Source organism: Emys orbicularis, chromosome 8, assembly GCF_028017835.1.
Source record: "Emys orbicularis isolate rEmyOrb1 chromosome 8, rEmyOrb1.hap1, whole genome shotgun sequence".
In the NCBI taxonomy this organism is placed as follows: Eukaryota; Metazoa; Chordata; order Testudines; family Emydidae; genus Emys; species Emys orbicularis.
In genome coordinates, this window is record NC_088690.1 from 60412853 (window position 1) to 60484447 (window position 71595).

At 48.1% G+C, this 71595-nt stretch overlaps 1 protein-coding gene across 1 annotated transcript; it reads left to right on the forward strand.

The window, feature by feature from the left end:
- The first annotated feature begins 3254 nt into the window (after positions 1–3254).
- Positions 3255–44507, forward strand: LOC135882896 (histone H4-like). The gene is made up of 2 exons (XM_065409930.1): positions 3255–3386; positions 44190–44507. Exons 1-2 carry the CDS (start codon positions 3255–3257, stop codon positions 44505–44507), a joined length of 450 nt encoding a protein of 149 aa, XP_065266002.1.
- Positions 44508–71595: the final 27088 nt, after the last annotated feature.

Below are 71595 nucleotides of genomic sequence, written 5' to 3' on the forward strand. Positions count from 1 at the left end.
AGATTTGGGGCACATGGCTGATGGAAACTGCCCAGTGCTGGACAGAAGAGATATCTGCGCTACTCGCTTTCATTTCTCCTTAATACCACATGCACTGCTCAGCCTGTTTTCTCTAAATCCATGGCAGATAACTCTGCGGTAGTTTGCATCGAAATGCTTGACAAAGTGGCTCTAGGCTTCTGAGGAATTCAGTGTGTAAAGCCTGGAAGCGTGATTTCCCTGAGGGTGCCTTGTACTAATGACTTCTGTAAATAAAGGCTAGAAACAGGATCTCCCTTGTAATAGGATTTTTGTTTGTATAAAGGCTGGAGCCTGGATCTCCTGACTGCCCTGTAATAGGATTTTTGTCTGGACCACAAATGCTGCAACTATTGTCGGGAGGGAAGGGGGTTAGATCTGGAATGCAGAAGCTGAACCCCTTAATGCGGGTGGGGTATTAATATTATGGTTTTAGGGGTGTTGCTTTAGGGATGCCTCTACAGAGGGAGGTTTGTGTGTGGGGAGTTCTGTGAGCCCTAGTCCAAACTGTCTTATCTTGTTTAGTGAGTGTTTCTTCTGATACACCTGATTTGATCTCCTTATATAACCCTGTTATCTTCATCAATCACCTCTGGACTCTTAGGATTTACTATGCTGTGCATTGGATAATGCGGCCCTTCACCCCAGAGGCAGCTGCATTTCAGGTCTGCTAATGTATCCAATATGTATGCCCAAGTAAATGTAGCAGTTTGGGATCCTTCAGGAGTAAAGGTGCTAGGAAATCATGTGCTTTAATTACAGATCATCAGAAAATGGGGGCAGAGGGGAATCATAAAAATGTCATAATTCTTTGTTTTGTGACCTGCTCTGACTGTAAAGAGCTGGACAGTGTGTGTTCTTCTGCAAAATACTGATAGAAACTTTCCTTGAACTCAAATGGCCAAAGCCTGTGCTATTGGATCTGAGTTCTGTCCATGCTGCTAAAACATTGCAAAGGACCATGGTGTTCTGCACCATGACAGCTGTAAAGTCCTAGGTGACCATGGACTCACAGCAATATGTTTCCAGCACAGGTTACTTGAACATGCCTATAGATTACACTCATACCTTGTCTCCAATTGGAGAGCCTCTGCCCTGAGTGCCCTATGGTCTCTGCTTTGAGTGGGCACAGCACTTAGTCCAAGGGAGGCCCAGGACTCTTAATGTTGCGCAAACATTTATAAAGCGGATCCAGCAGGAAGACACCGTATCCCTTTTGGGCCATGTGTTCTGAAGCTGCGCCTACCTTGGGACCTCATCGGGAAGCCAGGAGCAGACTCGGACGCATTCACCGTGCGATGAGCTGACAAGCGTTGCTAATTGTGGCCTTTTCCTTTTTCAACTCCTCCACCACGTAATATTTCTGGGTGCCTTGCGTTATCACCACAAGACAATCATTCAGCCTTGCCGCTGCCAGAGATAATTACTGCTGGTGAGAGCTGATCCGCCCTTCATAATTAGCTGTTGATGTTGTTACCCAACATTGATTAGTAATTTGTAGCCAGTTCTTTTTTCCCTCCCCCCTCAGAGCTGAGCTTTGATGCCATTTTGCAGTCCAGGGCAAATGAGCACTCCTTCCCCCTTCCCCCTGGCACAAACACTTTTAAACTAAACTATTCCTTGCTGGTCAAACTTGACTACTCATCCTATTCCAACGCTGACTATGCAGCTGAAACTCCCAGAACAACCCAGTGGGCCAAGCCGCTGGAAGTTCCTGTGGTGACTAAGCTGTTGGGGGGACAATATCTGTAGTTTCAGAGCAAGAGTTGGGCAGCATTACTTTAAAAGTGCCAAGGGCCCCAGTCTCCACCTCTTGCTGGTAGGGGCTGGAGGGAGCAGCTGAGGTTCTATAATAACCTTTCATTCCAGTATGCTTCATAAACTACCCAATGCATCTGTAGAGCCACTCTAATGCAGCCACTTCTGGGGTGGATGGCAGCAGCCAGACACACGCCAGTGGGAGAAAGGGAAGTTTTGACCAATGACTCTTAGAAAAATCCCTGAGGCCTGAACTAAAGTAGTGGTCAAGCCTTGCTAATACAAAGCAAAGTTAGCAAGAGACAGGCCATGAGCAGAAGTCAGGCTCTGCCTGCATGCAAGCTCACAGAACCTGGCAAGAACAGGGCTGGTATTGCAATAACACACGTTCCTAAGAAGTGCCAGGCACAGGACACTCACGCAAACACATTCCAGAACCCCCCAACAAAGTATGGCACAAACACCCCCCCAAAGATAATGAGAACACATTGACACCCCCCCCCCCAAGATAAGGTCAGGATAACAGTGTGATGGATAGAGATGTTTTGATCGAGCCAATATATACAAGATGATGGGTGATGATAACCCACATCAGGGGGCAGTAACTCACTACATCAGAGGGGCAATATGTAACTTCCTTGTATCGGGATATAAAATGAAGTCTCAGAGGGAGAGTCTTTGGCTGACCTAATGGATACAGACGATCCCCAAGTTACATAAACCCGACGTATGCAAATCCGAGCTTACAGAAAAAGTTCCATAAGCTAGAAATAGGAGGGTTTGGGTTTTTTTGCGTAATGGTTGGAGATACGTTTCCGACGTATGCAAAATTTGAGTTACGCAAAGTTGCATAAGTCGGGGAGCGTCTGTAGTGGAAAGTCCTGCCACTAACTGAGCTAGTGCATTGCAACGGGCATACATGTGTTAGTGTACCTGTAACCATTGAGCCAGGGCATTCGGACTGTACTTCGTTGACAATAAACCTGACCAAGTGCCTTTGCTATGAACTGAGTCTGTGGTTATTGGGCAGTTCAATCGGAGCCTGCTGTATGGGCTATCTGGCCAGAGTTAGTACAGCACACACGCACGCACGCAGCCGAATAGCTATCAACAGGCAACATTTTAACTTTCAAAACAGGTCATTCAGTTACAGGAAAGTCAAACCAAAGATGATAAAAAGAGCTCAAGAGCTGTAACCTGGCTACAAGCAACACACAGAGCTGTAAACAGGGGAGTTTGAGTGGGAGTTTGGAAGGGGAGTCTGGGGGAAGACTAAGAGAGGCAGGCAGAGGATCAGACAGGCTAGTGAAGGGAGTGTGCAGTGTTCTGAAAGTGTTTTGGTGCTTGTTGGGGTTGTTTTGCTCTGGGTGGTGGTGTTTTGGTTTGGTTTGTGTTTCCCAGATTTACAGGACTTAGGTGGGAAGGCTATGACAGATACAGAGGCAGTAGTGGTAGTGACCCAAGCTGCGGAAGACACAATGAAGATGACTGGATGTGGAAGCTGTGGCATGTACACGATCATGGAGGGGGTACCTGAAAAGAGTTTCGTCTGCATGAAGTGCCGCCTGATAGAGCTGATGGAAGAAAAGATCCGAGGATTGGAGATGCAGGTGGAAACTCTGGTTGAGTTTAGAAGGGGTTTCGAGTGGATGATGGAGCAAAGACATGAGGAGTCTGAATGGAAAAGCTCAGACTTGCAGATGGAAGCAGGACCAGAACTCTGAGGGGAGACTGCTGGGTGAGGAAAGTGGACAGTGGAAGCATGTGACTAAGAGAACCAGGCAGAGGAAAAGACGGGCTAGTGAAGGAGAAATAGAGCTCAGGAACAAGTTTGCGGAGTTAGAAAATGAAGAAGGGGCACAGCAGGTGATCGCTGAAGGTGAGAGGGCAAGGAAGAAGAGAAGAGCAGTTAGTGCTATAAGAAGAGGGGAAGAGTCAATGGAGACAACAACACCAAACATGAGCCCCAGGAGGATATGGGATGGATTGCAGAGGATTGCAAGGGTGAATAGGAATCGAGAGGACTTGCAGCCAGAGGGAACAGGGGATAGACTGGAGAATCACGCCGTCACCAGGAAAAGGCAGGTCTACGTGATTGGAGACTCCTTAATGAGAAGAATAGACAGGCCTGTAACCAGAGCTGATCCACAGAACAGAAGGGTGTGCTGTTTGCCTGGTGCTAAGATATGGGATATGGACCCGAGGCTGAAGAGGATCCTAACGGGAGCGGGAAAGAATCCACTGATTGTCCTTCATGTGGGAACAAATGATACAGCTAGATTGTCGCTGGAACATATCAAGGGAGACTATGCCAGGCTGGGGAAGACGCTTAAGGAAATCGAGGCTCAGATGATCTTCAGTGGGATTCTGCCTGTTCCTAGAGAAGGGCGACAAAGATGTGACAAGATTATGATGATCAACAGATGGCTCAGGCAGTGGTGCTATAAGGAGGGCTTTGGGATGTATGGCCACTAGGAGGCATTCATGGACAGAGGACTGTTCTCTCAGGATGGACTTCACCTGAGTAGGGAGGGAAATAGACTTCTAGGATGGAGGCTGGCACAACTGATTAAGAGAGCTTTAAACTAGGAATTGGGGGGAGATGGTTGGGAGATGTCCAGGTAATCTCCATGCCGGATTTTAACATTGAGATGGAAGAAAACGAAGAAAGAAAGGATACAGCCGTGGGTAGAAGAATGGACATATGGAGGAAGGGTAGTGTAGATACCATTCTAATAGGTGATACTGGTGGTAGAATATCTGGGCCTAATTGGGTAAAGAATGTGAGCAAAGCCAAACAGCAAGAATTAAGATGTTTGTACACCAATGCGAGGAGCCTAGGTAACAAAAATGGAGGGACTAGAGTTACTGGTGCAGGAAGTGAAACCGGATATTATAGGGATAACAGAAACATGGTGGAATAGTAGTCATGACTGGAGTACAGGTATTGAAGGGTATGTGCTGTTTAGGAAAGACAGAAATAAAGGCAAAGGTGGTGGAGTAGCATTGTATGTCAATGATGAGGTAGACTGTAAAGAAATAAGAAGTGATGGAATGGATAAGACAGAGTCTGTCTGGGCAAAAATCACATTGGGGAAGAAAGCTACTAGAGCCTTCCCTGAGATAGTGCTTAGACCACCGGGATCTGATTTGGATAAGGATAGAGACCTTTTTAATGTTTTTAATGAAGTAAATACTAATAGGAATCGTGTGATCATGGGAGACTCTAACTTTCCAGATATAGACTGGAGGACAAGTGCTAGTAATAATAATAGGGCTTAGATTTTCCTAGATGAGATAGCTGATGGATTCCTTCACCAAGTAGTTTCTGAACCAACAAGAGGGGATGCCATTTTAGATTTGGTTTTGGTGAGGAGTGAGGACCTCATAGAAGAAATGGTTGTAGGGGACAACCTTGGTTCGAGCGATCATGATCTAATTCAGTTTAAACTAAATGGAAGGATAAACAAAAATATATCTGTGACTAGGGTTTTTGATTTCAAAAGGGCTAACTTTAAAAAATTAAGGAAATTAGTTAGGGAAGTGGATTGGACTGAAGAACTTGGGGATCTAAAGGTGGAGGAGGCCTGGGATTACTTCAAGTCAAAGTTGCAGAAACTATCAGAAGCCTGCATCCCAAGAAAGGGGAAAAAATTCATAGGCAGAAATTGTAGACCAAGCTGGATGAGCAAGCATCTCAGAGAGGTGATTAAGAAAAAGCAGAAAGCCTACAAGGAGTGGAAGATGGGAGTGATCAGCAAGGAAAGCTACCTCATTGAGATCAGAACATGTAGGGATAAAGTGAGAAAGGCCAAAAGCCATGTAGAGTTGAACCTTGCAAAGGGAATTAAAACCAATAGTAAAAGGTTCTATAGCCATATAAATAAGAAGAAAACAAAGAAAGAGGAAGTGGGACCAGTAAACACCGAGGATGGAGTGGAGGTTAAGGATAATCTAGGCATGGCCCAATATCTAAACAAATACTTTACCTCAGTCTTTAATGAGGCTAATAAGGAGCTTAGGGATAATGGTAGGATGACAAATGGGAATGAGGATATGGAGGTAGATATTACCACGTCCGAGGTAGAAGCCAAACTCGAACAGCTTAATGGGACTAAATCAGGGGGCCCAGATAATCTTCATCCAAGAATATTAAAGGAACTGGCACATGAAATTGCAAGCCCATTAGCAAGAATTTTTAATGAATCTGTAAGCTCAGGGGTTGTACCATATGACTGGAGAATTGCTAACATAGTTCCTATCTTTAAGAAAGGGGAAAAAAGTGATCTGGGCAACTACAGGCCTGTTAGTTTGACATCTGTAGTATGCAAGGTCTTGGAAAATATTTTGAAGGAGAAAGTAGTTAAGGACATTGAGGTCAATGGTAATTGGGGGAATTATTAGCTAAATTGGAAAAGATGGGGCTCAATATGAAAATTGAAAGGTGGATAAGGAACTGGTTAAAGGGGAGACTACAACGAGTCATACTGAAAGGTGAACTGTCAGGCTGGAGGGAGGTTACTAGTGGAGTTCCTCAGGGATCGGTTTTGGGACCAATCTTATTTAATCTTTTTATTACTGACCTTGGCACAAAAAGTGGGAATGTGCTAAGAAAGTTTGTGGATGACACAAAGGTGGGAGGTATTGCCAATACAGAGAAGGACCGGGATATCATACAGGAAGATCTGGATGACCTCGTAAACTGGAGTAATAGTAATAGGATGAAATTTAATAGTGAAAAGTGCAAGGTCATGCATTTAGGGATTAATAACCAGAATTATTGTTATAAGCTGGGGACGCATCAGTTGGAAGTAACAGAGGAGGAGAAGGACCTCGGAGTATTGGTTGATCACAGGATGACTATGAGCCGCCAATGTGATATGGCCGTGAAAAAAGCTAATGCGGTCTTGGGATGCATCAGGCGAGGTATTTCCAGTAGAGATAAGGAGGTGTTAGTACCGTTATACAAGACACTGGTGAGACCTCATCTGGAATACTGTGTGCAGTTCTGGTCTCCCATGTTTAAGAAGGATGAATTCAAACTGGAACAGGTACAGAGAAGGGCTACTAGGATGATCCGAGGAATAGAAAACCTGTCTTATGAAAGGAGACTCAAAGAGCTTGGCTTGGTTAGCCTAACCAAAGGAAGGCTGAGGGGAGATATGATTGCTCTCTATAAATATATCAGAGGAATAAATACCAGGGAGGGAGAGGAATTATTTAAGCTCAGTACCAATGTGGACACAAGAACAAATGGATATAAACTGGCCATCAGGAAGTTTAGACTTGAAATTAGACGAAGGTTTCTAACCATCAGAGGAGTGAAGTTCTGGAACAGCCTTCCAAGGGGAGTAGTGGGGGCAAAAGACATATCTGGCTTCAAGACTAAGCTTGATAAGCTTATGGAGGGGATGGTATAATGAGATTGGTCTTTGACTAGTAGCGGTAAATATGCCCAATGGCTTGTGATGGCATGTTAGATGGGGTGGGATCTGAGTTACTACAGAGAATTCTTTCCTGGGTGTCTGGCTGGTGAGTCTTGCCCACATGCTCAGGGTTTAGCTGATCGCCATATTTGGGGTCGGAAAGGAATTTTCCTCCAGAGCAGATTGGCAGAGGCCCTGGGGTTTTTTCGCCTTCCTCTGCAGCGTGGGGTACGGGTCACTTGCTGGAAGATTCTCTGCACCTTGAAGTCTTTAAACCAAGATTTGAGGACTTCAATGGCTCAGACACAGGTTTGATACAGGAGTGGGTGGGTGAGATTCTGTGGCCTGCATTGTGCAGGAGGTCAGACTAGATGATCATAATGGTCCCTTCTGACCTTAAAGTCTAGGATTCTATGACCATCTGTATCATCCTGGCAGCAGCAGCAGCAGCTGTCCTACCTCCGTCTGCTGAGCACACAAACCCTGTCCTCTGCGGTCAGCCTTTTTACAGACATGAGCTTTTCCAAAGGTCCCCTTCTGAACACACTCCCTTACCCTCTTCTTGGGGAAGGATCTGGCTGACTGCTGGTAATCCTCCGCCCCCCCGTTTATGCCTTGGCTGCAGAGTTAGTCACAGAACCCATATGCTGCTGCAGAATTCTACTCTGTAATCAAAGCTTTCATTAAAGGCTGTTTCTAGTCCTTATGGCTATGAAGGCAACCATCTGACTGCACTTTTGGCTTCCTGAGTCTGCAAACAACCTGAAGTGATAAATCTAAATGCTGCGCTTCCCCATTCAGCACCATACAACGTTGACACTGTAGCCTAATGATGACACTTTAAACAACAACATTGTTTCCCATGTCATTTTAGCAGAAGCACCATGCTAATGTGGTTAGCCGTCACTGCTGGGTGTAGGGGCAGAGTGCTGTTGGGCAGCCTATGGGGCTGATTTCCTTCACTGGGGCCTTTGGGCTGGTCACATCTTTTTCTTCCCCTCATGCAGCTGGTTTGGTGGTTCTCAGCCTGAGGGCTCTCAGGAGCAGCTGTTCCTGGCCCACACACCATGGGCTATGGGGCACTGTCTTCTAAAGAGACAAGAGTCTGGCTGTGTTCAGGGACACCCCTTCTTGGCTGGCAAATGGAAAGAGGGGCCACTGCCCAGCCATAGGAATCATGGTTCCTATGTGCTGCTGGATGACCCAGCTACAAGAGTGCCACAGGAATTGTGGCCTCATCTATGGAGGGATGCTCAGAGATGGTTCCTCCAGGTGCCTTTTCTCTCTCACTTACACAGGCAGCCTGAGGGCCCACAACCATTCCATTTCCTCAGCACCCCTGGATCTCTCACACCCACCCCAGCCTCCACTGGGGTTCCGAGTTGCCCCCTACCCCCAGAACAGAAAAGACTCATGAGGTCAGAGCTAGTCTATTCCAGGAGCATCAGATGCTTTGTCCAGTCCAGTCTGAAGTGCCCATGGTCCCCTGAACTGTACTGTGGATGTCCCAACGCAGCAGTTCTTAATCATTCTGCTCATAACAACAGCATAGGGAGAGAGACTGAGATGGCCAGCCTTGCCTCACAGGTCTCCTTTACATTTCCTTTCCCCGGGTAAGGACTGAGGGACTACATCATGCTGAGAGGCAGGATGGACACAGCACCATGATAGGCAGTGGGCATTTTCTGGATCCTCCTCATCCCATCCACGCTGGGCTTTCAGCTCTCTTGGTGCTCTCTCTAGATAGTTCATCACGCACCACTTTTCACTGGTTCGCTGGGAGATAACCAGTATTGCAAGCCGCTGTGAGGCCCAGTGTGAACTAACAGTGACAGATGTAAATGATTGTTGGATACAGCAGGTATAAATCATGCATGGCAGCCAGACTGCATGTAGAACTCCATTTGTACCTCCCCTCTGGGCATGAGCCCATCGATACATGTGCTGTGAAAGGAAGAGGAGTTGTATCTAAGACTCTGCGGAGTATGTTACAAATAGGAACTTGAGCCCTTGGATGCACTGAGCTCCGCACCTCCAGCACCATTTCTGCAGCAAATGAAATGATGTGCTCCATGAGAGCTGGGATTGGCATTGGCCTTCCATCATGGAGCCACTGGCAGAAGAAGAGATGAGGCATGAGCCTCCATTAACCTCCCCCTCCAGTGTCCCCTGGAGGATTCAATGGCTGGAACTGGGATATTCCGACAAGCCTCACTCCTGTGGTGTCTCCTGAGTATACATAGCAGGCTGTTGACCTAATTCTATGCACGGGTGCAGCAATCTCAGGAATGCCAGGAACAGCTGTAATTAAGGCTGCAGAATGGTTTCCATTCTAAGCCCCTGTTTAAATATGCTGATAACTTTCCTGATTGTTCCCCTTCCGAGATGAGATTTTCCAGTCTTTGTCTCTATTGAAGGGTGATTTTTATTTCTAAGTTGGAGCTAAAATGGTTCATCAGTTTGCAAGAACAAGGAAACTGCATGAAAATATCCTTTTCTTCTGATCAGCCAATTCTTGTGACTTTTTCCCCAGATGCCTTCAGTGCCCAAATGATAGGGGTGGAAAACTGGTAGAGTTAATCCTCACTGAGACAGATTTCTGAGTTCTGTGGTGGAAACTGATGTGGATTTGACTGAGTTATGAGCCTGGGAAAGCTGCACTCTGTGCATGCCCAGTACCTTGTGAATGGCAGTGGTAAGCTCGGAAAAGAGTGACATTCACCCCAGTTAGGAAGGGCTACGCACCACTTAACTCCTGAGAACTTAAGGAGGGAATTGGACTTGTGCTGATCCCCTGCACGGAGGAGGGTTTCATCCAAAGTGCCCAGTTTCAGCTGCATGCCTAACTTAGCTACACAATATGCAAAAGTTCAAGTAAGGTTTAGCTGCATAGTTACTTGGATTACATCTCAGGACAGCAGTGCTGCTGGCTGCAGTGATGGCATATATGTAACAATGCCCCTGATTGGATCACTCATAGGGACTGAACCTGGGAACTTTGGATCTTTTGAGCTTCTACTGCTTGGGCTAAAGGAGTAGATCACAGTTAAGCAGCCTCATCATTCTCTGCACTTGATCTAGCCTCCAGAGGGGGACAAAGAACCACACCATGTTAATATGGTTTACACACACATACTGGGTGCTGAGTAAATTAGTACATACCTCAGACTGGATAGACGAGGACTCACCCTAGAGAAACACTAAGTCAAAGATACACTGGACCATTATGACAATGGAAATAGTGTAAGTATACAGGGACAAAATATAATATTAGAAGATATTCCCAATATGTATCCAGGGTTGTAGAAAAATAGTGTCTGACGTTATATATATTGTATTGTTTGAGACTCAGTATGTGATCATAAAGGTTGTATCGCAGTGCATGCTCACAATAGGGCAGAGTTAAGGTTGTATAGGCAACCTTCACAGTGTCATTGCCTGCATCTGAGCGCTTAATTGTAAGGTGATGGGTCACCCCTGAACTAGAGTCTGATTAAGTCACATGTGGTGATGAGTCATTAGACTCCAGCCAATCCCCAAGCCAGGAGCTGGTCTGGTGATTCTCAGGGCAGGTATATAAGCCTCACAGGAGAAACAGTGACTCAGTGTCACTTTGTGGCTTGAAATGTTCCTCTGCCTGACAGTGGTAACACATGCCACAGGCCTTCATATGCTTTTGCTCCTGCTCCAGTCCTGTTCCTAGTACAGCTCCAGTCTAGCTCTTGCTCTGCCTTATTCCAGCCTGGATTTGGACTCCTGATTCTGGCTCTGACCACTAGCCCTGACTGCCACCGCTCTGACCACTAGGCCTGAGTTGCCCCTGAATGCAGATTGGGGTGGGGGTATTTTAACTGGAAATGGAACATGTCTGAGAGAAGGAGCTGTTTCCTTCACTTGAGGCTTATTATTTCAGCTCTGCTCAATCCGAGCCTGTGCCGCTGTTGGGCGACTATAACCTCCGTGCCCTTGTGCCGTTAAGCCTGTCAAATGGCCTTTATGTTTGTTTGTGATGGGCTGGGTGTCAGTGCAGCACCGCTACAGCCTGCAGTCCATAAATCAGTGCACTCCTCAAACCTCTCACGCCACCGTCATTTCAAACACACGGGCTTCCACCTCCTTTGATTTAAAAGGCCTCCGCAGACACCCGATAGCCTGCAGCAAAAAAGGTGCCAAAGGCGGACTCTGCGGGAGGTGGCAGGGAGGACATTTGCTAATGACATGAGCCGTGACTTGAGTTTCTCTCAACGGATCTCCGTGAAAAAAAAGACCACGGGGAGATCAGAGCTCAGAAGTGTCCACAGGAAGGTGCCGACAGTAGAGAGGCCTTAAAGGGAAGCTGTTAAGTTCTAAAACCTAGGCTAGGTATGAACAAATAAGGGAAGGGAAGGGAAGCTAGACAGCATGATTGTAAAGTGAATAGTAAAGCTTTCTTGAAACCATTAAAAACATTATCTGTTTTGACTGTGAGCTCGCTGAGGCAGTGGCTGTGTCTTACTCCATGTGTATGTACAGCACCTAGCGCATTAGGATCCTGATCTGAGTTGTAGCCTCACCATAATAATAATAATTAATAATGAGAAAAACAACACAGCTAAAGACACTTTTGGAAATACAGCAGCTCATGTTTATCTGGCATGGGGCCCTTACAGGGGATTTTGCTCCCCACAGAATTCTGAAAGGGCAAAGGCCAGAAGCTTTATTCTGTAGAAAGTGGGAACTGTGTTGACACTTGGAATGGTTATTGCTGAGCCATTGGCTGGCAGCCCCTAGACTGTGGAAAAGCAGAGCTGTCTGTGACCCCAGGCTGACTGAATCAGCAGGTTTGTAAAAGATTCCTGGGATATCTTGGGAACCAGAGTGTCTTCATGATGTCCTGGCACTGAATTATGGTTTAGCTGCCTGATGCGTAAGCTCACATGGAGCCAGACGATTGTCCACAGAGCTGAGGAATAGTTCTGCCAGGTGAGCTCAGCACTAACATGCTTCAGAATCTCCTCCCAGATTCACCTTCCTCTGATGATCAAATGAAAGTGGCTGAGAATTGTTCTTATGCTGATCCCACCCACTTTGGCTCATCCCAGGCTCCCTCTGCAATATTGTGGGGGGCGGGGGTGAGAGGAGAGGCAGGCTTTCTTCTAACCCAGATAACATGTGCATCAGGAGTTGCACACCATACTGGAAGATGGAAGCATCCCAGACAATCAGGTGGGGGGAATGAATCATGTTTTAATGAGCAACAATTATTGTATAATTTAGCCTTTATTAAGGTTATTAAGGGACTAGCGCACCGTCTACCAGCATACTGATTCAAGCAGCGATTGCTTTTAAAACATTAGGCTTTCAAAGCATGGAAAAGGAATGGACTCCGGGCCGCATTCTCTCCTGCCCTGCAGCACCTGTGGTCATTCACACCTGGGCCAAGGGAGTGCACAACTGCCAATTGGATCTGCTCACTTCTGTGCACCTCTGGCCCTGATCCTTAGCACTGGCTAAGGAGCGCTTGGCTCAGATGAGGAGGTGGAAAGGTGGCCCCTGGGCCACATTAAAACAATCAGCAGCCCTTAGGTGGTGGTCTTTGCATTAAAGCATCAGGAACTTGGATTTAACAATTCAATCATTCCTTTATTCAAAGACTGCATAACGCAACAACGGGGGCTATTGTCTGTCTGCAGGGCCCTGATCTACCCTTGCAGTCTGTGATAGGGTATGTACCCCACAATGCTACTGAAAGGAGAGTGCTCAATGAAAGCACCTAGTTGCACCTGGAGGGTGGACTGAAGAGGAAGCCCAGCTGGGAGAGGAGGTGGGTCCTGAGCATAGCAGGAGGAAGCCTGGATGAGATGAAGGCCTTGGAGCAATTTTGCAGTCCCTCTGGGGTTCTGGAAAATGGAGGACAGGCAGTAAGCCCAGGAAGGGCTTGAGGGAAAGGGCCTTGAAGGAAGGCCAAGGTAGGGAGAGGTCCAGAAGACAGCAAGGAGTCTGAGGGAGCAGACCATATCTTCTGGTTACAGGGGCTCTGGACTGGAGCCTGGAGGAGAGGGAGGGCCTGGGATTCCCTACCACTGGGAAAGGTGGTGCAGAAACACCTTCCAAGCGGGAGAAGGACTATTGAGTTTGGAGCCAGACCTCAGGGAGAAAGCTCTGGGAGGGGTTGCTCTGCACAAGAGCTGGCGGATGACCCTACCAAGTTTGGGAAGGGGATATGGGTCTGCGGAGAAGTGAGCCTATTAGGGTGCCACCTTTATAATTTCTGGTAAACAGACACCTGAGGCCCAGCCCCAGCCTACCCATGCTCCACCTCTTCCCCCGAGGCCCGTGCGCTCCTCTTCCCCCCCGTTGCTTGCTGCATTGTCTCAAGGAGCCTGCCTGTAGGAAGGAGGCGGCCCTGGCTGAGCAGGGGCTGGTGTGGGATAATGACCTTGGGGCCTCTCCCTGCCCTGTGGTAACCAGACTTTTGGTTCGGGTGCCATTGAGGGTTGCAACGTCCATGAAAACTGGGCACCAGGCAAGCCTCAATGGCACCCGGATACAGAAGCCAAAAACCGGGGTGTCTGGGTAAAAAACGGACGAGTGGTAGCCCTAGAGCCCATGTGGGGGTGAAGAGTTAGGTCTAGTTGAGCTTAGTTTATTGGACTCTTTAATCCCACCTCTTCCAGGGTAGACAAAGGTAACCCGGCTGAAGGGCTGAGTCACAAGGAGAGGCAGAGCACAGCAGGGACCGGAACCGCTGTCAGCATGCGGCGCTAGAGGAGGAGAACCTTCTATGCCACACCCAGCCATGAGGGGGCGCACCTGTGGTGAGTCAACTGTTCCACCCAGTCCCACCTTCCAAGATGGTCTCTACAGGCAAAGCCCACCCACTCCTTACACAATGACAGCTGCTCCCCACACCCAACGCACCCTTCCCCCCTCACACGGGGCCCCTACAGCCTTAAGCCCATGCTGTGACCCCCCCCCACCTCACATCTGCTGAGTGTCTTCTGGGGTGGTGGGTGGAGGGGGGCACCATAACTGTTTGGAAGGACTGGGGCCTTGCTTCTCCCTGGGCAATTGCTCCATGTGCTCAGGTGGGCAGGGGTCTCTCCTGGCAAACGGAGTATGTAGCCCCACCCACCTGGACAGCGAACTCTGGTGGGAGCCCTGGCTGACACCTCCTTAGCAGAGCAATGATAGCTTGTCAGCTGGGAGGAGCCCCCATTCTGCTGGGGAGGTGTTCACAGCAGTCCCTAAAGCAGCAGATTTCAGAGTTGGCTGCCCATTGAGATACATGGGGCAGTCCTCCTCTCTCCGACCTATTGCCTCAGGCTGCCTACAGACTCAGTTAGGCATCACTGGGGTAGATACGCCTGGGTCACACGCAATCACGCGGGCTAGAAACGTAATTTTTTTAAATGGCGGCTGACATTCTGGCATCCTCATGTGACTAGAAGCCAGGCTGCAGGCATGAGGCCTGTAGCGCCTATGACTTAATCTGGCTTTGGAGGTCCATTAGTGCTTCTGGGTATTCTTTCCCCAAGTCCCCCTTCCCGTGCCTTGCCATCAATCCTCACCTAGAAGAGAGAGAGAAATGCTGGCTCCCGCGTGAGCTGGGGCTAATGACGTTCCATTACTGGGTAGCAAGAGCACTGGGGTAGGTAATGCGTCCCAAAGGGCCTAGAGTACCATTTCCGTGCTGCTTCGGCTCACCGTACCGAGGAGCAGCAAGTGGGCTCAGCGCTCTACCCCAGGGTGGGCTGGCAGCCTGCTGCAGCCAGCTGCCTCCTGTGCAGCTTTGAAGAAGGCTGTTCTGGTTGAGTTCTGTCTGCTCCCTGCAGTTCTTGAAACGATGGGCTGCACTCCACTGTGACACGGGCGGGACAGCGCCGATGGCCGCCTGGCTCGAGGCAGTAGAGAAACGCCACATGCACTTGCTTTCACGCAACAGAGCAGAGGCACAAACTCGCCCGGATTTGATTAGCATGGCAGTAGAATTCCTGGGGCCAGAACAGGCTTTAGCTCAGGGTCTGGAGAGCCCAGCCCTTTGGGCTGCTCATCAGCCTGCCATAGCACATAGGGGGCAGCAGAACCATCCTTCAAAGAGCTGAAGGGCCAAGGATGTCCCTGGTGGAACTCCATAGAAGTGAATAGCATTAGATCAGGGAGAAATTTGGGCCAAAATATGTACTGGAGAACTTCTCCCCAGTTTAATTTAGAGATAGTCTAAACCAAACCTGGGATTGGATTAGGGTGACCAGATGTCCCGATTTTATAGGGACAGTCCCGATATTTGGGCCTTTTTCTTATATGGGCACCTATTACTCCCCACCCCCTGTCCCGGTGTTTTACATTTGCTATCTGGTCACCCTAGATTGGATTGACTCTGGGGTGAACAGGGCTGATTCTAGGGGCAGGGGTGTCACCTGGGCACTGACTTCCTGGGGGTTACTGTACCACTGGGTTTTGGTTTTTTTTCATCCTCCCCCTCCCCCGCCGCCCCAGCTGGCCATCTTTGCATTTTTTCTCTGCTCTGATTGGCCGGCTTCTCTTTCTTTCCTTTTTCCCCTCTCTGCCAGGGCTCTGAAAACATTTTTCACCCTGGGCAGCAAAACAGTTAGAGCTGCTATTGGGACCAGATGTTGAATATCTGAATCCCCATTCTGCAAATGGACCTGTCTTTACAATGAGCCACATTGAAACCCTGGATCTGGGTAGCCCCAGCTTCGGGGTGTTTGAAATCCTGACCAGAATGGTTGATTTGGGCCTGTCTCTAGTTTTAAATAGATCTCAGAAAGCAATGGTGAGCATTAGTGCCACCCCAAGACATAGGATTTCTCCTGTCAGCATCTTCCCCTCTCAAATCACCAAACACAAGGGACAGCCACTGGCTAATGTCTTTAAGGCTCCTTTGCACTGCATAATGCAGAGGGTGACGACACTGCCTTTCAAACACAGAGGAGCAGGAAAGCAGCTAACCTTCAAGCTGGTCAAATTCAGCAAGCCCCCGCGTAGCATGGTCCTGGAAACCAAATACACGTTATACTGTGCTTGGCCTCCGTTCCCTCATGAAGAGAGTCGAGTTTCACACATTGTGACCCCCCTTTGGGATTCTCAGAGGTGTTAGATGAAACCTTTTATGAGTCTGACAATGTCTTAAGTGCTATTTTAAACCATGGGTTTAAAACATCTGGGTGGTCCTCACTGCTCCCTTTATACATGACAGCCATTGCCTACAGCTGTAGCAAGTCATGGAATTCATTAAAAGTTTTCCCAGTGCAATGTTTTCTTCTTACACACTAACCGTCTGGCCTCAAGGTGGCATTGTTACTGTGCGGAAGGCAGAGGGAGCCGGGCTGTCACATTCACGGACATTTCATTCGCCTAATCTCTGTGCTTCTCCAAAGCTGGGGTCATACCGTTCAGGACCGAGGTGTATAGATAGCATCCTGCAGGCTCCTCTTTAGTGCTACAGCAGTTGGTTTAGAAGAAAATAGGTCAGTTTGTGGCCCTGATCGAGCAGTCATTTAAAGGGGGCTTCCAAGCAGCCTGATACCACAAATCTTGAGACATGAGCTGGGGTTGGCGAAGGCCAAAATGTGTAGTCTTGAGCACCAAAAGCCGGGCACCTAAGTAAGTAGTCTGGTGTTTTTCCCCTGAAGTGCTGAGCACCCGCTGATTTGATCGGGAGCTGTCAGTGAGGCACTCTGCATCTCTGGAACCTGGGCCATTTAATTTAGGTGCTTGAGGATGATCTGTCTGGAATATTCTGGCCTAAATCCCTGGAGGAGATTTGTCCATTCTGCTGCCGCTTTGCTGCAATGAACAGCCTAGCCCAGAGTCTACGCAGCTGAGTGCTGGCTGAGAGCTGTCTTATGAGAACGTAAGAAATCTTAGAAAGTGGAACTGTCCATGCAGCCTGATGTATGCACCCTTTGCTTAGTCGATCTTAACTCTACCCCTTCTGCTTTCCCTCCACATCCTTCAATTGCTTCGGTCTCCTCATGCAGGAGCCTCCGGCTGGGGTTCCTGGCTGTGGGCAGTGGGGCTAAAGAAGGGAAAAGGGAGCACACGGCATCCATTGACCTTCAGAACTTCCTCCGTGTGAGCTCTGTAGGTCTCCAGCTCAGGACGGGGGAGAGGAGGAGGCAAAAAGAGGCTTGGAGGGACCAGCCAGTCTCTGCCAGATTCTCATCCCCTGTCAAACCCACAGCACAAAACAATGTTAGTAAAAGCCAGAGCCATCCCTCTTCGCACGATGGAAACCCCAGCCAGGGGCCTCCAGGGGCAGCCTCCATTCAGGGCCGCCCCTGGCAGCATGGCTTCTGCAGGAGGCATTGCTCTCCTGTACCTCTATGCACATGTCCTTTGCTTCTGCTAGGAACACCCCTTCCCCAAATCTACCTAGCTCTCAGGGCTCCGATGGTCTGGGGAAGAGTGTGGCCTTACCCTGCTGCCACTTCTGCCTGGCCTCCTCCCCGCCTTTCATTCAAAGAACTAGAAGGTAACCCTGTGAGCTAAAAATCCCTACACAGGAATAACCCAGACAGGGGAGAATGAAGTCTTAGTCTCCCTCAGTTTCCCTGAGCTCCTCTACCAATGGGGAAGTGCAGCAGACAGCATGCACATCATTTTAAAGCAGGCTGGGACCTTGTAACCCTTCTCCCAGCTAGCCATGAGCCCTTGGCAATAAAATGTGTTTCCTCTCCCCCAGGAAGGGGCAGTGGAAACACATTTATAAATGTCTGGGAGATGGATCAGGCACTCAGTTCAGACATGTTACAGATCCCCACTGCTTTATGAATGCAGCCTTTCCCCTTGTCTCTGAGGACAGTTCCTGTTCCCTGGATCAAAAAACAAAAGCCAAATCAAGTTTTTGTGATCCTACCGGCCGCGAATGCTGCCTTTGCTTTGTATGCTGCATTTGTTTCTCCTTTCCTGTGTAGCTGGAGCCAACAGGGCAATGCTGAGCCCAGTTTGAATCCCCACATCGGAACTTGCTCCCATGGCTTCAGTTTTGAGCCAGACATGGAGCGGGTCTGTCGTACATTTCCGGTTTGGATGCAGCTGCAATCTTGCCAGAAGGGCCGTACTTGGGAGATTGTGGCCCTAGGTGAGGAAGAGTTCTGGGAGCAGAGGGGGGATGATGATGCTGCCATGTGGGGTTGCAGAGGAAATGTTTTGTCATTAAGGCAGTGGCTTGGGGCACAGCAGATATTGGTTCATTTCTCAGCTCTGCTACAGGCCGACTGTCACCTAGAGAAAGTCACCACTCTCTGTTCCCCATCTATAAAGTCCTTCCTCTCCCACCCTTGGTCTGTCTTGTCTATTTAGGCTGTAAGATCTCCAGGGCAGGGCCTGCCTCCTGCTGTGTGTCTATATAGTACCTAGCACAGTGGGCATAATAATCTTTAAAAGATTGATGAGAACAGCTCTTGGGGGTTTTGGTGCTATCTAGTCCAAACTCACATTCTGCCTCCAGCCTGAATCCTAGCCTAAAGCTAAGCCAGATCTGAATCACCTCCCCCGTGCCTCTCTAATTACTTCTATGCACATTATTTCGGTGCTATCTCTTCAGGGGCTTATTATACCTGTACATGTTACATCCACCTCTTGTCTCTGCCCTAGGCAGAGCTCTTCTACTAGACCTGCACCCACAGCACTGTAAGGATGGGTATAGTCATGCTGCAGTAGGCATGGCCGATTGATTATAACTGGCCAGAGATTACCTGGAGCAATGCTATTAAATTCAGTACATTTCTCCCCTGGTTCTATTGAGTGCAATCATGAGCTGTGTAAGTGACATCTTGTGGCAAGGCATTTTGGGGGCATTGCTAGGGGCATGCCTCAAGGAGATTCAGCAGCAGGCTGGAGGAGAAGATGAGTTTCTACCAAGATTTATTTCCTACCCAGGGAAGATTGCCCAGGGAAGCTGTGTAAACCTCTTCTGTTTGTGGAACAAATACTGCAAGAATAACAGGAGTACTTGTGGCACCTTAGAGACTAACAAATTTAACAATATTGCTGGGTGGGTTAAGGGAACTACTGTTGTGGCTCCTTGTGGCATGTAGCAGTTTAGATAGTTTAGTGTCCTTTTTCCTTTGTAGAGAGGCAAAGTTTGTCTTGTAAATGGCTTGTCTAGTTTTTGTAAAGTCTATCCATGAGGAAGTTTGTGTGGAAGGTTGGTTTCTTATGAGAGTATCCAGTTTTGAGAGCTCATTCTTAATCTTTCCCTGTTTGTTGTATAGGATGCTGATCAGGTGGTTTCGCAGTTTCTTTGAGAGTGTGTGACACAGTTTCTCAGCATAGTCTGTGTGATATGTAGATTGTAATGGATTTTTTACCTTTAGTCCTTTTGGTATGATGTCCATCTGCTTGCATTTGGAAAGGAAGATGATGTCTGTCTGTATCTGTACGAGTTTTTTCATGAAGTTGATGGATTTCCACTCCATACGGCTAAATGCAGTGCCTTGCATAATGACAGGTTTCAGAGTAGCAGCCGTGTTAGTCTGTATCCGCAAAAATAACAGGAGTACTCTAAGGTGCCACAAGTACTCCTGTTATTTTTGCGGATACAGACTAACACGGCTGCTACTCTGAAATACTGCAAGAGTTACTGCTGTGACCCCCTTGCCCTCCCCACTCCACTGGACAATTGCCTGTGCCCTTGCTACTCAGAAGCCTTGATATGCAGCTGGCAGATTTATGGCTCACTGAAACCAATCCCTCATTATCTTCCAGCAGCCTTGAATAAAAGAAACTTTTGGCTAAAAAATAAACCCAGTGCCATGTACACTGCATGCAAAGGTTGGGTTGAAATAGAAAGGAACAGCCCTGGAGTGCTGTCTTCTGTTCCTATATGTGTCTTGCTCACCCTGAGCAACCCTTTATATTCTGGACACCCTCGTCGTACAAGGCAATTGACCCAGCTTAAAGTGGGTAGCAGATGTACTACAGTAGAGCAAAGAGTAATAACTTGTTAGCAGCATATGTCAGTCCTCATGCGGTCAGGCCATTGTGAGCTGTGGGTATGGCAGGTCTCAAGCTGAGGGCTGCTCTTGGCACAAAAGTTGCACCAGTTCAACTAAAATTGATGCAAACTCCCTGTGTGGACGCTCTGAATCTGATTTGACCATGGCTTATACCAGTTTAGCTAAAGTTGGCAAAGATGGATATTAGCCAGGAGTAAATCAAATTAAGTGTCCACACAGGGTTTTGCAATGGTTTAAAGAAGTAAATTGTAAAACACATGTTTTGTTTAACTGGTGCAACTTTGGGGGTAGACCGGGCCTAAATAAGATTGGATGAGAGACCTCCAAAGGAGACCTATGGAGTGAAATCCTGGCCCTGTTGAAGCCAGTTGCAGCTTGCCATTCGCTTCAGTGTGGCCTGGATTTCCCCACAGTGTGGTGGCACACTGTCAGGGTTCCCTCCCCACTCTGAACTCTGGGGTACAGATGTGGGGACCCACATGAAAGATTCCCTAAGCTTATATTCCACCAGCTTAGGCTAAAAACTTCCCCAAGGCGCACATTCCTTTCCTTGTCCTTGGACAGTATTGCTGCCACCACCAAGTAATTTAAACAAACATTCAGGGAGGGGCCACTTGGAGCCCTTTCCCCCCCCCAAATATCCCCCCAAGCCCCTTCACCCCCTTTCCTGTGGAGGCTTGAGAATAATATACAACCAAATAGGTTAACAAGGTGAGCACAGACCAGACCCTTGGGTTTTTAGGACACTAAAAACCAGTCAGATTCTTAAAAGAAGAACTTTATTATATTAAAAAATAAATAAAAGAAGCACCTCTGTAAAATCAGGATGGAAGTTAATTTTACAGGGTAATAAAAAGATTTAAAAATACAGAGGATTCCCCTCTAGGTTTGACTTCAAAGTTACAAAACAGGAATAAACCTCCCTCTTGGCATAGGGAAAATTCACAAGCTAAAAGAAAAGATAATCTAACGCATTTCCTTTCTATTACTTACAATTTCTGTAATTTTAGATATATCATTTCAGGATCTTTCTAGGAGATGTTTTTTCCTGCCCTGGTCTCTCTCTTTGTCTCAAGAGAGAACACACACAAAAGAGCACAAACAAAACCTCCCTCCCCCCCCCCGATTTGAAAATATCTTCCTTCCCCATTGGTCCTTCTGGTCAGGTGCCAACTAGGTTAATTGAACTGATTAACCCCTTTACAGGTAAGTGATTCTGTACTTCTGGCCAAGAGGGATTTTATATGACTGCATACATAAAGGTTGTTACCCTTCCCTTTATATTTATGACACACACTAATAATAGTGATTCATGGCACTCTTCCCTCTTGGTCGTGGTACCATGGGTGCAAGGCTGTCTTTGGGTGATGCCTTTTCTGCCCTCCACCCTGACCACTTATGGTCTTTACAGCCCTACTGTAACTTTTTACAACAGCAGGTGTCCTGGGCAAAACCCATCTGGGGAGCTACATTCGGCCTACGAAAGCTTGCCCCTAGCTTCAGGTGGATTCATTATTCTGCAGGATACTGTTTGGAGGCTACTACATTTTCTCCAACTATAGCTGGGGTTCAGTGATCCTTGTCCAGGTCTCTCTGGTTTTGTCTGCATAGCTTTCCTAGTGCCTTGGGATTTTAGCGGAAAGGTGCTATATAAATGTCAGTTGTTATTAGAAAATATATACTATGGATGTGATTCTCCTCTCACTTATACCAGTTTTACACTGGTGCAACTTCATTGCAGTGGAGTTAACTCATTTGATACTGATGTGAGCAGAGAATCAGTGTGTGTGTGTGTGTGTGTGTGCGCGCACGCGTGTGTGTGTGTGTGTGTGTGTGTGTGCAGAGAATCAGGCTGTGTGTGTATGTGCGTGCGTGCACGGAGGGTATATGGCTTTTATCTGTGCGTGGGCAGCTCTGCTGACACTACTTGTCAGCTGGGAATCCCAGTGCAGGGTTTTGCAATATCATTCGCTTATTACCTTGGCTCTTCTTGTTTTCAGGAAGGGGAAGATATAGCTGAATCTTGCAATAGTTGGTCAAAACATACCTCAGCATTACAGAGCCGAACGAAAGCTTTGTTGCACAAAAAAGTGACTTATTTGTCAAGTTGTTTTCTTTATGAATAGATAGGATGAATGGTGCTCTATGAATGCAAGCTATGGTAAACCAGCGCACTTTCATTTGGAGAGAAGGTGGTCTAGCAGGGTGGGTTCTATCCCCGACCTGGTGGGTGACCTTGGACAATTCTCTTCCCTTCTCTGGGCATATATTTCCCCTTTGACCCTGGCTCTGCCTTGTTTTTTAGACTGTAAGCTCTTTGGGGTCATGGCCATCTCTCACTATGCGTATGTACAGCACCTAGCACCATGGAGCCCTCAGGATGCCACCACCATACAAATAATAACTTTACAAACAAGAATCACAGCACTACTAGCTGCAGCTACTTCTGGAGGGAGAGCAGTCAGCTCTAGACCCTACCAGCTGGGGCTGAGAAAGGACACCAGAGCAAACCACTTACTCCTATAAGCCATACGGTGGGATTTGTTAAGGGCATTACAAGTGTGGCATTAGCTTATTTTTTAAGGCCTCAGTTGAAAGAGGCAGTAAATAATAGGGAACTAAATTTGATCTCTCAGAAGTACAAAGGACTGACTTAAGCCCACCAAGCTTTGAACTTCTGGCACTGGCAAGTCTAGATAGAACAAATGACATGCTTAGACTACTAAGCCATTCCTTAGTCACCTCAGCTGTGTATTTATCTGTGTTTAAACTGCCTAAGTACACAATTGCAGCTGGAGTGCAGCAGCAGCTACAATTAATGTTGCATAATATTTTCCATTCTAACCCCCTGTTTTCAGACAGTTAGAACTTTCTGAAACTTTCTCTGTTTGGGCTGAAATGTTCCAGGCTTGGTGTCTAAGATTGAACTTTTTTCTTTTTTAATTTGAGTGAAAACAGTTCTTTGCGCTCAAAAACAATGGAAAAAATACACCTGTGCATGCACATATTCTTGCAACCTATTTTGAATAGCTCTGGTGCTGAAAGATCAGGGGGTAAGAAGTGGAAATGCAGCAAGGAACTAGCCCTCACTGAGAAGTGTCTTGGAACATTCCAGTGGAAATTCATTTTGATGTGGCAGGAGTGTTTTTAAAATCTCATTCAGTGCAATCAATTTTGCATGATGGCATTTAGCTCATAGCAGGCTCAGCTTGGCTTTATAGAATCAGAGGGTTAGAAGGGACTGCAAGACTCATCTAGTCTAACCCCCCTGCCAAGATTGGGATTCAGGCAATCCTGGGGTCATCCTTAGTTCTCCCCATGTTGCAGGGGAGTAATCTGCACCAGCTCTTTACCTGGCACAGACTACTTGCTAGGAACGCAAGGCATGTGTGTGAATGGACTTTGGATATAATGATATCTATGTTCTTTAATGGTCCTGGTTTAAAGACAGATTCTTTTAAACCCTTAAGTGCCCCAGGACATCTAGTTCAGAGGCGCAATGCTGATGGAGCCATCATAGGAGGCCATGGGTATTGGTGAGGTGGAAAGACCATGGCATTCAATGGGTTCTCATAGCTTTGTTTCACCTCTTCTCATGCCCGACACTTGCATCTCAGCTGGGGCCACTTTAATTAATCAGTTTAGCAGCATATTATTATTAGAAACTGTTTTCAGTTCAATTAAGATCTTGCAATGTGTCCGTTGTGCCCATAAAAGTGAATGGAGTCTCAGTTCTTCTTTATTAGGAGGTTTGTTGGAAGATTGAAATGTTAGCTTAGAGGCACTAAAGCTGATGATAGCACTTAGAGTCCCCAGTGAGAGCAGGGCCTTATTGTGCTAGACACTGTACAGACACCTACTCAGACACTCTCCGCCCCAAATTGCTTACACAGGGCAGGTGACTTGTTCAAGGTCACATGGCAGGTCATAGCAAAACCAGGCTTCAAACCCATTTGAGTCGCAGTCCCGTGCCCTTCCCGCTGGGCCACGGTGCTTCTTGAGAGATGCTGTCTGAGTCAACAGAGCCAATGGAGCTACTCAGACTTATGCCCACGGAGGATCTAGCTCTTTGTTGTTTTGAAAACCAAGAGCTTTGATTGTGACAAATTCCACCTTCCTTGCACAATTGCACGCCACAAACACCAGGACAGTGGTCTCTAAATCCAGCGGGCCATGGGGATAATTCCCCTGCAGTCTCAGCTGGATACAGTTTTCCCCTCCCCAAGCCATCAGGGGACAGGTGAGAGAGGCATGCTTCATTTTATGCCCCTCTAAAGCTGTTTCAACTCAGAGGACTGGCCAACAATGAATGCAGGTTTCTATAGGGGCCTAGACTGCTCGGGCTCTGAAGTTCAATTCAGGGTGGATGCACGGCTGGTGGTCTTCCAAACTTCTGACCAGTGCTGACCATTACACCCTCCACCTCCACTGTTTCCACCTCCCCTTGTGCAAGGCTCAACCCTCTGGACCCTGACAATGCAGAGCCAGATGTGTTCCAGCTGGGGCGCAGGAGAACTCACTTCCCCAGCAGGGCGGCATGTATTGTCTCGGCCAAGCCCTCACTCCTTGCTGGAGATGGGAAGAAGGGACCAAGGCCCAGAGTCAAATCTGAGCCTTTACAACAGAGCAAAGAGCTGGGTTGGGCCACCAGTGGTCCGTCTGCCTGGAGAGGGGCCTGCCGAAGAGACAACAGCTTTGCTCATCTCTGGCATGGGTAGTGTTACACCAGGAATGAATGTGATCAGAGGAGTCTTTGTCACCCTGGTCTGTGCTATGGTACCCTGAGAATGGAAATAGCAAGGGAATGGCGCCGAGGCAGAGGGGGACAGCAGGGAGAGATGGCTGAGCTGAACCATCCAACGCATGACCCAAGACCCTCCTCTTCTTGTCTGGCTGAGTCCCCAGCAGGGCTGTTCAACTGGGGCCAGAAAGAAGGTGAAAACTGGCTGCAATGGATAGACAATCACTCTGCGCTAGAGCGGGGTGGGGACAAAGCCTCTTGGTCCTGGCTTCACCACTCTCCCGTGCCAGTTACTTATGCAAGAGCTGCTGCTCAGGGAGCCTCCCTTTTCTTGAAGGAGTGAGAGCTGAGACAAGGCTACCTGGTTCTTTGCAGCTGTCAGTTTCAGAAGGGGGGGGGGGGGTTAAGTATCATGATCCCCGTAGTACAGATGGGGAAACAGAGGCACAGAGAGGGGAAGTGACTTTCCTGAAGGTCATTCACAGCAGAGGTGGGAAGAGAACCCAGGTCTCTGACCTTCTTGTGAAGAGTTATATGTTCTCCTCCTTCAGCCCGCAAGAGCTTCCAGAAATGAGTATACCAGGAGCGTCACAGCAATTCCTGCTAGCTCTAATAGGGCTGTGTACAGTATTGCCCTCCTTCTGTGCCCCTTTCCCCTTGCAAATGGCAATAGTTTGATGAAGATGATGGCAAGGTGGGGATGGAAGGGAGCTCAAGAGGGGATCCAGTCCATCCCCCGGTGATAAGAAAACATTTAAACAACAAAAAACCATCTTGGCTTTAGAGAGGGATCTTCTACCAAGGGGAGGAAGGAGGCGGTAGAGGAGACTAACACCACATCACAGTGCTTGTCATCTTGACAGCATGAGGGTTTTCAAACTGGGCAGCCCCCTGCATTTATATGGAGATATAGCTATGCCGTTGGGTTGGGAGGCTGGGGGAGCAGCTGAAGAGGAAGTGCTGTTCCTTTAAGACAGAGGAAGGCCATGGCGGGGGGAGATATCCCCTCCAAAAGGGAAGTTCCCTGTGTGTGTTTGATCCAAACTGAAAGGCTGTGCTAGCGGGTTTGCGGAGGGAAGATGCTAAGGAAGCGTGAACTGGCTGCTTTCAGCAGAGGCTCCCGGGCAGCCTGCCACCATCTCACTTTCCTGCCTGTGTTTCATTTATTTATATTTTTAATTAATGGAAATTTCAGCTCCTGTTAGATCAGGAGGAAGCAGTAATAAGCAGCCTGTGTGGTACACGAGCCCTGGACTTCTCACCGCTCTGGGCCACATTTTTAAAGCACTTTTGGAAATCCCGTTAGGCGCCTGTCTGCATTTCAGGCACCGCGTTCCTCGGGGTGTGTCCTTCACTGGGAGCCAACCCGAAGGATGTGAAAACTGGGAACAAATGAATTCTGCTGGGTGCAAAGGAATGTGTGTGTATTGCAGCAAAGGCTCTCCTGCCTCCACCTAGGAAAACATACCGGCTTCGTCCCTCATCGCTCCTTTCCCCAGACAGTCGCTCAGGGTGAAGGAACTGTGTTTGAACCAATGCCAGCATTGATGGAGCCAAATAGGGAGAGAGCCATGTTTAAAACCATCATCTAATCTTGGGCACTGAGATAGAGTGGAGCCCTGTCTCCTGCATCATTGCCTCTGCCATTTTCCACTCCACCCATGGACATGCGCGTGCTAGTTCATTTGTCTCCATTCACTAGGGATGTCAGCGCCTGCCCCCATATCCCACTAACTGCTGTCAGGAGGGTCTCTCCCCCCAGAGTCTGAATGGGTCATCTCAGGTGGGTTCCTAATCTGGCGGTTGTCAGCTGAGAGGTTTCAGAGATTGCAGAGAGTTTAAGGCCCCATTAGATCATCTAGTCTGATCTCCTGTATGCCCCAGGCCATTAAATTTCACCCAGTTACCCCTGTACTGAGCCCAGTGACTTCAGTTAACCCAGACCATTTCAATCTTGAGCAGACTAAACTGCCTTGTGTGCCACAGGCAGAGCACTGGAGAGACTGAGGTACCACCAAGGCCCCTCCCAGGGCAAGGGATTGATTAGGTGACACATGCCCAGATGATGCTAGCAGACCATCCACGCCCTATGCTGCAGAGGAAGGCAAATAAAACCCCAACGTCCCTGCCATTCTAACCTGGGGGGAAACTCCTTCACAGCCCCAAATCAGTTTGACCCCAGGGGTGGTGAGTTGTATGGGCCTGTGGTGCCTGTGCTCCAGCAAATTAAGGGCCCCCGGCTCCACCAATATTCGGGGCCGGGTTTCTCCCCTGGCCCTGGCTGCTGCCCCCGCGCGCCTCCCCCAATCATCCCTGCTTGCCCTGGGCAGCGGGCGGCTGCCCCCTGCAGCTTGGCACTACGCTCCCTAACTGGCCACTGCTGGCTACACGGGAGCGGTGCCGGGGGCAGGCTGAGGCGGCTGCTGTGCCTGAGGAGGGGAGGAGGCGCATGGCAGCCTCTCCCCCTGGCAGGTGACTCTGAGTCAACTCCGAGTGGGGCTTTGGGGGGCTTATCCTGGCTAGACTTCCTGAGCAGCAACCTGAGAGGGCTTGGGCGAGTGTCGTGCCGGGGAGGGGCCCTCCTCCCCCAGAGCTCGCTGCTGCTGGCAGGGAGAGGGCTGGGGGGAGTCTTCCTCTCTGGTCTCCCGCCCCAGTCCCGGGGCAGCCTGTCTGCACCCCAAACTCCTCATTCCTGGCGCAGCCCCACACCCCCTCCCGCACCCCAACTCTCTGTCCCAGCCCAGAGCCCCCACCCAGCATCCAAACCCCATCCCAGAGACCACACCCAGCACCCAAACCCCCTCCTGCACCCCAACCCCCTGTCCCAGTCCAGAGCCCGCACCCAGCACCCAAACTCCCTTCCAGAGCCTGCACCCCAACTCCATACCCCAGCCCAGAGCCTGCACCCAGCACCCAAACTCCATCCCAGAGCCTTAAGCAGGTAGGTGTGTATGGGGAGGTGGGACTTGGACCCGTTCTGGGCACCACCAAAAATTATACAGACCTGCCACCCCTGTTTGACCCTGAGCACGTGAGCAAGGCACACCAGCCAGGCTCCAACTGTGGCTAATCCCTGATACTTCAGAGGAAAGCGAAGAAAACCCTAGTTCTGCATGGTATCAGTTTCATCCTTAACACACTGATGACCATATTTCCAAACCTCTACATCCAGCAGCCTCCAAGGTATTTAGGCTGCTAACGACCATTGATTCCAATTGAGGATCTGGGCCTATGTGCCTGGTGCAAATTGTGAAGTGTAGCAATCTCATTGCGTGTTCGCTGTAGGGAAGATCTAGAGCCTTTGTATGCACTGGTATAGCTGAGTGGGCTGCCGGTAAGGGAACAGCAAAGCTAGTGCAGCTCAGATTTTATGTACATTGGCCGGAGTGTGTGGGGACCCAGGGCTGAAGTAACAGGAATGCTACAGAGCAGCATTCAGTTGCGTGGGCAGAGTTATGGGAAATGGGGGCTGGACTGAAATCCAGGTCAGGATTAAGATGCATTGATGGGGCCATATGAGGGTATGGTACCGGAAGACCAGGGTCACCGCAGATCAAGACAGATGTGGGTTAACAGAGGTGTGGGTGAGCTCAGGGCAGGAGGTACAAGAGATCAGAGCCTTCTGGAGGTCCAGTACTGGAATAGCAGGCCTCCTCTGGTCAGGACTGAGGTACATAAACAATTGTGGCCCTACCAAATGTAGAGAGTTGGGTAACACAGCATAGACAAGCTTGGAGTCATTCACATTAAAAAGAACCATTTCAAATGCTCACAATGTTGGCTTCTGAATGACTGGAGCTATAGCTCTCAGGAAAGGAATGTAGGAGGAATTCCAGGCTGCTCAATGAGGACAGCTGCAGAGTGCTCAGCTGTGGTGAAGAAAAGGCACTAAAACATGAGACAGTAGCAAGGAAGTACTAGAGAATCACACAAGAAAATATTATGACATTCTGTACTAGCTGGGCCGTTGCTCTGATGTGTCAATGCCAACAGATGATGGCAGGCAGCAGCTCAGGAATAAGTGGCATTAGCAAAACAGGGTGGTGACTCAAACCTCAAATAGCAAGGGGCGCAGGTCAGGAATGAGCTGCATTGGCAAAGGAGCTGAGAAGTGGTTCAAAGCCTAGACTAGCAAGGTGGGGGTGCTGGGATTTGCAGCTCAACACTGAAGTGTGTTAGCAGAGTGTAGTGGGGAGGCAGGGCCTGGGAGTCATGGTTTTACCCTGTATTGAAAAAGAATTATTTTTATTTTTGCATGATGGTAGCACCTACACCTAGAGGCTCCCATATGGAGCATGGTACTAAGTGAATACAAACAAATGTGGTAAAAGACAATCCCTGCCCCCCAATCTTGAAATCTAAATAGGCTGACAGAGCAGGAGAAAAGGAGTTTTATGATCACCTGTAATTAACTGAAATGCCACTGGGTATAAAGAAAATGAATAAAACCCCAAAGTCCTCAAAGAAGCAGCTGTAGGTGGTACTGCCCCCCTCTGCCTCCCCCAAATTAGAACTAGGGTGTGGTCTACTGGCACTAATTATGAATCCTGGCAGAAACTGCTGGGAGTGGGCAGGGCCTATATCAATCAGCCCAGCTCCGTCCACTAAGAGAAAAGGGGAGGATCAATTTGAGGAAGAGGGTGGCCCTGCTTCTGGGAGAGTGGAAACAGAGGAGCACTCGGGAAAGCTAGAGTGGAGCATGGGAGCAGAACAGTTTAGGAGACATGCCAGATCCTTGGAAAGGAAGGTACTGAACCAGGGAGTGTTTGGGCCCAGGCTGGGCCTGCCTCTTTTCTAAAGACTTGGACTTTGGGTTCCCAAAAGGGGAAAAAAATACTTAAATTGCACTTGAAAAACACAGAGCAGGCAGACCTTAGAGGTTTTAGGTTTAAAAATAAAATGGGTGCAAAACAAATACTGATATACCTGTGTCCTAAGAACTGCTTCCTTCTGTTCTCCCCCAGACCTCCCCATTTCTGTGGTGTTCAGGTCATCCTGGCCCACTAAGCAATAATATAGTGACATCTTCCATTTCACAGACGGGGGACTGATGCACCAGGAATTTGCACAAAGTTGCACAGAGTTTATTGCAGAGCTGAGAATTTGCTCTAGATTTCCTGAGACCTGGTCCAGCACTTTAACCAAAGCTCACCCTTTTTCTAACAATAGTGTTTTTAAAAAAAGAAAACAAAAAACTCAACAACAACAAAACTGCAAATTGACACATTCTGACTGTCAATCTCTTGTAAGCAACTTTCTAGAAATTTAAAACCCTTCCCAAAAACATCAGGGCTGCCTGGCTGAAAATGCTGCCTGAAGTTTGCTCACATGTGAGAGTGAAGTAGGAACAGCTATGTTTGCAAGAAGTGCTTGGTAAAGTCAGCCTCTGGAAGCGCCCCCCCCCCTCCCAGCAGGAGCTCACTCTTCCTCCTCCCCCCTCCTCTGGCCCTGGGACTGAGAGGAGCTCGCTCTCCTGCCCTTTCCCCTGTAACCCTTCTGCCCGTCTGAATTGGCAGCAACAAGGGCCGGGTTTAGTATCTAGGGGTTCTGTTTCAATAACGCAATGCAAAACCGGCTCCAGTCCCCACCCAGTGACCTGGGACAATTACATACCACCCCCTGGGCGCCTCTAAGAGGCAATACTTCCCCTCTCGCAAGCACAGAGTCTGAGTGTAGCAAATCCTTTTAATAAAGGAGGGAAACAATGTGGCATTATGTTGGGGAAACACCACAAACAGGATTCCTAACACAAACCATGAGCAAAAGACCCACCCCCAAGTAAGTGTGGCAGTGTCCTTTCCCCCTCAGGGTCTTAAGTCCAACAACCCAAAAGATCACCCCAAAGTCCCAAAAGTCCAACACCCCCCAAAAGTCTCTCTCCCTGGTCAGTGCAGCCCCAGAGTTCAAAAGTTTATCTGCAGAGTCTTACCCCCCCAGCCTGGGTGGAAATGGGGGGGGGGAAAGGGGCACGCAGGGTGTTAAGGGTCACCTTACGTGAAGGCCGACTGCCCCGCCTCTCCATGGGGTTCTGCTGCAGCCTTCACCACGAGCCACTCCACTCCACCAGCCGTCCCATGAGCCGCTCCAGCCGTCCTGCAAACTGCTCCGCTCCGCCCTGCTCACCGTCCCACAAACTGCTCCACTCCCCGTGGGCCGCTCCAGCCATCCCACAAACTGCTCAGCTCTGCCAGTTGCTTAGCAATATATCTTCAGGCTCCCCCACTAGTTAACACAGCACTCAGTAATTTTAGCTCTTTAGTGATTTCAGCTTGTAGTAGGGGAGCCCCACTGCAGGTGCACCATTGGCCTAAAATAAATTCAGCATAGCAGCCTGTAACTAGACTCTTAAGGGAATCAAAATTAGCTCTGCTATTCAACAGTGGTGGTGGTAATAGTAGTAGTAGTACAATTGGTGTTTCAGGCCCTCAAAGGAGGCCTATACAAATACCTGTTCCTAGTCTCTCTCAATTCACTGGGTTTTGGAACCCATGTCCCTTGTCTAGCGAGTGCTACTTAGTTGATGGTGAGTCCCTCTGTCATAAAACAGTTCCACTGGCCTTGATTCACATAATCAGGGTAACAACACTTTATTCTTCCTGCCCCAATAACAGAGAAACTGGGGATCTCACAGCAGCCAAAGTGACCATTTTGGGCTGCTGTAGGCTCATGCTAGGCGGAGTGGGTGTGCCTATGCAAACAAGATCAGCCCCTGAAGTTCTTTTCCACAATTCGCCACAATTCACCACCAGATGTCAGGGTAGAGCTCATCCTGTCTCTGCTTACATCCCTCCATTGCAGGCCTGGTGCTGGAGAAGTTCGGGGCCCCTGATGATTATTGGGGGGGCTGTGTCCCTACTTGCCCTCCTTTGCGCACACCCCGTCAATGGGAATTTTGCCTCAGTAAAGCTGGAGTACAAACTAGGGACCTACGGATTTTTCTCAGAAATAAAAACTAATAAACATCCTGGGTGAAATTTTGCCCCATTGCAGTCAGTGAGAGTCATGGATTTCACCCCTTCCTTTTATAGAATGCCCCCTGAGGGTCCCAAGGTGACTTACATGGGGATGTAAAAACTGATACACAGATAACCCAAGGATCGCTTTGCCCACCACTCTGGGGTGAAACACAGCACCCAGGGCCCACTGGTACTTTAGGCTTGAAAGAGAAGTCCCCAGCTGGCTGAAATTGCAGATGTTGTAAATTGCAGTGACGTGAGTTAATTCTTCCCTAAAACTTCTTTGATGCTGCATTTGCAGAGATCAGAACCACACATTCCAGTTTGTTTATGGGCTTGGAGAGGGAGGGGTCTGGTCTCTAAACACTGGGTGACTTGAATTGTCTTGAAACAGGAGAAGGGAGACCAATTGTATGACCTCTCCAGCCTGCAAAGGGGGCCAGCTTGCGTTATACTGCTATCACTTATTTATTTGGATTTACACAGTGCATTAATAAAAAGAGCCAATCCAGGGCTTTAGGTGACTTTGCTGTATATATTAAAAACGCAATCATACTAGTACCAACAAAAACAAATCCAGCAGCCTTCCCAAAACTAACAAGGGGGAAGAAATAGAAATATGGCATTATAAATTAGAGAGAGAGTGAGCCCTGTCAAAAAGTCTTGATCCCAGGCTGTGTGTGGGTGGAGGTGGGAGTTTGGTCCAGGCCCATCTCTTGTGCGTAGTATGGACTTGCTGTCTGTTGCAGAATTGCTTTAAGATACTGGCGAAATTTTGACCTTCCTTCCGCAGAAAGGCATACAAGTCTAGCTCCTCGGCTGGTGTAGACTGACTGAGCACCACCGAAGTCACTTTCATGCCGATATTGACATTGGTCTGCTGATTTTAGTAGAGTTACACTTCTGTAAAACCACATTAATAGAGTGGAGAATCGACCCCCTACGGTGTGAATCTGATCTGGGATTGGTGTTGATTTCATTGGCTACAATAGGATTATTGTGAATTGTTACCAGTGTAAGTGAGTTTAGAATCATGCCCATGGCTTTGTTTTTTCTCCACTACAGAGCACCGTAGTGCTTTGTTTTTTCTCCACTACAGAGCACCGTAGTGCTCTTTTAGATACCCCTCAGCTCCAGGTAGCACAGAACACAAGTACCCTGTGTATACATATGCAATGGGGAAAATCCCCTAGGATGTGTTGCTTTTCCTCCAGCCAGAAGCTTTAATAACTTTTAACCTGGAAATAAAAGTTGTGATACAGCCCAGAATAATCTGAAGTGCTTGTTTCCATCCCACTGGCCTGCTCTCTCTCCTCCGGAAAGCCATGAGTCATCACTCTTAGCTTTACCAGTCTCGTAATTTTTTTTCTAACCAGACTGAAGAAGTGAGAAAGCAAATAGGAATAAATACCTCCAGCCATAAAAATGAAATAAATCAATATCCCTCCTCTGAAGCCGGAGATGCTTAATAGGCAAAGATCACTGCCAGATTGTAAAAAGGGTGTTTAGTGAGTGGCTAGGGCAAGTTTAACCCTCAGAAATAAATAGCAGAGCAGCTTTTCTCACTGCAGAATTAAATAACTTTAACTCTGGGTGGCTGTTATGAATAGGGGAGCATCTGGCTGCAACACTCAGTAGCCTGGGTCCAGCATAGTAAAGGAGCCTAAAGATCTGGGATGAAGACCATGCCTGATGCTCTGCTCCTGTGGCACAAGGGTAAAGTTGTGTGACTGTTCTCAGGCCACTCAAGATTCATAGATTCATAGATTCTAGGACTGGAAGGGACCTTGAGAGGACATTGAGTCCAGTCCCCTGCCCGCATGGCAGGACCAAATACTGTCTAGACCATCCCTGACAGACATTTATCTAACCTACTCTTAAATATCTCCAGAGATGGAGATTCCACAACCTCCCTAGGCAATTTATTCCAGTGTTTAACCACCCTGACAGTTAGGAACTTTTTCCTAATGTCCAACCTAGACCTCCCTTGCTGCAGTTTAAGCCCATTGCTTCTTGTTCTATCCTCAGAGGCTAAGGTGAACAAGTTTTCTCCCTCCTCCTTATGACACCCTTTTAGATACCTGAAAACTGCTATCATGTCCCCTCTCAGTCTTCTCTTTTCCAAACTAAACAAACCCAATTATTTCAGCCCTCCTTCATAGGTCATGTTCTCAAGACCTTTAATCATTCTTGTTGCTCTTCTCTGGACCCTTTCCAATTTCTCCACATCTTTCTTGAAATGCGGTGCCCAGAACTGGACACAATACTCCAGCTGAGGCCTAACCAGAGCAGAGTAGAGCGGAAGAATGACTTCTCGTGTCTTGCTCACAACACACCTGTTAATACATCCCAGAATCATGTTTGCTTTTTTTGCAACAGCATCACACTGTTGACTCATATTTAGCTTGTGGTCCACTATAACCCCTAGATCCCTTTCTGCCGTACTCCTTCCTAGACAGTCTCTTCCCATTCTGTATGTGTGAAACTGATTTTTTCTTCCTAAGTGGAGCACTTTGCATTTGTCTTTGTTAAACTTCATCCTGTTTAACTCAGACCATTTCTCCAATTTGTCCAGATCATTTTGAATTATGACCCTGTCCTCCAAAGCAGTTGCAATCCCTCCCAGTTTGGTATCATCCGCAAACGTAATAAGCGTACTTTCTATGCCAATATCTAAGTCGTTAATGAAGATATTGAACAGAGCCGGTCCCAAAACAGACCCCTGTGGAACTCCACTCATTATGCCTTTCCAGCAGGATTGGGAACCATTAATAACAACTCTCTGAGTACGGTTATCCAGCCAGTTATGCACCCACCTTATAGTAGCCCCATCTAAATTGTATTTGCCTAGTTTGTCGATAAGAATATCATGCGAGACCGTATCAAATGCCTTACTACTTGTGAGTCACCAAGTTACCCCCGGCCTCCAGCGTGAAGGAATCTTTCTTGTGGTAGCTGGGTGTCAGCCCCCTAACACCACCAGCCTTTCATGAACACAAGCGCTCTACTCTGGGATATGCCAGCCCTAACGTCAGTTTGCGGGTTAACAATAGGTGTGCCCCAAGTCCCTTTGAATCGTTCCACTCTGACATCCAGCCCCTGACACTGGTTGCTCAGAGAAATCTCAGATCCTCTGCCCCCAAAGATGCAGTGTACCCCAGTTTACCACTTCTATCTTAAACCACCGCTCCTGTAAACCACACAGCACTCATGAGCACTTAGGGTAAAATAAAAGTAGGTTTATTTAAGAAAGAATAAAGATTTAACTAGAAGTGAGAGAAAGTGGGGGAAACAAGTGGCTACGACACAAAACAAAATCATAAAATGCAAACCTTGCTCTAAACTTATCAATAGTTATTAGCTTTCCTATCTAGCCAAGTCAGCTTCCTCTCCCCCCCCCCCCCCCCCAGTTCAGTCTGTGCAGAGCTGGCTGGTTTCACAAGAACCAGGATCCAAGTGTTCACGAAATCCCCCTGCTTTTAAGGGGTTTCCTCAGTGAATGGGGTACAGGATGCCTTTCCCTATACTGTTCTACTGAAACAGCTTTTAGTCTTTATTCAGAGCCAGGGTGGTGACCTGCCTGCTGTAAGGGTCCTGTTAACCTCCAAGGGGTTTCCATCGTTTGCAGTTGTCTTCAATAGTTTTCCATTGACTGTGCCGGGATATGGCAAGGGTAGGCAACAGAACCTTGCGTTGCCTCGCCGACTGGCTAGGGAGGGGTGACAACTCCCTCTTGCATGAATGGGTCATCGCTGAGACACAATACCCCAGTGACTAATTTCTACTCCAAGTCCATAAAGCATACATTTGATATAAATACATTGTTCCTTAAATATTACCTGTACATACATCTCTCAATGATTGTGAGTCGTGACAAGTTATGAGCTTTCTGTAAATACTTTACATGTTACGCTTTATGGGTAAATATCCTATAAAACATTTGGTGTAGTGAGTTTGTCAGGTCTGAGGTGAGAGTTGTTAGCAAAGAACAGGGGACCCTTTGCCAAGGAGCCTCTGTGTTGCAGCTTCTCTCTGCAGGCGATAGAGCTTTCTCGGGGGCTGGTCTGAGACCATGGAAGGTCTCCCTGGGAGCTAAGGACCATCACAAAGCCCATCCCCTTCCGCTTCAAGTGCCAGGTGCATTTCCTCAACCTGCCTTCTCTGCTATAACCACAGAGCAGCACATACATTAGAAACCCCTACCAATCAAATTCTATGCTGCACACACTACTTTCCCCTGGAAGAGAGGGTAGGAGAGAGCAAGTGACCCACGTGTGACAGATGTTAGTCAAGTTGCTTAATGCACTATTGGAAGGTGCTCAGATATGTGATCAGGGCAGCATAAGAACCTTTAGAGTACAGAATTCTGAACAGGGCATTTCTTCCTTTCACTTCCATTAACAAGCCATTCCAAGTGGACACAAGAATCCAATTTGGGTTCTTTCCCCTTAAAGGCTATTGCCAGAGTCCACGCTGGGTAGGCATGGGAATTAATCCAGGTTCTTCTTTACCCACAGCCAGCACCATGAATCCATTCTAGGTTTGCACAGCATGCCACCTCAGGCTCTTCTCCGTCTGGGGGATCCTCCTAGAATCCATTCTGGGTGGGCACAGGGGATCCAGTTCAGCCTTATGTATGCTCTGGGAAGTAGCATAATCCCTTATGAGACTTTGCAGGAGGTCACATGATACAATGATTTTACAAATTTGCCATTTACTGTTTCTAATATTTGCAATATTGCAGCATTCCTTATGCCTTTAGTGGGGAATTATCACAAAAATCGCCAAGAATTTTTAAAAGGTTGATGGTCCTAATCTAGAAAAACACTTCAGGACATGCTGAAGTCTATCCTTAGTCAGGAAAACACCTAAGTATGTGGTTAAGTGCTTTCTGAACCCAGGGTGTTCTCCTGAATTGGAACCTAAATGCTTTGCTGAATAGGAATGGGATCACCACCATATTCCAAGTTAATCATATGCACAAATGCTTTGCTGACTCAGGGCCTGCATCAGTCAATAGTGCCCAGTGTATTTCATTATGTGTAGGAAACTAACATCACTGCCAACTCTAGAAGTATTTCATCTTATGGAACACTGCACATCGCAGAATGTTTCTGACATGTTTTTAAAGAACAAGCATCCCCAGGTCAAGTAAGAGAGGAAATATTTTCTATGCATTAATTTGGTTTTTTTGGATCAAACATGTGATGGGTTGTTCATCCCACACAGGATTAGAAGGGGTTAAAGTGTGTGTGTGTGTGTGTGTGGGGGGGGGGGCAATTAACTGCCCAGTCTGCACCTGAAGGAGTCAGAGGAGTTGATTAAAGGAGGCTCAGCTGGGCAGGAATAGGCAAGGCCTATAAAGCCCAGGAACTGAGACTAGAGAAGGTACCTGGGAAAGGCTGCAGGCAGCAGTCACTTCCTGGGAAACAGGGCTGGCTCCAGGCACCAGCTTACCAAGTAAGTGCTTGGGGCGGCCACTCCGGAGAGGGGCGGCACGTCCAGCTGTTCGGCGGCAATTTGGTGGATGGTCCCTCACTCCTGCTCAGAGCGAAGGACTTGCCGCCGCAGATCGCGATCGCAGCTTGTTTTGTTTTGTTTGGCTGCTTGGGGCAGCCAAAACCCTGGAGCCGGCCCGCTTGGGAAAATGAGGGAGTTTGGTTTGGAGCTGGTACTCCTGGAGAAGGAGGGGAAACCAGGAAGAGTGGGAAGGAGCAGGGAGGGCTGAGAAAGATCCCAGAACTGCTAAGCTGAGGGTTCTTGGACTGGAGCCTGGAGAAGAGGGCAGGCCTGGGTTCCTCTACTGGCCATTGGGGAAGTGGCACCATCAGGATAGTACAGGAGAACGCTGCCTGGGACTGTTTGCATAGAAGAACTTTGAGTAACCCTGAAAGGGGGAAACAAGGTGACTTGGACTGACAGCTGAGTCATGAAGAGGGTGCTGCAGTTCCTGGAGTGAAGTGCGTCCACAGGGTGAGAGGATGACGGGAGATGCACCATCTGAATAGGGTGCACCAACTGGCAGAGCTAAGCCCCAGGAGAGCCAGCAGGAGGTGCCGCTGTGGTGAGTGGACCCTGTCATATGAATCTCAAATTTTGATTATATAATGGTACTCCAGATGCTGTACAAATCTGGACTGTGTCCATGCCATGGGAAGACACTATACTGTGAAATGTGGCACTGTCATGGTTCTAGTATATTTCACACTCTTTCATGTGGTCTGTTTAGAGCAGCTGAAATCTCATCCTAAGGAAGCCATGCCAAATAGAGGGTATTCCGATCTAAGCTAACTATGAAAAAGTATATTCAGAGCAGGCCTGCTTCTGCCAGCCCTGCTCCTGTTCAGTAATGCCCTACTCTGAGCAGTCTCATCGGTTTCAATGGGGGTGATCAGAGTGAGGTGCAGCTCAATATAAAAGTGGCAGAATCTACCCCAGTATTTGCATGAGATGACCCCAGCCAGGCTGTGTCTGGAGGACTTGCTTGTGGGCACAAAGAAAGCGTCCCTACCTCATGTGGGGACAATTCCTGCCTTGGCTCTGATTAGCCTCTGTGAAGCTTGCAATCCTTTTGGTGGGACGCATGTTAGCTGGATCTGTGCTGTGCCTTGCTCTGCCTCCCACCACCAGCAGTGAGGTGCCGCACTGGATGCCCCCAAAGAACTGGCCCCACAGAGTACAGGTAGAACCTCAATAGTCCCACTTTGGGGCAGGACCTGTTTGTTCCGGGAGGAGGGCTGGGACTGGCCCTCAGGTTAAATATGTTAACCCTTTGGCGTACAGAATGCTGCTAATACTTTACTCTTAGGAGGCCTGATTCAGAGCCCACTGAAGTCAATGGCTTTGTATTGTTGCCAATGGGTAAGGTACTGGCCTGTGTATTCGGAGCTCCAAGTTCTAGTCACAGCCCTGCTGTGTGACTTTTCTCTGTGCATGTTGGAAAGTGCTTTGAGATCTGTCGATGAACAGCGCTGCGTGAGAGCTAGTGAAGCGCCTGTGTCTGAGCCGCACCAAGTGCTCTCAATGCAATAACTCCTCCCTCCAACAGTTCTATCGTGGAAGTGGCTGTACCCCTGGTTTATCATAAACATGGTCTGAGGCATTTTATTTTCTCTGGCATAAAATCATAGATGTAAGTAAACCCTGTTGAGCCAAATAAAATGGGGATCATTAAATTAATCCAGGTCAGTGAGGTCTGGTGGGAGTGGGGAACCTTTCAGGGTGCCCATCAGGGGCACAACATTATTGTGGAGAAAGGAGTTTTTCAGATCACTGTGTCTTAGACAGACAAGGGCTCACCCCCTAATAATGGAAAGAGGCCAGGCTTTTGCTCTCGGAAAAGTATAATGCAGGAGCATCAGAAGCTCCCTATAAGTGTGTGTGTGGAGGGATGACACCCCACCCCACCCCTGCTAGCTCCTCTCTGCCCTCATCGCTCGCCCTTACAGCCAGTAAAATGTGGGAGGGCATGGCTCCCTGTCCCCCCCATTCCGGCGCCCCGGTACCATGCTATTGTCTTGTTGGCACTGTTTTCTGAAGCGGGGGGAGGGGGGACAGGGTGATTCTTGGAGGTCCTGGTTTCCCTGTGATATTCTGAGAGCTCATGCCCTTGGGATAGCCATTTGGTGAGAATTCTTACAAGCTGCTTGACAGCCTGGTTCAAGGCTCATGGGAAGCAGTGTCTGACTGGGGGTTTGCATTAGGCCATTAATCTCTGAACTCAGAAACAGCTCAGGGTAAGGCCCCTGGCATGGTGGATCAGGCAGCTGGTATCTCTTGGTGAACTGGGCTCTGAATTACCTGCAGGCTGGAGCTCTGGGGGGGAAGGATTTTGTGTGACTGTGGATTGAGTGAAGTGTTCTTTGTTGGCTAACTGAAACAGTCAAGACGTCAAACGAGGCACTTCTGTATTATTGAAGTTAGGAGCCTTTTGGGTTTTTTCCTCCTTTGCACTGAGGCTTCAAGATACCAGGACATAAGTCTCTGCGTCTGCAAAAACCTGCTTAAGAAAGGGAGTGGTGAGAATGGGACAGAGCCAATCTCATACCCTCTGATTCCTGCATTGCTGTATTTCAGCAAATATTTTGCAAAAGGGTTGAATTTCCAACAGGTGAATGGCTCACAGAGCCTTGCAAATGTAAAAAGAAAACGAAGATTGTTTTTAGCTGACATTTAAACCTCTTTTACTAGCCTGTCTTGCTGGTTCCCATAGGTTAGGTGAGACATACTTTCCTTGAAGAAAAGGATATTTATAGCAGTGTAGGGTGATAACAGGGAAATCTCCAGGCTGCAGTACCTGTCAGCATAAGGTTACTTATGAATCTAATGTTAGCAACCAATACCAAGTTGTTACAAGTCCCGTACTACAGTGGTCCCTGCTGTTCAGTCCCACGTACAGCTCAGCCAATACATCCCAGTCCTGATGGTACCCACTGATGTTGCAGATGAGGGCAAGTGCATTCAAGTCTGCTGTGGATTTGCAGTCTGGCTAAACAACTTGGTATTGGTTGCTAACATTAGATTCATTGTGACCTAAAAGCAAACTTAAACAGACATGTCTTGGTGCACGGCCTCTGTCATTGCTGCTCCAGCCAGCCTCCAACTCTGCCTTGTAATGTCTGTGGCCACAGTCCTGTAACAGTCAGTGCAGGCAGATCCTTGTGCCTGTGCAGATCCCCACTGCCTTAATGTGGGAGGCAGGGTGGCCTACTCAATAGCTTGAAAGCCTGGGTTCTGTTCCGGGGTCTGCTAGTAGTTTGCTGGGTGACCATACGTGAATTGCTTTGCCTAACTGTGCCTCAGTTTCCCCATGTGTAAAATGGGGATAATGATACTGACATCCTTGTAAAGAGCTGTGAGATCTCTGGCTAAAAGAGCTAGGAATTGTTATTGAAGGACTGTAGGGTCAGGGCCTGTATCTTGACCCTTTACCCTTTTTGTTTTTAGGTACAGACATGACAAGTCCCTCCCTCTTTCTATTGGCAGTATTGGTCAGTGCCAGAAATGGCTCCATCACTTAAGCTGGACAAGCTGGGGCCCTGATCCTGCAATCTCAGACACATGGTTGTTGCCATCAATGGGGCTTCACACAGATACAGGGATCTGACTACATGTAGGAGCCACCTTGCAGGATCGAGACCCTGGTTCTTCAACCCTCTCCCAGCACCTCCACCAAAGAAACCAGTCCCTGGAGGGTTTTCATGCAATGTCTCATCCCAGGGGAATCATTTGGTGAAGCTTTTTGTGAGGGGAGAGGGAGGTTTCAAAGGGACGATGAGAAAACATTTCCCTATTTCTGACTTTCTGCTAGCCAAAATAAATTAGGAAACTCATTATCCCTCCTCATGGGGGGAGGGATAGCTCAGTGGTTTGAGCATTGGCCTGCTAAACCCAGGGTTGTGAGTTCAATCCTTGAGGGGGCCACTTGGGGATCTGGGGCAAAATCAGTACTTGGTCCTGCTAGTGAAGGCAGGGGGCTGGACTCAATGACCTTTCAAGGTCACTTCCAGTTCTAGGAGATGGGATATCTCCATTTATTATTATTATTATTATTATGTCTCCAAACCAACTTGGTCTACAAGTTCCAAACGTGTTCTGTTTTACTGGCCCTTTAGGGTTTTATGGGGGAATTAAAAGGATAAATCACAGACAACAGCTTTATAATAGAGATCCTGCATTTATGTAGGCAGGGAAGCGGTTTAGTTAACAAAGGGGTCATTAAAGCAGGGATATAAACAGAAGGCTGGGCAAGGGGCTTGGTGCAGAAGTGGATTTCCTCCAGGCTAGGAATAAAGTTCGATCTGGGAAACTGGCTGCTGAGCTTAAAGGAGAGGACCACTTGTTCTTTTGCTCTGCTTTGCTTGGTTTGCAATTGCTTTGGATCAGGCTAAAGAAAACCCCAGAGCTGGAGAAGCGCCCTCTACAGGGCCGTGTGTGCCTGAAAGTGGCAGGATGTAGTTCTCAGGTTGTTTGCGCTCTCCCTTGCTTCTTCCTGTTATCTGCGGCTACAGCCTGGGCCACAATTGTACAGTGCTAGTTTCATGCAGGGAGGAACTGGCTGGGTCCCTTAACTCTCTTTCCAGGCACACTCATATTTAGGGATTTTTAAGGTGAAGAATGCTTGTAAAGGAAGTGTTGGGGATAACTGACTCCACTGAAACCAGCTTTCAGCCTTAACTCTTAAAACAAAGACTCTGTGTTTGTGGATTGCTTCCAGTTCAGCACCTTGGAGGCTTGTGGGGCTGGTTTGATCTATAGTGGATTAAAGTGACTTCACACCTGCAGTCGGGAACCGTTGTGCAAGCCAGAACAGATGCTGGAGAGTGTGGCTGAACAGAACAGTATGGAAAAACAATTTTAAAGAGACAATGACCAAGGCTTGCTCTGACGGTCCAACCAAGGTTCTTTGGCACTCCCTCCTCTCATGCAGAAACTCCCAAGTGTGTTAAATGACAATGTGCCTGCTTTAGTTATGGAGGCTAATTCTGCTGGGGGTGAGATTGAGAACAGTCCCACTCACTTGTCTTGAGATCTATACATGATTGAAATCCAGAGGTCTCATACTTAGCTGGCTGAAATTCTCATAACTTTATTGGAGCTAGGACCATTTACCTTCGCTGATGACCTGCAGGACTTCAGACCTGAAAGGCAAATGTACCCAGCTACTATTCAGCTGACTTTGCTCCCATGTTCCTTTTGATTCTGTACACGGCAACCCTGGAGCCAGGCTACGGCTCAATATGATCCTCAAAGGAAAAGCAACAAATCCCTAATTTAGAGAGCTCGCCAATGTTTTCATGCCATCTGCCTGGCTGTACGGATATTAACAAGTTACTGGATCTGGACCTGCTGTCCCTTGATGCAAAGATTTATTTTTACAGCCTTGGTATTTAAAATGATCTTTTATAATTTCATGCTTAAATAACACTAAATAATGTTCCATGCTTGCATAGTGTAATTGGAAGAGGCAAATCAACCAAACAAATCAGCAATGACTGATCTTCCTGGATATCTTCAACCAGAAACAAATTGAAGAAAAGGGCCCTGGCTGATTAACGCTTTGAGGGCCTTTGCCAGCTTAAGTATTTGCATAGGCTGGGAATCACAAGAGTTTAAAAGAGCTAGTGACCTCTTGCCAAATAAAACAGTGGGCATTAGATTAAATTCACTTTAAAAAAAACAAAAACAAAAACGTGTTGTCAGAAGCTGCCAGATGGATGATGCTCTGGAACTATTGTAGGATTTTGGACTACTGCAGAAAAGATTTAGAAAATACTGTCTCATTTAGCCCATTTTTAAGTCTTTTTTAAAAATGGACCTGATTCACAACTGCTTTACTTCAGTTGAACACTGCTGGATTTTTCATGTGATGCTGGCAGCCCAGATGCCACTCTTGCCCAGGCTGCAGGCATTAGCTAAGAACTGACAGCCTTGTAGCTGCAGACCAGACAGGTCACCTGTAGGTTAGTTTTGCTCAAAATAGGTTTTACTCTAAGAATGTGTTTAGACTCTCTAGGCCTTGTCTACACTAACACTTTAAGTCAATCTAAGTTATGTCAGTTATGTAACTTAATAGCACAGTGCAGACACTGCGTTAAGTCTGTCGATGGGAGACGCTCTCCTGTCGACTTAGTGCTTCTTAACCAACCCCCCTAAATCAACGCTGCTTAGTGAAGACAAACACTAATACCTGCAGAAACAAGCATTTCATAATCTCACTTTTAATTGCTATATCCCATGTTATAAGGTAATACTTGTCTGTTCTGAAACTACATGCCCACAGTCAGGGGGGACGCATTACGGGTACGTCTACACTTACCGGAGGGTCCGGCAGCAGGCAATCGATGTTCTGGGATCGATCCCGGAAGTGCTCGCCGTCGACGCCGGTACTCCAGCTCGGCGAGAGGAGTACGCGGCATCGACGGGGGAGCCTGCCTGCCGTGTCTGGACCCACGGTAAGTTCGGACTAAGGTACTTCGAATTCAGCTACGTTATTAACGTAGCTGAATTTGCGTACCTTAGTCCGAAGTGGGGGCTTAGTGGGGACCAGGCTTACAAGTGTGAAATACTAGTTTGCCCCAGGGCATTCTCTCCTGCCCAACAAAAGAAGGCCCATGAACACCAGCCAAACCATTATGGAACATCCGAAGACAAAAGACTTTGTTGATCTCTTCCTGGGTATGAGGGGAGCAGAGACATGCAGGTGAACTTGTCCCATTGTTATCTTGAACTCTGAGTGATGGGAATAAAAATCCTGACAAGAAGAAACTGCCTCTTTTTGTCTGTGTGAACTCAGAAGGGCCAGAGATTTCTAAACTGAAACCAGCTATCTGCTTGCAAAATATCTGGTCGCGGAAAGGGGCTGGGTAAGGTAGGTGCTAAGAGGCACCGTAAGGTCTTGCGAGACAACATCCAGGGTATTACGAAGCCGGCGATCCGCCGCTCGGCTCGCCGCGGTGGGGTGAAGCACATCTCGGGGCTGATCTACGAAGAGACCCGCGGGGTGCTGAAGGTTTTCCTGGAGAACGTGATCTGCGATGCGGTGACCTATACCGAGCATGCCAAGCGGAAGACGGTGACGGCAATGGATGTGGTGTATGCCCTGAAATGCCAGGGGCGCACCCTGTATGGTTTCGGGGGCTGAATTGGCTTTTAACCTAAAAAACCCAGGGGCCGCCTCCTGCATCTGCCCTGAAAGACACTTTGAATTGACTGATTACTGCAGTTCTAAGTATCAGAGGGGTAGCCATGTTAGTCTGTATCCACAAAAACAACGAGGAGTCTGGTGGCACCTTAAAGACTAACAGATTTATTTGGGCCTAAGCTTTCATGGATAAAAAACCCACTTCTCAATGGGTAAAAGTCCCACTGCAGCTCTTGCATCTGAAGAAGTGAGGTTCTTACCCACGAAAGCTTATGCTCCCAATACTTCTGTTAGTCTTAAAGGTGCCACAGGACCCTCTTTCAGAGTAGCAGCCGTGTTAGTCTGTATCCGCAAAAATAACAGGAGTACTTGTGGCACCTTAGAGACTAACAAATTTATTAGAGCATAAGCTTTCGTGGGCTACAGCCCACTTCTTCGGATGCATCCGAAGAAGTGGGCTGTAGCCCACGAAAGCTTATGCTCTAATAAATTTGTTAGTCTCTAAGGTGCCACAAGTACTCCTGTTATTTTTACAGGACCCTCTGTTGCTTTTTACAGATTCAGACTAACACGGCTACCCCTCTGATACTTGACACTGCAGCTCTGTTATTCTTAGGATTTAGATGGTAACTTTAATGGTGTGTATGTTTGCTTGCTTTAACCTGTAAATAACTTATTCCTTTTTCCTAGTTAATAAACCTTTAGATAGTTTGTTTACAGGATTGGCTACAGGTATTGACTTTGGTGTAAGATCTAGAGCAGGTTCTCATGACAAATTTTTTGGTGGCCTCAGAATGCGGCCACCAACTCTTGCTGGTGGCTGCTCTGACAGTTTTTCCTAAAATACTTTAGGAAAAACAAATAAATATGAACATCAAAATTATTGTTATTTATTGCTAGCTAGTAAGTCTGCTGCTGTGAAAAGTGATATTTGTATGTTTGTTAATATTTTTCACAGCCTCCCAGCTAGCTACTAAATCTGCTGTGAAACTTGCTCAGCCCCGGCAAGCCTGGGGACAAATTAAGCCCTGGATGGGGAGTTGGATGGACAGGCAGCAGGAGCCAGGGGTGGGGGAGGCAGCGGGGAGCAAGATCCTGAAGCCCCAAGGATGGGGCCCCATGAAGGAGCTTGAAGTCTCAGGGCCATAGCCCAAAGCCTTGCGGACAGGGCCAGAGCCCAAAGCCTGAAGCCCTGTGGCCAGAGTCTGCCATCCGAGGGCTGAAGCCTGATCCCCACCACCTCCAGGAAGGTGAAGAATTCACAGGCTGCCTGCTCCTCCAGTATTGTGCCCCAGGTGTGTCTAGATGGGGGAGGGGGCAGGGCAGAAACCCTGCTGGCAGCCCCAGCAACCAGCACTAAGGGTACGTCCAGACTACCCGCTGATCGGGTAGCGATCGATTTATTGGGGATCGATATATCACGTCTCGTTAAGACGTGATATATCGATCCCCGAACGCGCTCCCCGTCGACTCCGGAACTCCACCGGAGTGAGCAGCGGTAGCGGAGTCAACGGGGGAGCCGCGGCCATCGATCCCGCGCCGTGAGGACCCAAGGTAAATCGATCTAAGATACGCAACTTCAGCTACGTGATCTTAGATCGATTTTCCCCCCCCCCCTTAGTGTAGACCAGCCCTAAGGTGACTCATCCAGGAGCAACAGGGAGGGGGGGGGGCAGCTGCTTTGCCTTGCAATCACTGCCCAGGAGGCTGTGGCCGCAAGAAAAGCCCCTGGTGGCTGTATTTGAGAAAAGCTGAAGAGTACCAGTTGATCTGGGATGAGTGACTGGTCTCTTGGGACTAGAAGTAAACTAAATGTGTAAACCCTATGGGTTACAGTGGACGAGAAGCTGGATATGAGTCAACAGTGGGCCCTTGTTGCCAAGAAGGCTAACAGCATTCTGGGCTGTATAAGTAGGGGCATTGCCAGCAGATCAAGGGACGTGTTCGTTCCCTTCTATTCGACATTGGTGAGGCCTCATCTGGAGTACTGTGTCCAGTTTTGGGCCCCACACTACAAGAAGGATGTGGAAAAATTGGAAAGAGTCCAGTGGAGGGCAACAAATTATTAGGGGGCTGTAGCACATGACTTATGAGGAGAGGCTGAGGGAACTAGGATTGTTTAGTCTGCAGAAAAGAAGAATGAGGGGGGATTTGATAGCTGCTTTCAACTACCTGAAAGGGGGTTCCAAAGAGGATGGATCTAGACTGTTCTCAGTGGTACCTGATGACAGAACAAGGAGTAATGGTCTCAAGTTGCAGTTGGGGAGGTTTAGGTTGGATATTAGGAAAAACTTTTTCACTAGGAGGGTGGTGAAGCACTGGAATGGGTTACCTAGGGAGGTGGTGGAATCTCCTTCCTTAGAGGTTTTTAAGGTCAGGCTTGACAAAGCCCTGGCTGGGATGATTTAGTTGGGAATTGGTCCTGCTTTGAGCAGGGGGTTGGACTAGATGACCTCCTGAGGTCCCTTCCAACCCTGATATTCTATGGTGTGTGTGTGTGTGTGTGTGTTTTTGTTTTTAAGTAAATGACCATTTATCACTAAGTCCAGTTTGTCTGGGTAGCAAGATAGATGGGAGAGGCTAAGGGGACTGTCTGTGACTCCATGGTAACTGTTATAGTGATCCAGGAGTTCACATTTGTTACTGGCTTTGTGAAATCTAATGATAGAATACAGTAGTTTGGGGTGTCTGCCCTGTTTGTGACAGTATGCTCTGAGCTAGGCACTCGGTCATGAGCCACTCCAGACAGGGTGACAACTTGCTTTCAAAGGAACTGCACTAGTATAAAATAGGAGTAACTCAGTACAGGATCATGCCCAGTGTTATCATTTTTGGAACATTCCATGGCCCCTTGGCAGAGAGAATGTGAAATGTTACATGATTTAGCCATCAAAGTCCTTTTTGCTGTTCTGAATTAGGATGGTCTTGTTTTGGCACAAAAAGTTCACTTTAGGCCTAGATTTCAAATGTGCAAGAAGTTAAGGTTGTCAAACTTTGACCCAAATCATGGGTGTTTTGCATGCCTCCTGGGAAAACTGACATCCTTGTTTTCACGGTAGAACAGATACAGCATGAGTTTCCCCACCAGGACCAGTCAGCATGTCTCAGCTTTGATCTGGAGGGACCAACTCGTGGGCTTTAGGGAAGCTCTTACCTCCATGCCTGTATGCTGAGGATTGCAATAAGGGAAGCTAGTTGTGATGTACATGTTCAACTGGATCGAGCCACCAACTCTTGCCCCGTAGGGTGCTGAACAGCCTTCAGAGCTTACCTCTGAGTCACTGCTTACCTGGTTTAGATTTGAACACGTTACCTGCAGGTAACTGGCACCATTGCCCATTACCTATTCCTTGAGCCACCCAGTCCCCATAACTTTGCTTCCATTTTGGTACCCTCCTCACCAGGCTGGGAAGTCAGTGGCTGGCCCCAAGCCCTCCCTGGCCTAAAGCAGCTTGATTTGAGGAGGGAAAGATCTCAGTGAAAAGGCATCTCAAGTGTGCTGAATGCTTAGTGCTCTGTATCTCCATGCTGGAGACTTGGTTTCATCTTGTTCTGGGGGCCTGCTTGACAGCCAGGTGGGACTGAAGTTCTCTGCTTAGCCACAGAACAGGTGTAGAACAGGCAGAACTAGACCCAGTTTAGTGGCCAAAACCAATGACCACCTTGGCTTACGGCTGTAGTGGTCTTAACCTGTGGGACCAACCCCCAAGGATGCTGATGGTAGGTGTATAGGGGCATTGTGATGGTCCTCCCAATACATGTATCTGGTCTCATTAGGAGACAGACTTTTTCAGCCACTTGCAACCAGGTCCTGCTGAGCCATCCCACTTTTGCAGTGCTTCTTTGGAAGCATCATGGAACAGCCTGCAAACTGGGACTGAGGATTCTGCAGCCTGTCTTCAAAGGTGCAGCTGAGTGGCGTTTGGAGGAGAGTGGCTGAAGATCAGGGACTGGCTGCAGAATCTGCAGTTGCAAAGGGCTCCCCAGCCAGAGGCAGAGAGGTCTGCCCATGCCTGCTCCTTGCCCCTTTCCACACACCATGTCAGGAGCATGAGAAGGCTGAGCTATGCCTCCAAAGCCCCAACCCTGCCTGCCTCCAGGACTTGCTAAGGCTTTAGATCAGCCAGGTGCAGAGGGAGCCCTGGTGAGAGATGAGGCATGCAGGAGAGGAAGGGGCAGTGGGTGAGGGGGACACGCATATGTCCCTCTGCTCCATCAGTGGCAGGGGAACCCTCCCTCTAGGGGAGGCTAGTGCCCCCCCACTCCCTGCGGCCAGAGGAGCCCATGCCAAGCCAGCCCAGCCACTGGTTGGCCTGAGCTGAGCCCCCACTGGCTTAGGGGGAGCATGGGTGGGGCCACAGCCTGGGTTAAGGGAGGCTTAGCCTTCCCTGGCCTATTATAACAGTCGCCCATGCTCTGCTCCCTGAGTCCTAGTTGACATAAATATCTGCCTGTAACTGGGTTCTTCCTTCATGCACCATCCCTTTCTCTGACCCCTCCCCAGGTGCTGCTGCCCCTAACTGGATCTTCTTCCTCCTTCCCCCACGCCAGCCCTCCTTCTGTGGCTGCTTCATGTCGCCTGCACTTCCCTTTCCTTGCCAACACTCTCCTCCCCCTCCCTGTCCCCCCTCCACCTGGCACAGGTATGTGTTGGCTCCCAGACAGCTTTTCCTATTCTTCCAGGTTGTCTGAGTTCTGCTCCAGCGTCCTCTCCTCCTCCCTACCCTACTGCAGAAACCTCCCTTCTGTTTGTGCCTGCATTAGCATTTCTGCTGACTGCAAGGATTGGTTTAATTTCATGGGTGTCATTTCCTTCAAGAAATCTCTCTCTGAGCAACAGCCCGACGAATCCCTGATAAAACATATTTTCCTACGGTAATGATTTTATGGGCCCATAAGTCATGAATTTATTATAATCTAAGCCCCTGCTGCTGATTGCTGGAAAATGCAAAGTAATTAACAGCAAGTGGTAGCAGCTATTCCCACCTGGTAGCGTGTTCTTTGGTATGCTGATGGGTTTGATTAAAGTAATGACTACAGTGTAAAGCCTGGCTGTAACATATTAGCATGATTAATGCAGTATCCTAAATAAGAAACAAAACTAATGGGCATGGAGTGAGAAATTAAAAAAAATATATCCCCCTCCCTCCCTCTAGCTATTGTTCTGGCTCATTTATGCCTTCCTTTCTGTTAAATAATCTATGGCTTTCAGGGCCAAGGGGCAGGCTAGCAATGCATATCAGTCTCATAACATCTTAAGTGCTTGTGTTTAATTTCCCCCCCTGCCTCCCTCTTGGATAGGAAGGGGAGGGAATCAAGTTGTCTGAACTTGGTGTCGAATTGAATGCAATTTTATTTGAATCTCAGGCAGCCAAGGAACCAGCTTGAGTGAACTCATATAGCAGGCAGACTTCGTTTATGGCCTTGTCAAATAAAAATCCTGGGTCGCTATGGAAGCAGTGTTTGTGGTTCTATAATTAAAGGTAAGCTGAGTTGTGTCTGCAGCAGAGTCAGAAATTCTCCTATACCTCAAGAGTACAGTGGTCCTCCCTGAAACTGCAGCACTAACACTGAGAAAAGAATGACTTTTTGGAGAATTTATAAGTAAATCCATTAATTGCTTTGAAGAATTAATTTAAATACTGGTTTCAAGAAACCTAATCCTGTGTCAGATATTGTATTTTTTCCAAAAGGAAAAAAATATTTTGGGTTAAACTTCTGTGAAATCTCCTAGTAGGAAAACCACAAATGTGGCTTCTGGAAAACAAACAGAAAAACATTTTGCTTTGTTTTGTTTTTCAAAAAATTGTAACCGTTTCTAAAACTTTCTCCAAAGAATTTTTTTTTTTTTTTGCCCTGGGGGGGAAGCATTTCTTCCCACACACCCCCCCCCCAACAAAAAATCTTGATCAGCTTTAGTCTCTGGACTTCCAGCTATCAAAGGACATGCTAAAGTAATCTTAATGCCCTCTGGTAGTGAGTCATAATATATGGAACCACTGACCTTAATAAACACCTCTTGTTTACAAAAAGGCTGCAACTACAAACAGGCTTCCAGACAACATGAGTTCCATCTCTGTCTCTTTTGTTTACCAGGGATCACACACTATCTGAAAGCTTGTACAGCATACAGAAACATCTAGTGGCTGAATAACACATACTAATGTTTTGATCCATCTTTCTAACAAACTATATAGAATATTAAAGCAAAATAGATGTCTCTAGAGCTGCATTCCAGAGCCTGTGGTTATGGAATAACATACCGCAGGCAAACCTAGCATTATGGTGAGGTGTGCCAAACTTGTCTAGAACTGGGACACTGCATTGTACTGTGCAAAGTGCATTTCCAGTTGTATTCTCTCTCCTCATCGGATGCTTTTTCTGCATTAAAAATATGAGGGTTCCCCTACAGTTAGCCTTGATCCCTGCAAGATGCCATGTTGGTCCTTCCCATATCTTCACAATCTCTCTCCCAAGCAGCAGCCAGGGCCGGCTCCAGGCACCAGCCCAGCAAGCAGCTGCTTGGGGCGGCCAACAGAGGGGTGGCATGGCCGGCTCTTCGGCGGCGGGTCCCTCAGTCCCTCTCGGCGCGAAGGACCAGCTGCCGAATTGCCACTGCAGATTGCGATCGCGGCTTTTTTTTTTTTTCCTTCTTTCCCTTTTTGCTGCTTGGGGCGGCAAAAACCCTGGAGCCGGCCCTGGCAGCAGCACAGGAGCTGCATGGGATAGGAGTTTGGTGGGTCCTGCAGCACATGAGACATTCAGGCTGGGGAAAGTGCTAGGCTGGGTATAAAAAAATGTTTAACCACAACAAAGGGAACATGCTACAAGGGCACAGCACAAGGCTACTGGGGCTTAATAGAGACGGAACCAAACTTTAAGCTTCATCATGGAAATGGGCATTGTTCAAACCCAGTATCATTTATGAGTGGAACTTCCAAAGAGTGGTCAGCAATGGCCTGACTCTGCTCCTGTTGACCAGCAATAGCAAGGCTGCTGTGGGCAGAGGTACACCAGTGGGAATTTTGCTATGGACTTTCAATGGGAGCGGAGTTAGACCTACAGAGAGTTCATTGGATAATCCCACCCTAAGGCTTTGTCAACACTACCACTTATGTCGGTATAACTTATGTCACTCAGGGGTGTGAATAAACCACCCGCATGAGCGACAAAAGTTACACCAACATACACACCAGTGTGGACAGCGCTGTGTTGGCGGGAGAGCTTCTCTTGTCAACGTACCCACCACCACTTGTTGGGGGTGGTTAAATCATGTTGACAGGAGAGCTTTCTCCTGTTGGCTTAGAGCAGCTACCCTATAGATCTTACAGTGGTGTCGCTGCAAGCTCTCTAGTGTAGACGTAGCCTAAATCTTTCCACGTGGCCATGAAGAATTCCTAGTGCTTCAGAGAGACACAGGTGATCTCCCTACCCCAAGCAGAATATCAGCTAAATCAAGGTGAGATTTTACAGGAGAGGGTGACCATGTATAGTTGTTCAAGGGATGGACGGACAAGGGTTGCAGCACTTGCAGCCTGTAAATTTCTTCTTGTTCCCTTTGTCCTCCTTTTCCCCCTATCCAGAGGGGGAAAGAATGTGGTAGCATTGCACTCAAGTTCCATCCCACTCCCAAATATTGCCACAGCTGGAGGGAGGAGCGCTGAAATAGGGAACTACGTGACTGTTGAATTGGTCAGTTGTTACACTCCACAGCGCACCCCCACGTGAGAAGAAAGGCAATGTTTTTTCATCTCTCCTAGATGGATTATTTCAGTTTGTCTACAGACTTAAACAGCGCTTTTGCGCGGTCACATCTGGAAGGCAGGCAGAAGAGTTAAAAACATTTGGGAGGTGATTTCAGTTGGAGTTCTGGGTGCCTGGCATCTCAGAAAATCAGCCCAGTACTAGTCTTAAATGAGAGACAAAATCCAGCAGAAACTGATATGGGGGGGGGCCCTCCAGAGATGTGCTGAAGCGATTGAAGCAGTGCACTGCTTCAATCTTGCCTATTAAATCTTTCTCTTTCCTTTTATCCTCCCCTCCCTCGCATTTGTCCAGACTTCCTGGATAGAACGTTCTATTCCTATTCCTTCCAAAGCACAGCTTTCATATCACCTTCGGGCATCTCTCCTGCCTGGAAGTTTATACAGAGAGAGATAGATATAAATATATATTTTTTTTTTCCCTTCCCCGGAGCTAATCAAGCAGGTGAAATTGAGCTGTAATGCAACTGGTAGCAGGCAGAGCAGAACGTGCACTTTGGCACATGTACAGATTCCTGAATTGCCCTCAGATCAATACAAACGAACACAGCCAGCCTCAAAAAAACACATAAAAATCTTATGGCCTTAAAAAAACCCTCACACAAAACAAAACCTGCTATCTCCTTTTATTCCTTCTGCTCCGGCTCCTGTTTTTGGAAGCGGATGAAGATAAAGTTATTGGGGCTGGCACTAGAGAGAAATACTGAATCTACCCCCTTTCCACACATCTGTACTAAAGAAAATGACTGCATTTGCCAGGGAAGATTTATACCTGCTGTGAGTCCCACAGTATCAGAGTAAATCAAGGCTGATACTTTTAGCACCTCCCCACCAAAAAGAAGCAGTTATGTTTTATGTCTACTTTCTGCTCAGCTAATCAAGGTGAGTGAGAGGCGCTCAGTCCAGGCAAACTTTACTCTTATTACATTGATTGTATGCCTGCCTTGGTTTTGTTTTGTGTTTTCTCCTCCCCCACCATCCCCCTGGGCCACTACAGCTCAGACGCACAGGGAAGACTGCTGCATGGGGCTCTAATCCATGGTCATCAGTAGTCAAAAAGAAGCATGAAGGATAAATAAAGACTACCTTTCACACTCAGGGCTCAGCTCTGGCCTGTGATAAAACCTCTGTGCTGCCCTGTTGTGTGTGGGGGAATGGGACATCTGTACCCAAGACAGTCCTCAGCTAGTAGAAAGGCCCTACGGGTCTTTCTTGCCGGTGTAAATCAGAGCAGCCAAAAGGTTGCTCTAAAGTCCCTATTGAGGAAAGCATGTAGGCTCGTGTTGAATCCCATTGACTTCAGTGGGAGTTAAGTATGCGTTTGGGTGCGGTGCTGCTGAGCACGGATGCTTTCCTGAGTCAGGGCTAATATACAGCAGGGCTGGTGTGGCCTCCAGCCTGCCTGGGATTGCTGGGGTGTAACATGATCTCTCTCCCTCCCCCATCCCTCTGGGGTGCCAACCTCCACTCAGGAGCCACTGAGCCCTGAGCTAGGGTTACCATATTTAACAAATAAAAAAAGAGGACCCTCCACGGGCCCTGGCCCTGCCCATTTCCCACCCCCAGCCCCGCCCCAACTCCGCCCCTTCCCCACCCTGACTCCACGCCCTCCTCCCTCCAACTCCCAGCCACGCGAAAAGGGCTGCCCGAGCGCTACCGGCTTCACGATTTGCCGGGCAGCCCCCAGACCCTGCGCCCCTGGCCGGCGCTTCCCCAGCACAGCTGGAGCCCGGGAGGGGAAGTGCCCAGCCGGGGGCGCAGGGTCTGTAGGCTGCCCGGCAAACCGTGAAGCCGGTAGCGCTCGGGCTCCGGGCAGCCCCCATGCCTCCGGACCCTGCGCCCCCGGCCGGGCACTTCCCCTCCCGGGCTCCGGCGGCGCAGGGTCCGGAGGCATGGGGGCTGCCCGAAGCCCGTAGCGCTCGGCTCTTAAACAGAGCCGAAGAGTCAGGGGAGGAGCAGAGCCGCCGCAGGGAGGGGAAGTGCCCGGCCGGCATTTTCCCGGACATGTTCGGCTTTTTAGCAATCCCCCCCGGACGGGGGTTTGATTACCAAAAAGCCGGACATGTCCGGGAAAAAACAGACGTATGGTAACCCTACCTTAGCCAAGTGTTTTCCCAGGTCTTGTCTGACCCTGGGGGTTTGAGGCTCACAGGGGGGCTGCTGATTCCAGCAGCAGGGCAGGCTAACAGTTCTGCTTGGAGTGAATCTGTCATGCCCCACAGGTCTGCTGCTGCAAACCCTGCCTGGTCCCTGGAGTGTCCATCTCTTCCCCTCACCCCCCATGGCCTGCATCTCCCCAATGTGACCAGTGGGTAAACTCCCTGCAGTGGCAGCCATGGTGAGTAAAAGCTCCCCTCTGCAGGGGTGGGGAGGAGCAGGCGTAGGGCTGGGCTGAGCAGGTAGGCAGTAGACCATGGCGGAGGGTTCCGTGGGAGGGTGGTGGCCAGGTGAGGGGCTTTCAAAGGGGTTCTGGCAGATTAGGGAAACGAGTGGCAGGTCCTCGCAGAGAGGGAGGGATCCGAGCTGGGTGTGGGGTCTGGGCAGGAAGTGAGTACTTACTCCCTTCATGATCTATGGGTTAAGATGGCATTGGAAGCAGCCCCACCAGCATGGTAGCCTCTTGGTTTTTTTCCCAGCTCAATATCTCAGATGTCGTGCCCTCTGGAAGGTGTGCTGCATTCCAAGGGCACCATCATGCCCTTCCATGATGAAGGGGGAGGGGAGGAACATGTAGCAGCATAGCTAACACAGTCATCAGGGCTGGTTGTGGCAGATGCAGCTCCTAGCTCTTCTGTAAAGGAGCAGGGGGCACCGCTGGGTAAAATGTGTGACAGGCTGTAGCCTACAGGCTAACCAGCTGGGAGCCTGGCAGGCTGCTGCAGAAGCTCTTCCCTGCCAAATAGGACTCTCGGTAGCACTAGACTGCGATCCTGTCCCATGACTGAGCATGCATGAGAAATCCTTCATACCCACCCCATGCCAGGCAGGACTTGGCCCAGGGTGCAATTCTTGACCAAAGAATAATTTGAGTGTCCATTAAAATAAAAGCACCAGAGGTTTTTTTTCCCCAATAAATGGAATGTCACTTTTTTTATAGGAGTATGTGTGGCACAGAGGGTTATAAACACAAGTGGGCCAGGTTCCCAGCAGGGGGACGTGGGCGTTGAAGTCAATGGAGCTACACTGATTTATACCAGCTGAGGATCTGGCCTAACTGCATTTATTTCAATGAGTGATCCCTCAAGTGTTCTCTCTTGGATCAGGCCTTACAACCAAAGCCCATTGAAATCGATGAGAATCTTCCTTTGTCTTTAGTGGGCCTCTGAAATAGGCCCTTTTAAAAAAATAAATAAATAAATAAATAAAAAATCAGCTGGTAGAAATAAATGCTACTGTAATATCACGGCTTAGAATTTAAATGGTCAGGATGGTCATTGTTATGGCATAATTCAACTACATCTCTATGGGAAATGTGCGTGTTTAACAGTAATGCAAAATATTACAAAGGGAGCAAGTTCCTTCGAGACGTCTCACTGAATTTCCCATTTCTTGTGTAATTAAGGTTTCCGCTCTAGGGTTTGAGTCTCTCTTTGGGTTGCATGTACCCTATACACAGAAATACAGGGTGAAATCCTGGCCCCATTGAAGTCAATGGCCCACCTCCCTTCACTGGGGCTAGGATCTCTAACTGTGCCTTTTCTATCACGCCTCCCGCCCCAGGATCACCAAGCGCTTTACAAACGTTAACGGACTGAGCGTGGATGTTATTGGCCCTAGTTTACAGATGAGAGAAATTAAGCCGTCAGGAAATTGGTGGTGGAATCAGGCGTAGAGGCTAGTAGACCTCTTGACTTCTTGATCAAACCAGGAAACTGTTCTCCTGCCATCTTGTAGTCTCTTCAGCTGAACAAACATGTATGAGCCAGACCCTCTTAAATTCTAGTGCCAGTGCTAACATGAACTCCTCTGTGTGGACGAAGTCCTAACCTCTCTGCCTTGCTTTTTCCTTCTGTGTAATGGGCATGATAAACCCCTCTCAGTGATTGTGGTGAGGATTAACCGTTTGATTTCCATAAAGTACTTTGGAGATAAATCCAGTGTAACGGTTTGCATTCTTGTGCGTGTTCTGCTTTAGCTCGTACTCCCTTGCTTTCTTTGCCTGCCTGTTTGTTATGCCTGAGCACAGAAGTCCTCTCCAAAGAGGCAATTTTGGCAGCAGGCCTGAATTCTCATCAAGACTGCCTAGTCTCGTCTTCGACAAGCCGTGAGCTTCAGCCACGCTGCTGAGAGAAGGAGACTCAGGGTAGATTGGGTTTTGCTGCCTCTCTTTCTCTCTTTCCCCCCCTCCCCCTCCATTGTGGGAGTGAAAGCACAATCATGACTGCAAATCCTGCCCAGCAGCATACCTCTTGTAATCTGCAGTAAGCAGAACTGGCTGGTACAGCCAGTAGAACAGGGGTGCTCTCTCCTTCTGCACAGGGCTGAATCCAGGTATAAATTTAGGACCACACGTTCTCCTCATCCCCCATCCGAGCCCGCACTGATATCTATGGCAGCTCTGCCCAGAGATCAAGAGTAGAACCATGGCTTTACATACTAACTAACCTTTAAGAGATGATCGCTATTTGTTCAGTCTCTTACAGTTCCAGTCAGCATTGTTCAGAGAGAAAATAGTAGAGCTGGTCCAAAAAATGGAAACAACTTAGACATTTTTCTGAGTGTTTCCATTTTGCAGGGTTTGGAAGGGAACAATTGGTGGTGGTTAAAGGAAAATTGAGCTATTTTTAGAAAAACTTAAAATTCAAAATGACATTTTAAACTTTCCCTCTCCCTCATCTCCCCCATTCCCCTCATTTTTGATACTTAGTGCATAGAATGAATGTCTAGTTTTGTGGGGTTTTTCTATTTTTTTCTGTTCTTCAAAACTTCCTTAACATTTCAAAAGTTGGAGCGCAGTCTCCTTTTTCCTTTTGTGGCTCTAGCTTTTTGAGAAGTGGAGACCTTTTGAAAAGAGAGAGAGTAGAAAAATGAAAACCAGGAAAGAGTGGGGGAAAAACCACCTTCAACATTCATGCTACTGCATTTGGTTGCAGAAAGAGAAAGAAGATGTATATCCAAAATTTTGACAATTTTTTGGCTTTCAAAAACCAAAATGAGAACAGAACCTAAATTCATAACGAAGCTAAATGAAAATTATAGTTTTGCTTGAGAATTTCCTGTTACAAACACTTTTCACAGGACACTTGCCTGCAAACTGTCCTTGTTTTTGGTGAAACCCCATTTTTTTTCAATTGGAAAACTTGAACCAGCTATTGAAAATCAGCTCCCTGTTAGGACAATACCTATCTCTTCCTGTTTCTCTTCTTCCTTCTTTCTCTGTATTTGTGCCTCTGGTCCTTAAGTCTGGTTCTAGGAACCTGCAAGCAGGGCAGATACCCTGGGTGCCAACTGCCAGCTCCCCACCCCCCCTTTTCTGCTTGGCTTCTTTGGGGGTGGGGGACTGAAAATATTTCTGCCCTTGCTGGCAAAATGCCTAGGTCTGTTCCTGGCTTTGCAGCTTCTCTCTTCTCATCCACTAACATGATCAGCCGTCAAATCATGTTGACATTCATGTCTTCACTGGACTTAAGAGTTAACATCCCAAGCTGACTATTGGGGGGCAGGGACTCTGTGGTTCTCAGACAGCTTGGGACAACAGCTCTACAGACACCAGATAAGACGGCACCAATTATGTACGCATCATATTTGGAACATTTTCTCTGTAACCATGAGGGCTGGCATCTTACTCTTTCCAATGAAAGCTTAGGTTCTGCAGCATGGTGATTATTCCATGCAGCCCAGATAAAGACCCAGCCCTCTTGATACATTTGACACATTTACTGTAGAGTTACTCCAGTCTTCAAATCTAGTCTTAACCTCTTTGTTGCTGGTTCCCTGCCCCCTCATTGCTGCTATGTGCCAGTGAGATCAATAGGCGAGGATGACGGGATGACTCCGGGGACTGGAAGTGGGCTATGGATTCTTTCATCGATAGGTCATTACGCCTGGGTCAAATACGGCCCAGAATAATAGTGACTGAAAGTTGTTACTATGCAAACATTGGTTAGGCCTATGGGGAAAAAAGAGGGGGGAACTCAGTCCACTGAAAACTAACATGATAAATTACACTGATTGGAACGTTTGTTGGCATTCTCAGCGGACAGCTTGAAAATCAAACATCCTTTGGACTCTGAGCTGCCCTGGTATCTATATAGAAGAGGTTCTACTAGGCCAAGTTTATGGCTCAGCTGTGGGGAAGCTGGCATGGCCACGCTGTGGCTTGTACCTGTTCTGTGGATAGACAACTTCATACTCCAGAGCAGCTGATACAATGCTCAAAGGGTTCTTCTAAGGGAGTTAGCTACTGTTCTGTTAAGTGGGCAGGAATAAGGGCCCAAAGAGTCCAAGGCATAAACCTTACCCAAGAAAACCGCTTTAAACAAGATTGGGGGTTTGGTGTATAGAGACCTCAGTGGGCTTAGTGCCATGGCAAACACTCCATTATAAAATTCCTTGTATTAAAGATACAGAAGAGGGGAAAACAGTTAAAGCATTTGAGATGCAAAATATTAAGTGAGGCTTTTAACATCATTCCTTGCTCCCTTTCCCTTTAGCTAGAGAGAGATTTTTAGAAAGAACCCTCCCCCATTGTTTGACAGTATCTTAGATGGTGATAACAGAGCTTCTGGGGGGAGAGAGAAGAAGTTAGTTGAGATGAGCTAGAGCTGTCTTTGTTGCCACTGTTAAAGTTCAATTGCAGCTCCTAGAAGACAAGACAACAAGAAGGGAGAGAAGACCAGCAAAGATAGAAAATCCAGCTTCTGTCTGTGGTGTTGATTCTCACTTGCAACCTCACTGCTGGAAAAATGCAGGCCCAGCACACGGGCTTATCGGCCACTCTGAGACCTGGGATGGGAAACTTGTACGGGCATCAGGCTGTTCAGGGTCTTGCATTTACCTGCCTCTTTCTGGTCACAGGCTTACAGCAGTGTTGCAAAATATGACGTCTTCCCTGGCTAAGACTCTTATTAGACAAAAGGAGAGAGCTAGGAAAGAGGAGAAATAAGGTGGGAAGGGTAAAGGTTGTGGGGGGGAGAGTGTTTTATATCCCAGGTGGTGTTTGGGATTCAGATGGAGGTGGTGATGTCATCTGGGTCCCGATGTCTGGTCAACACATCTCTCAGGGTTAGGATGAAGCTCCAGTGTCACCGGAGATGGAGGGGATGACAGCCATGGTGGTGGAGTTCACTCCTTCTCCTTCTTTCAGTCACTGTCATAGTAGCCAGCCTTCCCCTCCCACAAGTCTCTTTTTCTGAGGACCCCAAAAAGGAGTGCTGGGTGGAATAGTCCATCCCCTCATTGTTTTTGTACACTAGCTAGGCCTAATTTCTGACACCCCTATTTTGTGGGGGTTTTTTATTATTATTTTTATTTCCCAGTTCCACGCTTCTCTTGTTTACCAGGCATGATTGGAACACCAGCCTTGAGGCCGTTTTGTTAGTTTTCATCCAGCTTGTCTGTCTCTCTTTTTTTTTTTTTTTTTTTTTTCTTCTCTTCACCTTTTCCCATCACCACTTGTTTTCAGGTTCTTGTGACCTTTTATGAACTTTCCCTCACTTCTTACAGTTGAACTAACTAGAGTGAATTTGTAGGCTCAGTTATCGCAACACTGTCCAGCTCCCTGTGACTTTGTGTGATGTGGGTGCCTAACCCCCTTTGGCTTTTTTGAAAACCAGTTTAAATCCACTGAAGGTGACTTTTGATAGGCCAAAAAAAAAAAATGTCAGGATGAGCCTGTCTGTTCAGGTGATGCATTTCCCCCCAGGGAGACGTGGTACATTGGCAGCTGTCAGAGGATTAAACAAGAAACTAAACTGTAACTGCAGTCAAAATACCTGAAGACACACTGGTCAGGCATGGCCGAGGTGACATACTGTACGTCCCTGGCAATAGAGCAGAGTTTAAATATGAATAAATGTCCATCGGTAATGAGGCCCTTTGGGCTTTGGGAAGTATTTTTCACTGACTGTCACATTCCTCCTCTTCTCTCTTTACTTCTTCAGCCCCATGTGACTGAAGGTTGATTCCACATTCCAGTCCTCCTTAAATGTCTTTGAAATCCTATCTTAATTACTCTCAAACAGTGATGGGGATTGGCTTGTGAGAGGCAGGTGCTGGTGGGGTTGATTGTGTGTCCTAGAATGATCTGATTTTAATTGCAGTGCAGTAGTTTGGAGCCAACACCATATCTGCCACAACCAAACTTCCTTCCACCACTCTCACTAAACAGGACAGAGCAGAGATATGAACGGTCCAGAGAAGGGCAATGACAAATCAGAGGGCATGGGATGGGAAGTGGCTTTCATGTGAGGAAAGATCAGTGAGGATTATATAGTATAAATAACAGGAGTACTTGTGGCACCTTAGAGACTAACAAATTTATTAGAGCATAAGCTTTCGTGGGCTACAACCCACTTCTTCGGATGCATATGCATCCGAAGAAGTGGGTTGTAGCCCACGAAAGCTTATGCTCTAATAAATTTGTTAGTCTCTAAGGTGCCACAAGTACTCCTGTTATTTTTGCGGATACAGACTAACACGGCTGCTACTCTGAAACCTGTCATTATGTAGTATAGGAACTGGAGGTGCATAAATGCTGACCAGCATACTGCAGGTTGGTCAGGTACTCCTGTCTACTCTGACCCATGACATCAAGAAAGAGGTGTGTTCTAATGCTATGAGCACAGCACTGGGAGTAGGAACTCCTGAATTCAGATCAGTGTCACATTGTTTAATAGTCAAGTATTGCAGGCTAGAGACACCAGGAGTGTACAAGGTGCTGCACAGACATGGTAAGAAACTTCCCTGCCTGGAAGAGCTTGCACTCTAGATAGACACTGCCTATTCCCATTTCACAGATGGGGAATGGAGGCCCAGCGAGATGAAGTGACTTGCCCAAGGTCACACAGGAAGACTGTGGCAGAGTTAAGAAGTGGGGGCTGATCTGCTCAGTCGTGGTGCAGCTCTTTGGCCAGAGGTCTGGCCTCCTCCCATATTATAGAGCAAATCACTTAACTTGCTCTGTGCTTCAGTTTCCCCTTCTGTAAAATGGGGATAATGACCACTCCCTTCCGCACAGGAATGAATCTCATCAGTGAGAGAGATGAGACACATCTTGCATGTCTGTGGGACAGCTCCCTTTTCGACCACGGGGTGGTAGTAAATACTTGTCTATTATTGTGGCGCCCAGAGGCCCCCAGTGAGGATGGAGGCCCCATTGTGCTGGGTGCTGTACAATTGCTGCCTCAAAAGGCTTAAAATCAACAGACACCAAGAGATGAAAAAAGGGGACAATATTTCCAGCGAGTCCTGTCACTTCACTGTCCTGGAGACAGCGTAGCTGCTCTACCATGAGTGTGACTAGGCGGGCACCACAATGTCCATCACCTGGCTGCTATGGAGACTCAGCTGGCACCTTGCTGGCATTGCAGCTCTGGCTCTATAGTGCCACAGAACGACTCTGTAACCTTTCAGCTTCTGCTCTGTGAGAGGTAGTTAAATTAAGGTCCAGAATTAGCTGTGAAAACAGGATGTGTTTAACTGAACATGGTGGAAAGCAGAAAGTGTCAAATCCCTGTGTAAGGGGATTCAATGGTTAATCAGTGACTGCTTGGGGAAAGTTCTGTGCTTCTCTGGGACTGATCTGCTGCCCCTGAGAGCCTTCTTTGCTGAATGGTGATCTCTTGCATTCCTTTTCTCCCAGCGGAGAGATTAGAAATTGGCAAACCAGTGAATACCGAGCCAATATCCCAGCACAGTGTTAGGGAGTCCTGTGCTTTGGGAAATGTAACTTTTGGGGGTGAGACTACAGCAGAAACAGAGAAGGGGGAGTGTGTCAAACCTTCAAACTTTTTGTGTGTGTGGGGGGGGGGGGGGGGGAGTCAAAAAAGCATGTCCAATTGTTCAACTCCCTCCTGACGAGACGTGAAACCAAGTTCCTGGTTAGAACAGTAAAATGTTCTAACAGAAACTTAGTACAAATTGTCAACTTCAATGGAAGAAAGGGTAGAAAATGTTTGACCTGTTGGTCCTGTTGTTTTTACCAGTTCCAGTCCACTGAGGTCATGAAAGATCTCATGGGGCTTTTCTCCAGAGTAGGGGCATTCGCTCTGGGATCCTGGCCAAACTAGTAGTAATGCAGGAAATAATTTGCCAGCCTAAATGCCCTTCCACCCAAAGTCATGACTAGATTCAGCATTGTGTTATACTTCCTGTTCAACAGCTGCCCCGTAGAAACCCAGAGAGGGCTGCATTTCATTGGGGGAGGCAAGACCCATCTAGGGTGCCCTCAAGCATGGCCGTGCATGGCACAACAGATGCACCTGCCTCCGTTCCTCCTTGGTCTGGGTATGAAGAGAACATTCTCTGTGTCCATTCAAGCTCTCACCTTTTGGGCACAGTTTATTGTTGTGCATGTTCAACAGTCCACAGAACTTCCATGCTAAAGCTCATTTTTCCAACCCCCCGAGTACAACGGGTACAATCGCAGCACTTTTCCATGCTCTCTCATGGGACATCGTTCAGCTCAACCTCCTGAGAGTCCATCTCCGGCTGTTCCAGACTCTGTTTGCCCTTGATCCAGGACATCTGCCTGAGACTTCCCAGATTCACGTCTCTCTCACAACACTTCTCCAGTAACCCCAGATGAGTTCTGTCATGGAAGACCTGCCTGCAGTGTTCCACTCACCTAGACCTTGCTGCCTATGAGTTCTGCCCCTGCTCTGGGACTATCCCTCCAGGTTCAACCCCTGTTCTGGGCTTGGCTTCCTACAGCCCTCCACTCTGGCCTGCAGCAAGGGGGCTTCCCACAGCTTGCCACTCACTCAAGCCTCTCTGCCTGAGAGTCCTTCCCCAAGTCCTGGGATCCACCCTCCAGTATCACCCCTGCTGTTTTGGGCTCTGCTTCTCTTAATCAGGCTGGTTCTTCCCTGTCTTCCTAGGAGCCTCTGCCCAAATTCTCCTTTAACTTGGCAGGTGTTTTCCAGCTCTGGCCACTCCCCACCTTCAATCTTTTGCTCTTCCCAGTGGGTCGCTGTACCAGCTCTCCTCTGCCCCTCTTTCTCCCTGGGTCTCTCCTTTCCTACTCAAGAAGCTCTCACCTGTCCTGACTGTCTCGCTCTCTTTATATGATCCAGGTGCCTTTTTTCAATCCCAGCTGGGAGATTGCACATGACTTGTAATAAGATCACTGGACCCCACTCCCTCTTAAAGGGGCTGGTCACCCTGTGATGGGGGAGGAGTGGATACAGAGGCAATTACTAACGTAAGTTTGTAAAACACTTATTTCTGGCTCACTATTCCTGAGTGAAATCTAACCCTACTGGTGAGAAGAAATCTAGTTACTGCCATGGGTATAGGGCTATTGGAATAAATCTACTGTGTTACTGGAGGTGTAGGAATGCTAGCTCCCAAATTGTTAGCCATGGTTACGGCACACTGTTTCCATGGCCACAAGGCAGGAGTGACCTTCGCCTCAGTGTCTGTTTGGGAAACTTTTGGCTGATTTAATTCCTACCCTCGCAGCTGGTGTTCACGCGCTCAAGAGATGGGTCTGTTATCTTGTGTGCCTGTATACTGCCTGGCTTTTCTATGCGCAGGAATGTAACCACTAAGAAGTGTTGTAAACAAAGTAAGGAGAGAAATAAAAACCCCAGGAAAAGTTTTCCTGGAGGCTTTTGGCTTGAGGCTTTTGAAGCTCTCTGGCTACCACAAACCTGGTGTTCTATTTCCTTTCATGTGTCGTCGCCACATGGAGGGAAAACCTGGGATTCTGCATGGCAAGAGTTGCACTTCTTAAGGAAATTCATAAGGGTAATACCAGTAGCTGGCTTTCCCTACCAGTCTAGGGGGATCTACATGATACTTTCTCCTGTTCATTCCTGTACAAAGTGTGCTCTGCTGTTCTGGTGCCCCATAAGAGTACAAAGGTCTTAAAACAGCAGCGTCTCTGCACATCCTTCAGCAATCGACCCCCAGGGATGCAGTATCCCTTCCCTGTTGGTGTTGGAACTGGCTTCCAGCTCTCAAAGCAACTGATCTGCGACATGGCAAAAATGGGCCAGTTCATAGAATCCTAGAAGTGTAGGACTGGAAGGGACCTCGAGAGGTCATCTAGTCCCATCCCCTGCACTCAAGGCAGGGCTATGTAATAACTAGACCATCCCTGACAGGTGTTTGTCTAATCTGCTCTTTAAAATCTCCAATGACTGAGATTCCACAACCTCACTAGGCAATTTATTCCAGTGCTTAGCTACCCTGACAGGAAGTTTTTCCTGCTGTCCAACCTAAACCGCCCTTGCTGCAATTTAAGCCCATTGCTGCTTGTCCTGCCCTCAGAGGTTAATGAGAACAACGTTTTTTTTATCCTTCTCCTGTACCTTTTATGTACTTAGCCTTCTCTTCTCCAAACTAAACAACCCCCCTCCTTTTTTTTTTTTTTTTTTTTTTTTTTTTAAAGGAAAAAGCTCAATGGAGTTGCAGCAGGGATGGATTGGGTCTCATGTTCCCTGTTGAGACTGGGGCCACAGCAACATCTGTTGGTAAAGATGGGAAGTAGATGCTGATGGGATGAGTGGGTAGAGGAAAAGCTGCTTAACATCTTCCAAATTCCACTCCCTGGAGGCAGCCAGATGCTGGGTTTGCTTCATCACAGGCTTGAACTGTCTGTGCTTCCTGACAAACCCTTGCACTAAGTGACATCTTCATTTCCTGTGGTGTAATAATGCTGGACAGCTCTAAAAGCCACAGGCTTGTGCTTTCCATTTCCCTGGCAGCATCTCCCCTTTTGCTGCAGAAGACTGGTCTTTTTAACCCTTTCCCTGCTCTTTGAGCATAGGCAGGATGAAGGGAAATCACTGCGCTTCTGGTGGTGGTGTTATTCCCAGAGTTTAGTTTCCAAAGCCTGTTCAGTTCTCTGTCTCTCTGGGTGCTAATGGGGGTGCCGGGCTTCTTAAAATGTAGGCACGTGTCCAGTCGGAAACATATGTAGACCATTAAAGGTTCCACAAGAAATCACCAAAGAACAATCTGATGTGAAGGCTTTGGGATCCTCAGTGTACTTCCCTCTGTGTCCCAGCTAGTGGTGCTGGAACTAGGGGTGCTGGGGTTACTGCCTCACCCCCTGAATTGAAGTTGTAATAATACCAAATAGATGGTTTCCATTGTTGCCGTCATCGGTACCCCCACTAGAAAAATTGTTTCAGCACCTCTGGTCCAGGCTTTGGGTTGACCCTTCTTATGGTCTGTGAGGGCTGTATGTGGCTCCCTTTTGTTATGCTTTTCAACTGCATTTTAGTCTAAGGAAAGCAACAAGAAAGAACAAAAGTAAATCTCCTCTAACAGACTGCAGCTACTCTGAGGGGAAAATGGCTGCTGTCTCTGCATACAGGCAGAACTCTTAGACTTTTTATAGAAATGTAGGTCTGGAAGGGACCCCTGTGCTGAGGCAGGACTGAGTATACCTAGACCAGAGGTGGGCAAACTACAGCCTGCGGGCCACATCTGGGCCGTGGGAGCATCCTGCCTGGCCCCCAAGCTCCTGGCCCGGGAGGCTACCCCCGGCCCCTCCCCTGCTGTTTCCCTTACCCCGCAGCCTCAGCTCGCCATGCCGCCGGCACAATTCTCTGGGTGGCAGGGCTGTGAGCTCCTGGGGCAGCGCAGCTGCAGAGCCCAGCCTGACCCAGTCTCTGTGCTGCATGGTGGCGGTGGCGGCGGCGTGACCTGGCTCCAACCGGGCGGCGTGGCTGTAGCGCCGCCAGCCACCGGTGCACCAGGCAGCGTGGTAAGGGGGCAGGGAGCAGTGGGGGTTGGATAGAGGGCAGGGAAGTTTGGGGTGGTGGTCAGGGGGCGGGGATAGGGGTCGGGGCGGACAGGGGGCGGGGAACAGGGGGTTGGATGGGGCGTCGGGGCAGTCAGGGGCAAGGATTCTGGGGGCGTCAGGGGACAGGGAGAAGGAGTGGTTGGGTGGGGCAGGGGTCCTGGGGGGGCCGTCAGGAATGATGGAAGGGGTTGGATGGGGCGGCGGGGTCCAGGGCCGGTCAGAGGACAGGGAGCGGGGGCAGGGCCAGTGCAAGGATCTTTTGCGCCCTAGGCGAAACTTCCACCTTGCGCCCTCCCCTCCCCTCCCCTCCCCTCCCGCCGGAGCGTCGCTTATTATAAACTTTCAAAAATGAGTACAGTGGAGTCACATCTTACGTGGGGGTTAGGTTCTAAGGTCAGCGCGTAAGAGGAAAATTGAGTATAGTGAAAATTACCATAAAGTACTGTATACACTAGAACAGGGGTCCTCAACCTACAGCATGCGTGCCAAAGGTGGCACGCAAGCCAATTTTTTTTTTTTAATGGCAGGCTGCGGGATCCCGGCCGCCACTGAGCCCGCTGCCGGCCTGGGGTTCCGTTCACTCAGCTGCCGGCCTGGGTGAACAGCCTGGGGTTCCGTTCACCCAGGGTTCTGTCCGCCGGCCTGGGGTTCCGTTCACCCAGGGTTCTGTCCGCCGGCCTGGGGTTCCGTTCACCCAGGCCAGCAGGAGGCTGAGCGGGGACCCCGGCTGGCAGCGGGCTGAGGTCCCAGCCGCTGGCCCCGCTCAGCCTGCTGTCGGTCTGGGGTTCCGTCCGCCGGCTCCTGCCAGCCGGGGTCCTGGCCGCCAGCCCTGCTCAGCCTCCTGCCAGCCTGGGTGAACGGTGATGCCACTGTAGTGTAAAAAAAATTTTTGGCACCCCCAAATCTTGGCGCCCTAGGCAGCCGTGTCATTCGCCTAGTGGTTACATTGGCCCTGAGCGGGGGTGTGTGGATGGGGTAGGGATCCCCAGGTGGCCGTCAGGGAATGGGGGGGTTGGATGGGGCAGGAGTCCTGGGGGGGAGGTCCGATAGGAGGTGGGGGCCGGGCCACGACCCCCTTCCCTAACTGGCCTCCATACAATTTATGAAACCTGATGCGGCCCTTGGGCCAAAAAGTTTGCCCGCCCCTGACCTAGACCCTCCCTGACAGATGATTGTCTAACCTGTTCTTAAAAACCTCCAATGATGGGCGGGGGCGGGATTCCACAACCTCCCTGGGAAGTCTATTCCAGAGCTTAACTACATGTATAGGTGGAAAGTTTTTCCTGATATCTAACCTAAATCTCCATTGCTGGAGATTAAGCCCATTATTTGTCCTTGAACACAGAGAACAATTGATCACCGTCCTCTTTATAACAGCCCTTAACGTATTTTACCTTTATCAGATCCCTCCTCAGTCATCTTTTTCTCAAAAATAAACATGCACAGGATTTTCTTTTTTTGGGGGGGGGGGGTCCTTTTCCTCATAGATCAGATTTTTTTTTTTTTTTTTTTTTTTTAAACCTTTAACCATTTTTGTTGTTCACCTCTGGACTCTCTCCCATTTGTCCACGTCTTTCCTAAAGTGTGGCGCCCAGAACTGGACACAGTACTCCAGCTGAGGCCTCATCAGTGCCACATAGAGTGGGATAACTACCTCCCATGTGTTACATACCACACTCCTAGGGTGACCAGATGTCCCGATTTTTATAGAGACAGGCCTGATTTTTGGGTCTTTTTCTTATATAGGCTCCTGTTACCCCCGTCCCATTTTTTCACACTTGCTGTCTGGTCACCCTACACACTCCTGTTAATACACACTAGAATATTAGCCTTTTTTGCAACTGCATCACATTGTTGACTCATATTCAGTTTGTGATCCACTATAACCCCCAGATCCTTTTCAGCAGTACTAACACTTAGACAGTTATTCCCGTTTTTGTAGTTGTGCATTTAATTTTTTTCCTTTCTCAGTATAGTACTTTGCAGTTGTCTTTATAGAATTTAATTTTGTGGATTTCAGACCAATTCTCTAATTTTGTCAGTCAATTTGAATTCTAATCCTAGTCTCCAAGTGCTTGCAACCCCTCCCAGCTTTTTCATCGGCACATTTTATACGCATACTCTCTACTTTGTTATCCAAGTCATTAGTGAAAATATTGAATAGTACCAGACCCAAGACAGACCCCACTAGATATGCCCTCCAGTTTGACAGCAAACCATTGATAGCTATTCTTTGAGTATGGTTTTTCAACCATTTGGGCACCCACCTTATAATAACTTCATCTAGATCACATATCCCCAGTTTGCTTATGAGACTGTCATGTGGAACTGTGTCAAAAGCCTTACTAAAACCAAGATACATTACTTCTGCTGCTTCCCCACATCCACTAGGCCAGTAACCCTGTCAAAGAAGGAAATTAGGTTTGTTTGGCATTATTTGTTCTTGACAAATTCATGCTGGCTATTCCTTATAACCCCATTATCCTCTAGCTGCTTACAAACTGATTGTTTAATAATTTGTTCCAGTATCTTTCCAGGTATCAAAGTTAGGCTGACTGGACTATATTTCCACAGATCCTCTTTGTTCATCTTTTTAAAGATAGGTATTATGTTTTCCTTTCTCCAGTCCTCTGGGACCTCTTTCATCCTGCATGAGTTCTTGAAGATAATTGCTAACAGTTCCGAGATTGCTTCAGCTAGTTCCTTAAGAATCCTATGATGAATTTAATCAGGCCTGGCCAACTCGAACACATCTAACTTAGCTAAATATTCTTTAACTTATTCTTTCCCTATTAAAGGAGTAGTCTGCAGAAAATAAAGACATCATTGCTATAGGCACCACATGTAATATAATTTCAAACCTTGTCTAAAGATGGTCACTTGAGCTTTGTGTGGTGTTATACTTTACCCTTCACTGGCCAGAACCTAGATATCTGTCTGCCAATTCTTGCAATTTTGGGAGCCTTGTGATATTTATTTATCATAAATCCCCAGCTTCTGGAGGCATGTAATTAAGAGAAAAATTCAGCTTTCATTTACAAAAGTAAGTTTCTAGCCTCATGATTGCATATAAAAGCTTGGCGGTATGGCACAAGTGTACCCTACAGTCTCACAAACCAGAAGGCAAATAAAAGGAACCCAAAGTATATCTTTTAAAAAAATCTCATGACTTCTTTTTTGAGGCCTGACTCATGATTTGCTCCCTCCTAGAATTCACAATACTAGATGCTGTGTGGCAGTTCAGCATACTGTGGCCCTGATTTTCTTCTGGCTTGCCTTCCACAATGGAGTTAGACCAGAGTGATGCTGAGGTGAGAGTAAAATTGGGTCCATTGTCACTAGAACAATTAACCAACTTCTCTGGCTTCACACAAAACTGGGTTTCACATCTCCTTTGCTAAGGTTGGATTAGGTTAGTAATGCTGGTACAGACTTCTTGGAGAAAGGCCTGTGGCCTTCTTCCCATCATACTGAAGGCTGAGGAGGGATATAACCGTTTTCAAATACTTAAAAGGTTGTTACAAGGAGGAGGGTGAATAACTTTCTCCTTAACCTCTGAGGATGGGAGAAGAAGCAATGGGTTTAAATTGCAGCAATGATAACTTAGGGTTGCCATTAGGAAAAACTTCCTAACTGTCAGGGTGGTTAAGCACTAGAATAAATTGCCCCGGAAGGTTGTGGAATCTCTGTCATTGTAGTTTTTAAGAGCAGTTTAGACAAACGCCGGTCAGGAATGGTCTAGTTATTACGTAGTCTTGCCTTGGATGCAGGGAGCTGGACTGGAAGGGACCTCGAGAGGTCATCTAGTCTTACACCCAGGTATAGAATCATAGAAGTGTGGCCAGACAATGGGACTGTCCTTCCATCCACACGCTGTCCTAGTACAACCCTCTAGCTCAGACCAGCAAAGCTACTCTTTGGACTGTTGGAAACTACCTTAGGTAAAATACACTAGTGCCACTCACGGCTTACTTGATTTATTATCTGATGTGGCAACACTGGTGGCTAGTCACTGATACCTGAAATTGGGACAAATCCCCAGTGCAGACAAGGCCTAAATTGTCCTACTCCTGAAACCAACACACTCCCTTAGTGGAGGCTTCCAGCTATTGCTGGTGGTTTGGGACTGAGAATTTTTCCAGGTGGCTGGAGCTCCTTGTAATTATTCATTCATAGATTTTTTTTTTTTTTTTTTTTTTAAGGCCAGATGGGACCACTAGAATCATTTAGTCCAGGGGTGGGCAAACTACAGCCTGGGGGCCACATCCGGCCCTCCAGCCTATTTAATCTGGCCCTCGAGCTTCCGCTGGGGAGCAGAGTCTGGGGCTTGCCTTGCTCCTGCGCTCCAGTCAGGGAGTGGGGTTGGAGACTGCTCCGTGTGCACATGCCAAGGCTCCCGGAAGCAGCAGCATGTCCCCGCTCTGGCTCCTACATTTAAGGGTAGCCAGGGGGCTCCACGTGCTGTCCCTACCCCAAGTGCTGCCCCCACAGCTCCCATTGGCTGGGAACCGTGGCTAATGGAAACTGCAGGGGCAGCATCTGCGGACGGGGCAGCGCGTAGAGCCGCCTTGCCATACCTCCACATAGGAGCTGGAGGGGGGGACCTGCTGCTGCTGCTTCCAAGAGCTGTTTGATGTAAGCACTGCCTGGAGCCTGCAACCCTGACCCCCCTGCACCAGCCCTGATCCCTCTCCTGCACCCCAACCCCCTGCACCAGCCCTGATGCCCCTCCTGCACCCTGAACTCCTCATTTCTGGCCCAACCCCAGAGCCGTCACCCCCTCTTGCACCTCAATTTTGTGAGTATTCATGGCCCACCATACAATTTCCATACCCAGATGTGGCCCTCGGTTAAAAAAGTTTGCCCATCCCTGATTTAGTCTGACTCCCTGCCTAACACAGGCCATAGAATTTGTGACCAAGACAGAGAGCGACTGACACTTAATGGACAGCCCCAATGTTCTTGTTGCCAAGCAGGCAGTCCAAGCAACCACCTCATTTACCGTGTCTGGAGAGGAAAGATGATCTAGTCGTGCTTAAGGAGCCAGCCTACAACTTGAGAGAGAGAGCTGCCAGTCCCTGCTTTGCCACAGACCTTTTGTGTGACTCTGGGTAAGTCACTTAGCCATTGTGTTGATTCCTCTTCTGGTTAGGGTGACCAGATGTCCTGTTTTTAAAGGGACAGTCCTGTTTTGGGGGACTTATATAAGAAAAAGTGCCTATTACCCCCCTACCCCCTGTCCTGTTCTTTCACAGTTGCTATCTGGTAATCCTACTTCTGGTACACAGGGGATAATAGCACTCGCCTCCCTCACAGGGATGTTGGGTGCATACACACTCTGAGCCTCTGAGATACGGCAGTGATGGGGGCTGTATAAGTACCAGAGAGGGAGATTTTAATGGTGAAC

Coding starts and splice junctions, on each gene's coding strand:
- LOC135882896 (XM_065409930.1), top strand. CDS start 3,255: ATGAAGATGACTGGATGTGGAAGCTGTGGCATGTACACGATCATGGAG. Junction 3,387..44,189: donor TCCGAGGATTGGAGATGCAG/GTGGAAACTCTG, acceptor AACTGAAACCAG/CTATCTGCTTGCAAAATATC.